Raw genomic sequence first — 72,089 nt, 5'->3', positions numbered from 1 at the left:
CGGATCTCTCCTGTCCGTATCATCTCGCTTTCTCTTTCCATGGGTGTCCGACCTCTCCATGAGATATCTGTCAAGCCGACCTTTTCTAGCCAGCTTTTCTATCACATTTTTGAGGTCGTAACAGTCGTTGGTGGAGTGACCATATATCTTATGGTACTCACAATACTCGCTGCGACTTTCCCCTTTTTTATTTTTAATAGGTCTTGGGGGTGGCAGCCTTTCAGTGTTGCAAATCTCTCTGTATACGTCCACTATAGAAGTCTTTAGAGGAGTATAAGAGTGGTACTTCCTGGGCCTCTCGAGACCGAGCTCTTCCTTCTTCTTGACTTCCCTTTCTCTCTCCCTAGAGGAGGAGGTGGGTCCAGGTCGCGAACTTAGGTCTCTTAGCTTTGCATTCTCTTCCATGTTGATGTACTTCTCGGCCCTTTCTTGTACATCACTTAGAGAAACGGGGTGTCTTTTAGATATGGACTGTGAGAAGGGACCTTCTCTAAGTCCGTTGACTAACCCCATTATTACTGCCTCTGTGGGCAGGTCTTGGATCTCTAAACATGCCTTGTTGAACCTTTCCATATAGGCTCGTAAAGACTCTCCGACCTCCTGTTTTATTCCCAGGAGGCTCGGTGCATGTTTTACCTTATCTTTTTGGATTGAGAACCTCATCAAGAATTTCCTTGAGAGGTCTTCAAAACTAGTGATGGATCTTGGGGGGAGGCTATCGAACCACTTCATCGCTGCTTTCGGCAAAGTGGTCGGGAAAGCCTTGCATCTCGTAGCGTCGGAGGCGTCAGCTAGGTACATCCGACTTTTGAAGTTGCTAAGATGATGCTTTGGATCCGTAGTTCCATCATAGAGGTCCATATCAGGGCTTTTGAAGTTCCTTGGCACTTTTGCCCTCATTATGTCCTCACTGAAAGGATCTTCTCCGCCTGGGAGTTGATCTTCTCCTTCATCGCGGGAGTTCTTGAGGGAGGATTCTAGCTGTAAGAGTTTTCTTTCTAACTCTTTTCGCCGTTCCATCTCTTCTTTAAGGTACCTTTCGGTTTCCTTTTGCCTCTCCCGCTCTTGTTCCAATTGCTCCAGGCGGCTATGGACTAGTCCCATTAGTTCAGCTACGTGAGCTGGTCCACCCTTTTCTGATTCGCGACCATCTGAGGAATTTACCTTCGGATTTTTCATTCCGGAGGTACCCTTTCTATGTTGGTCGTTATCTTCCTGGTGCTGGGCCAGGTCTTCATTGTTATTGCCTGCGTTCAGATTCTCTTCTTCGGAATCTGTTTCCGCACGGACTTCTTCGTGGAATCTATCCGCCATTGATGGACGATCTCTCGGGTCCCCGGCAACGGCGCCAATGTTACGGTAGGTAACCGGAGATTAGCCCAATGGATAGCGTTTAGCGGCCCAAGTGTATAATGGAGGAGAACTCCGGGTAGGTCCGCAACTCGGGAGGCTCCGTCCGACTTGTGCTCGCGTGTGAATGGGGGGTGGTACCTGCAAGGACACTCCGATGCCTAAGTTAGCAAGGGTGTAAGCAGGTCTTAGAGAGTATTGGACTTAGGGATACCTGAGGGGTGTCAGTGTACTTATAGTGGTGAGCCAATAACCACCGTTGGAGTAGTGCCGTATCTTTAGGGTGGTAACCGTCCCATTATCTTAGGGAGGTTAAGATATGGCTTTATGAAGTGGTTAGAGAGATTTCAGGGGCGGTTACTCATTTGAATGAGTATTTATCTGCCAGCTAATCTCACAGCCGACTTCTTCGTACTAAGTCGTGGTTGACACCGACCTCTTGAGTGGAGGTGGATGCTTTGCTAGGCCTAATCTACTGGATCAGGCATTTCGTTTGGACCTGGGCCCTTAACATTGGGTCAGGGTATGAACAATACTAATAACAAATAAGCACTCGAAAGATTTAAAAATGTAATAAAAAAAACTAAATATTAAATATATTCTAAAAAAAATATAAAGATCTTATTTTGATGCAAATTTTTGCAGTTATTATAAGAAAAATAAGATATTTGTTATTATCAGTAATTTTATGTCAAATAAATTTAGAAAAAATTATTGTGGATGATCATATGTTTTTGAAAAAGCTAAAAAAAATTTAGAGGTCAAATTTTGCATTAAATTTTTTTGTGCATCTTTTAAATATTTATTTAAATATTTTTATAAAAATTTAGATCAAATAAATAAGTCGTTTACTAATTAAAAATTTTTTTTGTTACTTATAAAAAAAATATTGATTAATTTTTTATCTTATTCTCAAATCATTCAAATATTATTTTATCGATAATATCGTTTAAGTACCTTTTTATCACCTAAATACTTAATTGATAGTTAATCTCATACACATATTATGAGTGTTTGTATTTTTCATTATATTCTACATCAAATTATCATTGTAAAATTGTAAAAAAATATAAATAATCTTAAATTTATATAAATTGATAAAATATTATATTTATTTTATTTATCTAAAAATATTCCAATACAATGTTGGATACTTGGATGAACGGAATTAAAATGTATATTTTTTTATAAAATAATTTAATAAATAACATTTTAAAATTAATATAAAATATATTTTTTATTAATTTATTTATAAATTTTGTAATTTATAATTATTTAAATAAAAAATTCATAATATACTAATTGTGTTAGTAGAGAAGTATAATGAATTTTATCTTAAAATGATATACTGGGTGTAGTACTCATTACTCGACCAAATCTAAAAACTAATCATGTATGTATATAAGTTACTTTTAGTAAATACTAGGGTGTGTTTGGTTTTGCGTTAGAAGGAAGAGAAGCACGTTTGAGTGCATTGAACGCTTCCTCTTTTTGTTTGGATGCTTTTTTTTTCTTTAAACGCCAGCGTGATTTTAGATTCTTAACGTGCGTTGATAAGAAGCTAGAAATTGTAGCTTCTGCGTTTAGATAATCATGTTAGGATTGGATTTATTTTGTTTTATCAATTCTGCCCTTTACTTTTTTGCTTGTAATCCTTTTAGTATTCAAATATTTTAAATATATAATTATATTTTTTTATTAAATTTTTACTTTTGATTTTGTATAAAAAAATATTTTTGTTTGGCTTTGTTAAAATTTGTAAGTGTAATTCTTGTATATTAATTTATTATTATAATTTTGTTATAATATCAATTATTGATCCCATTAAAAAGAACAAAATAAATAAAAAATTAATTATAACTAAGAATCAAGTCATGAATAATTAAAATTTATAGTTTAAAATAGTATTAAATAAAAGAGTACTTAGAGTATTAAAAAAATTATAAGTAATATAATTTAATAAAGTATATTTTGATATATATTTTTCATATATTATTTTTGCTTTTGATATAAAAATATATTTTGTCAATTTTTATATATTATTTTTATTTTAGTAAGTAAATATTAATTTTATTATAAAATTAATTAATAATATTTATTTAAATAAATAAATTAAAATAATAGAATAATATAAAAAATTTATTTAATTTGATGTCTATTTTAGTAATTTTTTATCTAAAAGTAATTTTGAATAGTGTAATCCAAACAATATTTACTTTACTATAATCCATTTTGATAAAAGATTACCAAACATAAATTAAATCACTTTAACACAAACTTACTTTTTATCAAAATCAAGTTTGCAAAATTAATTTTATGCAAACTCCCATTTACAAACTGAAATCCAAACACACTAGATTGATGCCATAAGTTTTAAGGACAGGTTTATCTGTGAGGATTGACTTGCTAGTATGCTATGAAACATGGATATTTCGGATACGATACTTACCAACACTGTCCGACATACGTGTCTACTATATCCAATCGTGTCTTAATAAAAAATAAAAAATTTTTTTTTGGACATGTTCACCAAAATACCATCACATATTAATATGTCTAATCTTATTCTTAACATGTATTTTTAAAATAAATTTAGAAATAGTATAAATTATTATTTAATAAAACAAAAAATATTTTAAATATTTTATAATTTATATAATTAAAATAACACATTAAAAAAAATTAAAAAATTAATTTATATTTTAATATCAATAAAATATCAAAATATCATTACAATATCTAAAAAATATTTTATATTTTATATATATACGTGTCCACATGTCTTATAAAATTTTAAAATTCACGTGTCAGCATATCCTATATTGTGTCGTATCCCGTATCCGTGTGAGTGTCCGTGTATCATAGCTAGTATAGTTTTTTGGTCTCTTCCATGAATTTCATATAAAATTTCTAGCTACTCGAGATAAAATCCTTTTGCAAGCCAAATTTCAGAAATGATTACATTTAAGAACTGCTAAAGTAGTACAAAAACATTTTCATTCAGCACCTGAAAGGAATCTTTATTCATCTAAATGTTACTATTGCATGGCCATTTTTACATAGATGTTTATACAAAATTGAACATCACCAAATTGGCTTAGTGAACAAAATTACCAACATGCTCAAACTCAATTGTTGGAAACCTCTCACTGTTAGAACCTCAACCTGTATTATTCTCAGGAATTAGACCCAAGATATTATTTAACAGAGAATGATATGGCATAACCACCAAAAACTGTTTCAGATGAGGAAATAAAATTGTAAAGGACAAAAGAAAAAAATGGGGATGCTATGCAAGTTCGGGCCAGGCTCTGCATCCATATCGATTGGTCATAACTCCAATCAATCAATCAAGGAAAGTTTGTTGTGTGTAATTTATAAAAGAAGCCTTCTTATATCACTGAAGTTTGATTTCAAAGCAGAGAGAAATGCACCTGCAAAATCAAATCAAAGCACATAAGCACCCTTTAATCAGTCTACAATTGCTTCAAGGTTCAAGCCCAAGGTCTCTTCAGTTGCCAATTATTAATGGAATGTAGTCAATTTAGGGCATTATGGTGAAGAATTGTTCCATTGTTGGTTTGTGCGTTAATCAATTATCAAACTAATTCAACCAACAGATTATTTATTAACTACTAAATTAATAGCTAATTAATTTATTACTTATTGGTTCCAACATTAATTTAATAGCCACCTAATTAGACATACCTCCAACTTTGCCATCGAAAACACGATGATCAGCCGATAATGTTAAGTTCAACTTATTGACGACTGCTGGCTTCTCAATTCCTAATGAATAATAACCAATGTCAAAACAAATGAAAATTATAAGATTAACTGACATACAGAACATCCATTAACTCATACCATCAGATCCAATTATTGGTTCCACAACTTTGTTGCCCCTCCCTACAGCAAGAATGCAAGCCTGCAGCATATAGTAAGAAACAACAATCATTTTTTAAGTTTGAACATCCACTAAGGCTACTCCGCTCCGCCCCTGTACTAAGTAAAATTCATATAGATTGTGAGCAGTATACGGGGATATTCGCCAGGGCAAGTGTGTGTGTGTAGAGATAGAGATATAGCGAGTACCTGTGGGGGGTTTATAATAGCACAGAATTTATCCACAGGATACATTCCTAAGTTTGAAATGCTGCATTGTACAAAGCTCAGGGTTATTACTTTACAATAGTATGTTCTTTTTCCCCTAAAAAAAAGGATGAATGGGGAATTTCTAAGCCTGCCAAACAATGAGGTCAGCTCACCTAAAAGTACCCCCTTGGAATTCTTGTGGCTTCAACTTGCCATCACGTGCCTTTGCTGCTAGTTCCTTGACCTAAACAATCAACAAGTTATTGAAGATTTTCAAGAAGTAAATAAAGGTATTTGCTTTCTAAATTTTCAATTAATCTAGAATGAATGTGACTGCCTAAATTTCAACACAAACAAGATAAGATGTCCCGATACAGTCATTATACAGAAACCTATATAGATGACTATAAATTACCTCAGACGAGATGGCAGATATCGTCTTATGATCAGCATTTCTTATTATTGGAGTCATCAAGCCCTGTAGACATGAGATTTGAGTGCTTTATAAAATACGGTGATGCTACATGACCAAGTCATTTTGGTAATAACTTAAGGATTGATATTAGTTGAAGAAGAAGGGAAAGGAGGAGAGGCCGAGAGGCATAAGAAGAAGAAAGACTTGGTTGGACTTGGTTACAAAAATAACTTGTTCACCTAGCATTTCTCTATAAAATCATACTAACAGTTTAAACACTATCCATTACCTTCTCAGTGGCAACCGCTATAGATATGTCAACAGAATCACATAAAACAACTTCACCCTTTTCAGCATCCCAGTACGCTGCCATAACAGAAAAAAGGATTTCAAAATTACAAACTCCTATGGAGAATAATTCTAGGAGAATAATTCAGTTCCATGAATAGGTTTGTAAAGAGCAATTGCAGGACTATGGACACTAATGAATGAACCAAGTCAAGAATAACACATATATCAAAAGACAGTAAGAGAGAATTGTTTACCATTTGCTTCTGGGACATTTCTGAGAGCAGCTGCTACAACTTTGATAATAATGTCATTCACCGAAACTTTAACATCATACTGCTCTGCAATCAACGGGAAAAATAAAGAATATACCGGATTGCAAATGTACTAGGAACAATAGTAATAAATTTTACTAGTCCATACCTTTAAGATCTTTTCTAAGGGAGAGAAGAGGATCCAAAGTAACATCTAACTCATGGCAGTGAAAAGATATAATAGCTAGTTAGTGTACATATGAATTAGGTTGGACTAATATGAAAGGCATAGGAGAATTAAAACCTGATGATAAATACAAGTGTGGTGTGTTTTGTTTTGATTCCAACAACCTCTTTGCAATAACCTGCATAACATTCAAAAATAGGTGTTATGACAAACATTTCTCCCTAAATATGAAAGCATTCAACTCCAAATAAAAGCAAACAAACAGCGGCTTCACAAAGACCCTTTGAATGCTCTTTACATATCGTTATTTAGCAAGGATACTTCTCACTAAAATACAACATGCCTCTAAAAAGATTTGAGGAGCCTTCCCCTTGTTTAACAGAAAATTCATCAGACCAACCTTGCGAATTTGACTATTGGGAAGATCTTCATATGCATCTGACTGCTTTGAGGCAGAAGCAGACTTTGACTCTGGTGATGCTGCAGATTGTTGATGACTTTGAGATGGTGATGCCTTCTCTTTAGCTGAATAAGGTTTTGGAGTCAATTTTCCTGATTTAATTGCAGACAGAACATCCCCTTTCAGTAAAGTGCCATGTGGACCAGAGGCATTTATTGTCGATGGATCCAATCCATATTCCGAAATTAGCAACTTTGCAGCTGGGCTAATTCTTTTTGAACTAGTTTTCTGTGGTTTCACCTCAGTTTTAGTATCATGTTTGGTGGCCTGCTCATTTTTGCTTGCAGATCTGCCACCACTAGAATTCTTTACAGCTTCAATATCACCTGCATCTTCAACCTTGCATTACACCAAGTACCATAAGTATTTTTATAATCCAGTGCATGTCATGAAAAAAGAGAAAGGACAAACCAACCACTACGTTGATAAAATATTGTTAGATGTTTCCTTTCATGGGAAGAGGAACAAAATGTTAAGATCCTACTCTTACACAAATATACTTTATATTGAATTTAAGTTACAAAAAAGAATTTCCACACTTACTGTTATTGCAATAGGTTGTCCAACTGCCACTTCTTTTGAACCTTCTGGTGCAAGTATCTTAGCCAAGTATCTAGAACCCAGATGATAGGCATGAGTAAAAATAAAGCATGTTTGACAGATCAAAATAAATAAATAAATAATGTTTGTAAAATTTGTGCTAAAAGTTTGGTCTGTAAACAGAAAACACATAATAATAATAAATAAAAATAAAAATAAAAAGATATACATAATGGAAGGGATTGTAATGTAATCTACCACAAATTGCATAAAAGAACGAGACTAGGACTCACTTTTATGGAACTGTAACTTATTGATGAAAACTAATTAGTACCAGGCATGTCCGTAAAAGGTACAATGTCTGATTTGCTAATCATATTACACTGCTCAAATCTTTACTATTTTAGAAAATTATTTAGAAGCATCTTGGTCAAGAAACTTGTGTAAAGTAATTTAGCATTTTGCAATGCACACAACCATAACAAAAAAAAAAGAGAATATTTACGTTAACTGTTTTCAGGATATGGAAAGAATATTTATTACCCTTCCTCCATACTTTCAAATTCAAGGGTAGCTTTGTCTGTCTCTATCTCACATAATATGTCACCCACTTCAATCTGTTAGATGAATTATACGTAAATGCACAGCAGGCAAAAGAATATATGAATATTACCGAGCATTCATAACCTTTGGACTTATACTAAAATAAGGAAATCCAACTCAAAATCTAATGTTAAAACATCACTAACCTTGTCGCCTTCTTTTTTCCTCCATGTAGCAATGTTGCCTTGGTTCTGTATGGAAAAATAATTGAAAATTAATGCTGCAATAGTGGGAAAGTTTGGGAGATGATGGTAATGTTAACCACAGAAACATCACAATCTTTTCACCATTGTTGGGGACAAAGCCGGCATTTCAAGAAGGATATGAGGTGGAAGTTCTGATGCATTAATGTCAGTGGACGTTGGTTCTGGTTTCCTTTCCTCATCCGAGTCATCCTGATGTATTGGTTTCTTCTCTTTAACCTCAGTCCCACTTCCCACAGAAGCAGGGACATTTTTAATATCATCTTGATCCTCAACCTTGTCAAGGCCCACAGAATAAATTATCAAGTAAAATCCCACAAGTTGACGATTTAAAATTAACTGGTGCTTACATGAAGAGGAAAATATTGCTTTCAGATTACGATTTAGCAAAGCCATAATATTGAGCCTATAGATTTTTCGATTGGACCATTGATTTTAGAGACATAAAACGAATTGATAGTGATGGGAAAACGTAATAAAAAGAAGCAACCTTTAGAAAGACTGTGATCGAGGGAAACTGAATGCATTTTCTGATAGTGATTGTGAGAATCAGAGCAGAATATGCACATGTACTGTAATACAGAGCTGTGGGAATAACAGAGTTCATTAATGTGTAACTGAATACCAAATAAGCAACTTCATGGCAAGTGAGTATAGTTGTACAGAAAGATAATACACCTATGCCCAAGCCCAATTTGCAAGCTTACTTCAGGGGAAAAAAAGAAAAAAAAAGGTGCTGTTTAAGACATCTAATGGTGTGTGCAATGATGGAGTAAATTGGAATTCAAATACAAGAAAATCATGGTTCAGATCATGTGAGGCAAATAGTAACTTCAAAAGTTCTTATATTATCATCATTTAAAATGAAACATAAAAGGAATTTTTTATTCGGACAAAAAGGTATGAACAAAACAATTAAAATTCAACCTTTTTCAGAATACAGAATGAATTCATTTTAGAGATGTATAATTTGCAATGATTTCCATGTAAGAAGTAATTCAAAAATTGGAACTTAAAAGATTACTCACTGTTATTGCAATTGGTTGTCCAACTGGCACATCCTTTGAACCATCAGGTACCAATATCTTAGCAAGAAATCTGCGGGCATCATACAATTACTGCCAAGTTTTCTATGTATACAAATTTGCATGTCTCATGATCTAAGCTCTAGGGTAAAAGCTCAGTTGCCAATAATGCTTCTAATTTGTTACTAGTGCCCCCAAAAGAAACGCAACACACATTGATTTTTGAGATGATAACAAACTCTAATTTAAGCATTAGTACAAGTCATCCATAACCCATAAGGGAAATATGAAAAGAAGGATAAGAAAATTACCCTTCTTCAAGACTTTCAAATTCAAGTGTAGCCTTGTCGGTTTCAATTTCACATAGTATATCACCAACTTCTATCTGTTAGATTAGTTAAAAGCAAGGAGGAATGATTAATTAACAAATTGTCAAGTCCCAAAGTGATGCACTGAATGAAACAGTGTTGTGATCTACAACAATATTCTATACTGGCTGACCTTATCTCCTTCTTTCTTTCTCCATTTTGCAATGTTACCTTGGGTCTGAACCACAAGGAAAGATCAATAATATTCCATGGATGCAATACCATGAAGGGAGATAAAACAAAGTTAAAAATTAAAGTTCTCGTAATCTCACCATTGTAGGAGATAAAGCAGGCATCCCAATGACTATGTGTGATGAGTCTATCAAAGAGGACAAATGATCAGAAGTTAGCATATTCATATTTGAATTCAAAAGACTTGATATATGCCATTCAATAACAAAAAATCAAGAAATTTGCTGAAAATCCATAACATTTGCAAGATACATCGTAAGAACACATGCATGCAAAGTGAAGCCACAAGAGAAACTATAGAGAGTGGGAACATGAGAAGTGAAACATGAAGTACCTGCAGATGAGAAGTATCTGATACCAAACCACTGGAAAAGTTGAAAGTTGTCAGAGAAAATCTGGCCACAATTTGATTTATCATTATTATTATTATTATTATTCAGTTAAATACTAACCTTTGGCTTTAAAGAATTATCACAGACTCCTGTAAGTCTAGACAAAGATGTAAGCCTGATAAAGATAAACATCACAATTAAAAAATGCCAGGAAGACCATGTAGAAGACATGATGAATCATTATGTTAAAAGGAAAAGACATGACATTTGTGTAACATATCCAACGTAGAGGATGCTTATCCCCACATTACTTTGTAAGTTTGATAAGCTGGAAGAATGTATGGTCAACCAGAGAAGTACAAATCTGACAGATTGGACAACCTGATGTTGGATCAAGAAACTTGAGCTGATGATTTTATATTGGAATGGTTTCACATTTTTATTTCAAAGGCTCAAGCAAGGCAGGTTGGGTTAACAGAAAAAGTTGGTCATCTCATTTACAATGGTAACTGGGTGGTCAAAGAAGGAAACAATTTCAACACTAATAATCATAGTATGATGACATTACCAGAATTCTCCATCTTTGAAATTCAAATCAATCCCATAAATAAGAATCAAAATAAGATTAAAGAACCCCTAATCTTGCAGTTAATACAAAAAAGTGCAGGTTAATGATGCACACCTTTGATGCTCATCACAACCCACAGAGAAAATCCCTGACTTAGAAGTTCTGTCAAGAACAAAATCCGAAATAATATATTAGAATCTTGAAGTAGAGTTATAAAATACATAAGAAAAAAAAGGCACCATGATAATAAAAATTAAAGATTCTTTGAACATTGAAAACCAAGCATTATATCAAAAGTTACAAACAATTTGGAATGATTCCTGGAAAGCAACAGATGCTACCAAATAATACTTCCTGTAATAATCGGTACAGATGGATCAAATAAATAAACAAGACAACATTACACTAAAATTAAGTAATTGCCAGTACCACTTTACTTTGGTGTTCAATTGTTCAAATGGAAGCAGGTCAATTTGTACATGATACAAGGAACTAAAGTACATTGGTCAGCAAGGTCTAGAACATACAACATCATCTATGTACACAGAACCAACATGGCAACATAAGTAGGGTGAAGGGAAAATTCAGTTATGAGGGAGTGGGGATAAATGTGAGAAAAGCAGAGAGAATGCATAAAAAATCATGGAGAAAGAGTCTGAGGTTTGGGCAAGGAGGAATAAGACCCTCTATGTTCTATGATATCTCTATTTCTCTGCTATTTCTATACCTAATACCATTGAGAATTGAGATCACAAGAATTTCCTCTGATACTTCAGCAAATCAATTACAGATTCTGTAATCAATATCTTAATTCCTATTATTATTATTACTACTACTACTATTACTACTACTACTACTTTTTTTATCATTATCCATTACCCTGCTCTGAACAAACAAGTGCAGTTTAGTTTAAATGACTGGTTCAAACAACTGCTAGCATTTCGAATATCATATTAAACAACATTTTAAAGTCTCTTGCGTTAATTGGCCTCAAGTGATTTAATTCATCCATCCGCACAACATTGTCGATGAGAACTTGCAACTTCGAAATGCATTTACCAAATGGAGCATATCATATTATCATTACAAGCTAGTAACGAATTCATTAAAAGAAATCAAGCAGTCCTATTATGAAGAACGAAAAGTCATGATCTAATCGAGGAGTTGGAGCCAGCACAACTCTACCAGCTCCCTAATCAATATGCACAATGGCTCCCTAAGTAACCTCTAACCTAATGGATCACATTCACAAACCTCACTTCCACTGAAAACACATGAAGAATGCGAACTTCAATAACAAAATCGTCCTCTAAATAGTACTAACCTTCAAAAGAGAAACTATAGTAACCAAATTTCCTATAAGTTAAAACCGCCGAAAACATATGATTAAATTTGAGGTAAAGCAGCGAAAATTCAGAGAAAAATATATAAAAAAAAGGGGAAGATCAAGAAACACATGATTGCAGAAGCAGCTTACCGAGAGAGGGATCTGGAAACGGAAGAGGAAGAGGAAAGGAGGCGAAGGGAGCGAGAGATGAGAGGGTGACGAAGCCGCGACAGTGAAAGAGCCATCGCAGAGAGAGAGAGAGAGAGAGAGAGAGAGAGAGTTGTGCGCTGCTTGATTTGGTTTTGTTATTCTTCGTTCAGCTGCGTGATGTCATTGAAAAACAGAACACATTCATCAAAAGGAAACGAAACTTGCAACTACTACTACTTTACCATTTTAATGGGCGATAATATTAAATTAATTTTAGAATTTAACAGTTCAGCTAGGAACCATTAGGAGTTAAGTTAATTAGTTTAAAAATAGGTCTATTACAAATTTACAAGAAATAAGTAAAAGAAAAACTACACTATTCTAATTATTTGAATTTTAAAATTAGAAATAAAAGAGAGTTGGCTTAATTGATTTATATTATAGTTGGTTTCTATATTTTTTTAAATTTAATTTTAATGTGATTAAGTAAAGAATTTTATACTATTATTAAATTAAATTTAAGATTTAATTTTGATGCACAAACAATATAAAATATTTTATACGGTAAAAAGTACACAATCACATCTGTTTTTTTATGACTATTCACGCTATAAATGTAAAAAGTAGTTATTTTTATTGAAGTAATATTATGTAATTAGATGTACATAAAAAATTATTTTTCAATACAGTGCATCAAAATTAAATTCTTAAATTTATGCATTTAAATAGTTTAAAAATAATAATATATTATTTTTATTTTTGATAATATCACTATTAACATTTATATGTTTTTTTGAATTATATATTTGTGTAAATTTAATTAACTTATAAAAAAAGAGTATTATTATTAAAATAGAAATGATATTATCGATTTTTAATTTTTAATTTAATGATTTTGAAAATTATTTGGTCTTATTAATGTGTTAATATATAATTAATTTTTTGTATAAATTTTTTATTTGAAAATTAATTTTTTTACTTTGTTACATTTTTTAATAAAAAAATCATTCTAATAAAAAATAAAAATAAAACAACGCAGGGGTAGAGGAAGTCGTACGGTGCCTAACGTAGAGTCATACATGATACACCATACACCCAACCAAACTTGAGCCTTGCGCCGCAGCCAGGAATTAGTTGCAAACTCGGGGATCAAAATGAATATAGAATTAAAATTTAAATAAGTGACTCGCTAATTTGATAATTTCGATCTAATTTTACATAAACGATAAATTAATTTTGTTCAAGTAATAAGAATAAAGATTTAAAAAGTTTTAGATCATTGTCCTATTCATTTATATGATCAATTTTGTTTGGCTTTTTCGTTGCTATTTAAGAGAATTTTCATTTCATGATTATTTTTTCTCTTAGAAAGCGCAACATAAAAAAGATTATGAGTAAATACAGATATTGAAAGATGTAATCCAATTGTATAAATAGTTTGTCCTTATAAATGATGTCACGCATTCATTGGCATTTTCAACTAATTGCATGCCAAATCAAGTAGAATATAAAAATATCGAGTAAATAGTGAAAATGGTCTTAAAAGATCATGCGATTTTCAATTTGGTTTTTGAAAGATTTTTTTTTTAATCAAATTTATTTTCAAAAAATTTTCAATTAGCCACGTTAATTCTTCTGTCAATTTTCTTACTAACGCCATTAATAAAAGTTAACATGATACGTTAGATATACACACGTCAACATATAAAATAATGTCATTTTAAGTGTGTGAGTAGCTATTATCAAAATGGTACCGTATAGAATGGGTAGAAAGACAAAACGCTTAACTCCTCACACTTCAAACACACTTATATTCACTCTCAGTAAAAAAAATTTCATGTTCTTGTTGCTTTCTGAACCTAGCAACAAAGTTCTGTAGAAGATGACCGAGGCATGATCATACAGTGGGTGTTGTGTCTTCTCCGGTGATAATAGGTTCTTATTTCGCAAACAAAATAGAAAGGAAGGCAGCATTGTCGACGCTACTGTAAGGTATGAAAAACTTTTTTTTGGTAACCTATATCCTATCTTTGATCGTAAAAGAAAATGAGATTCTGCTAGTTGTATTTTACTTGAATGAAATGTTGTTCGATTTTGTCCTAGTGTTATTTGTGTCCTAGTGATTTGGTTTGCAATGGAGCAGGTATTTCTGTTTTTTTTTTTCATGTTGATAGTGATGTGTTTGTTGTGGTGAATAAACTCTTTTTGAATATGTTTAGGCTCGATTCTGTAGATGATTTATGGTTTAGCATTGTTATTTTTGAAATTTAGTTAGGGTTCGATAGAGGTAAACATGCATTAGGCTAAGTTTTTGAAAATAAAGTTAATGGAATGTATTGTTTCCAATTAGGTAGTGCAAAGAATATGAATACTAATTTTTTTGAATTTGAAATTATGTTTACAAAGACTTCAATTTTTCTCCAATTACCTGTATTGGTCTGCTTTTCAAGAATAAAATCATGCATTGTCATGAGATAAAAAATTGTTCACGTTCTAAATAGCATGAAAAATAATCTTTGGCATAACCATGTGAAACAACAATGTATAATGTCTTCATGAATAAGTTTACTTGTATGATATTATTTAAGTAATACTCATAGAGAATATAAATGCTAATTTTTTTTGTATGCAATTACTATTGAATTAAACTTTTTTTTTGTTGTCAAAACTCTTGTAATCAAATAATGTACATTACAGAGTTGTTTGTCATTTTGAGTTTAGGTTAAGTTTTATCTTTATTCCTTTGTAGATGGAATGACCTCCAATGACATTTGTGTTTCACTACGGTGGAACGTTTAAAACCGATAGAAGGAGAAGACTGACTTATGAATCAGATCACACAAAAGTGTTAATGGGTGTTGAAGCAGATACAATAGATTTTTTTTTTGTGTGAAAGGGTATTATAAGGAATTAGGGTATGCTAAGCCGAACAACTACATTTGGAAGGTTCCCTGGTTATCTCTGGAATTTGGCTTGAAAAGGTTAGATGTTGATGCTGATTTAATTGCGACGATCAAGTCTTATAGGAGGAATAACAATGTTATTAACATATACTTTGAGCATGGGATTTCAGAACCACAACTGGTGGAGGGCGTGAATAAAGATGTAACTGTACTTGCAAACATAGTTTTTTATTGCGGATGGCAGCTAATGGCGGTGAGCCAAAAATCCGCCATAAAGTTATAGCGGATGGCGTTGCGGAAAATGGCGGAAATGGAAGATTACCTCTAAAATACACATATATGTGCAAAAACATATGCAGAAAAATTGAAAATATAATAAACTATAAAATCTATCTATATAAGCAACTTTCTAGTCATAAAACATCTAATTAATATAGCAAATATAGTAGCAAATTTAGCAAATAAATATAACATCAAGTTCAAATCATAACTCAAAAGTCATAAGCAAGCCATACAATAGAAGACATAAAACATAAAAACTATAAACCATCTACATTCTAGCTCTCATCAAATTCATCTAAATTAACACGATTATTATCGTGTCCCCCTACCCCCTCATCATCCTCTAATTCAGTATCATTGAATTGAATCTCCTCTTCTTGTTCTTCTTCATTTTCAGAATCCTCTTAATCTTCAAATTATGGTTCTTCTTCCTCTTCCACAATTACTGCTTTTCCTTTTCCTTTTTTTGAAGCCTTAGACCCACTTGGTCCACCCTTTGCACCACCTCTTGCAGTTGCTGTAAATCATGTTGCTTGTATGCGAAGTTTGTATTCGTAGGTTTTGATGAATGACAAACCAACAAACGACATGAAAGACAAACCAACAAACAACTTGAATGAACAAGCATGTTGAAAGATCAACCAACATTCAACGTTGAGGAATGAAGAGTTGAAAGCAACACAACAACAACAAGAAACTCAAGTCCACAACATTTGAAGACAAGTATAGTGTCTTAGGACTTAGGTAACTTCTTGTTAAGAACCAATTGCTAAATCTCTCAACACACACTCAGAAAATGTTTTGATGCACATCTTGCAATTCGATGCTAGCCAAATGGTTTAAAACTTGTTTTCAAAGGTACAAAAGCATAGGAATTGACTCCAACAAGTTTGAGATCAATCCTAAGTATTTTGAAGTGATTTTAAGCCATTCTTTAAGGTTCGCATCGATGCACACTCATCTTGCATCGATGCAAAGCATGCGACGACTTGTTGCATCGATGCAAAGATGTTTGCATCGATGCAACCTAGCTGAAAATTCAAATTTCAGCTTCAAAGACACATTTGCATCGATGCAAAGTGTTATGCATCGATGCAAATGATTCAAAAACATAAAAAACGGCTAGTTTTGACAAAAAGGCTCCATCCCATTAACTCCCCAACGTTTCTAAGGTTTGGGGAGTCTATAAATAGATGGATTGAAGCCTTATTTCATATACTTGAGTATTTGCAAACTATCTTGTTCATATTCTTTCATTCTACACATTTTTTAAGGTGTTATAATACACAATTTGAGAGAGCAATATCAATTGGTTCAATAGTGCTAAACTTGTAATCATACACTCTTCTAGAGAGTACTCATTTCGTCTCAACAATTCTTTGAGAATTGTTTTCTTGTACACTTTGTAAATTGGAGTGTGATCTCCAAGGTTGAGTCAAGAGTTATAAACACTATAGTCGGTGAGGATACCAAAGAGGTATACTAAGTACTCAAGGCAAATCTTAGAGAAGGTATCTCTAAGTGGAGTGGGTTAGTATACGAGTGGTGATCATATACCGTGAGGTGTTAGAAACTAAGGACTCGGATTGTAAAAGGTTTTGCGCGAGCACCTTGAAGCTTGGCAATAGTGGAACTTCTCAATAGCGATTGAGAAAGAAAGTGGACGTAGGACAAGGATTGTGCCGAACCACTCTAAATAGTGTTTGCATCTCTCCAAACTCATCTCTTCAATATTATTGTCTTTTACCTTTGAACAAATAAATTGTGATCGAAAAGTAGCTTCGTAAGTACTTAAGGAATAGTTTAAGTCCGATTGGTGAAAAGCTTGATCAATTTATTTGAGTTGGTGTCTATTGGAAAGTAAAAGCTCCTTATAAATGCTTAGCAATTGAGTTAAGCTCTTGGAAAAATACTAGTACAATAACACTTTTGTATATTGTCTTTAACTTTCGCAAAAAGATTCATTGTTGTTGCAATACTCAATTCACCCCCCCTCTTGAGTAATTGTGCATAGGTTCTACAAGTGGTATCAGAGCTTAACCCTTTGAAAGACTTAACCGTTTAAGGGAAAAGATCATGGCAAGCACAAGCTTTAACAACAACAACACTAGTGAAGGTAACTCAACCGCTAGACCTCCTCTTTTTAGCGGAACAAATTACTCTTATTGGAAAAATAAGATGAGAATTTGGATCCGTTCTCAAGATGTGAGAATTTGGAAAGTGATTGAGAATGGAAATCACATTCCAACAAAGACAACAAGTGCTAAAGAAGGAGAAGTCTCCGTCTCAAAGCAAGTACCGAAAGGAGAAGATGAATATAGTGACGATGATTGGAAGAAAGTGGCAATGAATGATAAAGCCATCAACTTCATTCATTGTGCACTTAACGAGCATGATTATATGAAGATCTCTACATGTGAAACCGCTAAAGAGATTTGGGATAAACTCCAAATCACTTACGAAGGAACCGACCACGTTAAAGAATCAAAGGTATTTATGTTGGTTCATGAATGGGAAAATTTTAAAATGAAAGATGAAGAGAGCATTGAAGAAGCTCTTGAAAGACTCTCCAAGATCTTCAACAATCTAAGCATGCTTGGCACAAAATACAATGATAAACAAATTGTGACCAAGGTGCTTACAAGCCTTACACCAAAATGGAACTCCAAAGTGAACGCCATTATGGAAGGAAGGCTCTATGATCAACTTACATTTGATCAACTACGAGGTAATCTTCTCACCTATGAAATGACTATGCTAAATAGACAAAAAGGTGAAGAAAGAAAGAAGAAAAGTCTCGCCCTTAAAACAACATCACTACAAGAAGAGAGTGATGATAATGAAGAAGAAGGAGATGAAGAATTTGCACTCTTATTAAAAAGATTCAATAAGTTTGCAATGAAGAAAAACTTCAAGAGCAAAACAAAGGTACCAAAATGCTATGAGTGTGGAGAAGTTGGACACATCAAACCCAATTGTCCAAAACTTCAAAAGGAGGACAAAAACAAGAAATTTAAGAAGAAGGAGAAAGCATACATATCATGGGAGAACGAGGATGAATCCGACTCCGATGACGACGAGGTTGCAAATCTTTGCTTAATGGCAAGCGAAGAAAAGGTTAGTGATGACAACTCCACTTCTTTTAATTTACAAGATGAATATGATGCCTTACTTGAGGTGTACACAAAACTTACCCAAGATTATTCTCTCCTAAAGAAAAGAATATGGATCTTTTAAAACAAAATGAGATGTTGAAAACGAGAATATCAATCTTGGAAAAGATAAGTGTAGCACAAGTAGTGATCCATACAAATCTTGTAAAATGCATGAAAATGAAATTACAAATCTTAAGAACACTTTAGCTAAGTTCAATGAATCTTCAAAGAACTTAGATAAAATGTTGAAAAACCAAAAACATGTTCATAATAAGGAAGGTTTAGGTTTTGAAAAAAGAAAATTTAAAAATACTAAAACTCCTATTAGGCAACCGCAAGCCCAAAAGGCAAGCATGCCTAAAAGGAATGAAGCCTTTAAACATCCTCCTCAACATGCTTCATTTAGAAATTATAATCACAATGCATATAGATCAAAAGATGTTGCATTTAGGAAACAATCTAGGCAACCATTTAGAAACATGCATAGGATGCATAATCCAAATGTCATATGTCATTATTGTAATAAAGTAGGTCATATAGCACCCGTATGCTTTACTAGAATTAAACATATAAACTTTCGTAGTCAAGATACGAGATGGGCACCTTATGGGCATTATGCTCATACTAACCATCAAGGACCCAAATTCACTTGGGTACCTAAATCCCAATTTTAATTGTTTTGTAGGTACGTGTTGGAGCTAAGGATACAAATTGGTATGTTGATAGTGGATTCTCCAAACACATGACCGGCGATGAATCAAAGTTCACCGCAATAGAGCCTACAAACGGAGGAAACGTGATCTATGGAGACAACAACACCGGCAAAGTAATCGGCGTTGGAAAAGTTGGTAAAAATTCTTCTACCTCCATAGATAATGTTATACTTGTCAAAGGTCTCAAACATAATCTCATTAGTGTTAGCCAACTTTGTGACAAAGGAAACTTAGTCACCCTTGATTCAAAATGTTGTTTGATAAAAAGGCAAGACACTAATGAAATTGTGCTAATTGGGCACCGTGTTGACAATGTATACATGATTAATCTAAATGAAGTTTCCTCAAATGATGTGAAATGCCTTGTTAGTAAAAATGATGAAACTTGGTTATGGCATCGTAGAGTAGCTCATGCTAACATGGACCATCTTAGCAAGTTGGTCTCTAAAGAGTTAGTAATTGGCTTACCAAAGCTACGTTTTGAAAAAGACGTCCTTTGCGACGCATGTCAAAAGGGAAAACAAGTAAAGGCCTCTTTTAAATCCAAAAACATTGTTTCAACAACAAGGCCATTACAACTTTTGCACATGGATTTATTTGGTCCTTCTAGGACTATGAGCTTTGGTGGCAATTACTATGCTTTATTTATTGTTGATGATTACTCTCGATTTACATGGACCTTGTTCCTAGCAAACAAGAGTGATGCATTTCGAGCATTCAAAAGATTAGCCAAAGTTATTCAAAATGAAAAGAATTTGCATATATCATCTATTAGAAGTGATCATGGTGGAGAATTTGAAAACAATCTTTTTGAAACTTTTTGTGAAGAAAATGGCATTGAGCATAATTTTTCCTCTCCTAGAACACCACAACAAAATGGTGTGGTTGAAAGGAAAAATCGTCATTTAGAAGAAATGGCGAGAACTATGCTCAATGAGGCTAATATTCCTAAGTACTTTTGGGCAGATGCGGTTAGTACCGCGTGTTATGTTATGAATAGGATTATCATTCGACCTATTCTTAAGAAAACACCGTACGAATTGTACAAAGGAAGAAAGCCAAATATTTCCCACCTTCACGTCTTTGGTTGTAAATGCTTTATTCTAAATAATGGAAAAGATAACTTAGGCAAATTTGATGCTAAGGCTGATGAAGGAATCTTCTTAGGCTACTCTTTAACTAGCAAAGCTTTTAGAGTATATAATAAACGCATCATGACTATGGAAGAAAGTATTTATGTCGCTTTTGATGAAACTAACCGTTGTTGTGCTAGAAAAGATTTTGATGAAAATGTAGAAAACTTTGATTCACTAAATTTGAATGGTGAAGACAAAGAAAAGATTTAAATGAAGCCTCTACAAGCTCAACAAAGGATAGTGTTCAAGTTGAAGAAATTGAACCATCACAAGCACAAATAAATGCACTTCCAAAGGATTGGCGTACTTCAAAGGATCATCCTCTAGACAACGTCATTGGTGATGTTTCGAAAGGGGTAACAACTCGATCCACTTTTAGAAATTTATTTGCATATAGTGCTTTTGTTTCTCAAATTGAACCATCTACCATTGAGTCCGCAATTGATGATGAACATTGGGCTATGGCAATGCAAGAGGAGCTTAACCAATTCAAACGAAATGACGTTTGGGAATTGGTGCCTAAACCAAGTAATCAAACAATTGTAGGAACAAAATGGGTTTTTAGAAATAAACTCGATGAAAATGGTACAATTGTTAGAAACAAAGCTAGATTAGTAGCTAAAGGTTATAATCAAGAGGAAGGCATTGATTATGACGAAACTTATGCTCCCGTAGCTAGATTAGAAGCAATTAGGATGTTACTTGCTTTTGCATCCTCTTATAACTTCAAACTTTATCAAATGGATGTTAAGAGTGCCTTTCTTAATGGTTTCATTCAAGAAGAAGTATATGTTGAACAACCTCCCAGTTTTGAGGATTATGAAAATCCTAATCATCTTTTTAAACTCAAGAAAGCTCTTTATGGTCTTAAACAAGCTCCAAGAGCTTGGTATGAACGTTTGAGCAAGTTTTTAATAGAAAAGGGTTTTAGAAGAGGGAAGGTTGATACAAATTTATTTATCTTGATTGAAAACAAAAATATCCTTTTGGTACAAGTTTACGTCGATGACATAATATTTGGTTCAACTAACGAATCACTTTGCAAGTTTTTCTCAAACCTCATGCAAAGTGAATTTGAAATGTCCATGATGGGCGAACTCAACTTCTTCCTTGGTCTTCAAATCAAACAAGGAAAAGAAGGAACTTTCGTTAGCCAAACCAAATATTGCAAGGAACTGCTCAAAAGATTTAGAATGGACAATGCTAAGGCAATGGACACACCAATGAGCACTACTTGCTACCTTGACAAAGATGAACAAGGTAAAAGCATAGATGTAAAGAAGTATAGAGGCATGATAGGATCATTACTTTATCTAACGGCAAGTAGGCCAGATATCATGTTTAGTGTATGCATGTGTGCGAGATACCAAGCTAATCCTAAGGAATCTCACTTAAGTGCGGTGAAAAGGATTATGAAGTATCTCATAGGAACATTGATGAGCGGATAATTTGTACGCTTTTTGGCATTGTTTTTAGTATGTTTTTAGTAGTTTTAGTTGAGTTCTTAGTATATTTTTATTAGTTTTTAGCTAAAATTCACTTTTCTGAACTTTACTATGAGTTTGTGTGTTTTTCTGTGATTTCAGGTATTTTCTGGCTGAAATTGAGGGATCTGAGCAAAAATCTGATTCAGAGACTGAAAAGGACTGCAGATGCTGTTGGATTCTGACCTCCCTGCACTTGAAGTAAATTTTCTGAAGCTACAGAAGCCCAATTGGCGAGCTCTCAACGGCGTTGGAAAGTAGACATTCTGGGCTTTCCAGCAATATATGATAGTCCATACTTTGCCCAAGATTTGATGGCCCAAATCGGCGTTCAAAGTCACCCTCAGAATTCCCAGCGTTAAACGCCGGAACTGGCACCAAAATGGGAGTTAAACGCCCAAACTGGCATAAAAGCTGGCGTTTAACTCCAAGAAGAGTCTCTACACGAAAAATGCTTTATTGCTCAGCCCAAGCACACACCAAGTGGGCCCGGAAGTGGATTTTTATGTCATTTACTCATCTTTGTAATCCTTAGGCTACTAGTTTTCTATAAGTAGGACCTTTTACTAATGTATTTGACATCTTGGGATCTTAGATCATCTTTAGGTCTTTGAATCCTTTGATCATTGGGAGGCTGGCCAATCGGCCATGCCTAGACCTTGTTCTTATGTATTTTCAACGGTGGAGTTTCTACACACCATAGATTAAGGTGTGGAGCTCTGCTGTACCTCGAGTATTAATGCAATTACTATTGTTCTTCTATTCAATTCCGCTTGTTCTTTGTCCAAGATATCACTTGTTCTTCAACTTGATGAATGTGATGATCTGTGACACTCATCATCATTCTCACCTATGAACTTGTGACTGACAACCACCCCCGTTCTACCTTAGATTGGGTGAATATCTCTTGGATTCTTTAATCGGAATCTTCGTGGTATAGGCAAGAACTGATGGCGGCATTCAAGAGAATCCAGAAGGTCTAACCTTGTCTGTGGTATTCTAAGTAGGATTCAATGATTGAATGACTGTGACGTGCTTCAAACTCCTAGCAGGCGGGGCGTTAGTGACAGACGCAAAAGAATCACTGGATTCTATTCCGGCCTGACCGAGAATCGACAGATGGATAGCCGTGCCGTGACAGGGTGCGTTGAACATTTCCACTGAGAGGATGGGAGGTAGCCACTGACAACGGTGAAACCTTTGCATAAGCTTGCCATGGAAAGGAGTAAGAAGGATTGGATGAAGACAGTAGGAAAGCAGAGAGACGGAAGGGAAAGCATCTTCATACGCTTATCTGAAGCTCTCACCAATGATATACATAAGTATCTCTATCTTTATCTTTTGTGTTTTATTCATATATCATCTATACCCATTTGAGTCTGCCTGACTAAGATTTACAAGGTGACCATAGCTTGCTTCATACCAACAATCTCCGTGGGATCGACCCTTACTCGCGTAAGGTTTATTACTTGGACGACCCAGTGCACTTGCTGGTTAGTTGTGCGAAGTTGTAGTGATCACAATTTCGCGCACCAAGTTTTTGGCGCCGTTGCCGGGGATTGTTCGAGTATGGACAACTGACGGTTCATCTTGTTGCTTAGATTAGGTATTTTTTTTTCAGAGTTCTTAAGAATGAATTCTAGTGTTTCAAGGTGATGTTCTTATCATCACCAAAGCTGATTGATCCTCATCAATTCAGCTCTTGAATGCAATGTCCTGCTGAAGCTTGGCTAGCCATGTCTAATTCCTTTAGACTAAAGCTTTAGACTAACATTGCATGATTCCTGGAATTCTCATTAAGAATTTTGATACCTTTATTTTTTTTCCACTTAACTTTCGAAAAATCCAAAAAAAAAAAATTACAAAATCATAAAAACCAAAAATATTTCTAGTTTAAGTCTAGTGTCTCATTTTAAGTTTGGTGTCAATTGCATGTTTCTGTTCTTCTTGCATTTTTCGAATTTATGCATGTGTCCTCATTAATCTTCAAGTTGTTCTTGATGATTTCCTTACTCTGATCTTTAAATTCTCTTGACTTGAGTGTTTTGTTGTTTCTCATATGTATTCTCATTTTGTTAGTGTCAGTAGTATACAAACTGCTAAGTTTGGTGTCTTGCATGCATTATCTATTTGATTTTAGTTGCATTTTGATTATTCCTCATTATTAAAAATCCAAAAATATTTTTAATTTGTGTCCTTTCAAGTCAATAATACAGAGAATTGAAGATTCAGAACATACTGCAGAAGAATTACACAGAAAAAGCTGGGCGTTCAAAACGCCCAGTGAAGAAGGACAGACTGGCGTTTAAACGCCAGCCAGGGTACCTGGTTGGGCGTTTAACGCTCAAAAAGGTAGTGCATTGGGCGTTAAACGCCAGAATGTGCACCATTCTGGGCGTTTAACGCCAGGATGACACAAGAGGGAAGATTCTGTTTTTGATTCAGATTTTTTTTCAAGTTTTCAAAGTTTTTCAAAATCAAATCTTTTTCAAATCATATCTTTTCAATCAAACCTTTTTCAAAATCAATTTCTTTCTCTTTCAAAGATACTTGCTAACAATTAATGATTTGATTGAACATTTCAAGTATGTTGCCTTTTCTGTTGAGAAAGGTTTAATGTTTGAATCATATCTTTTCTTGTTAGGCAAGTCATTAATTTTTAATCAAATCTTTTTAAAATTGTTTTCAAATCATATCTTTTCAATCATATCTTTTTAAAACCATAACTTTTTAATCATATTTTTTTTCACATCTTTTTCAAATTGTTTTCAAATCATATCTTTTTGATTTCTAATTTCAAAATCTTTTTCAAAATTTACTTGATCTCTTTCTCACTCTTGATTTTCGAAAATTATCAATCAATTTTTCAAAATGTTTTTAAATTTTTTTCAATTAATTTTCGAAAATTCTCTTCCCCTCTATGCACATCCTTCTATTTATGGAGTACCACTCCTCCTCAATGCACAATTCGAACTCTATCTGATTAAGTTCGAATTCTTCTCCTTCTCCCTTCTTATTTTTCTTTTCCTCTGACACCTGAAGGAATCTCTATACTGTGACATAGAGGATTCCATATTTTCTTGTTCTCTTCTTTTTCATATGAGCAGGAACAAAGACAAAGGCATTCTTGTTGAAGCTGACCCTGAACCTGAAAGGACCTTGAAGCGAAAGCTAAGAGAAGCTAAGGCACAACTCTCTGTAGAGGACCTAACAGAAATCTTCAAAGAAGAAGAACACATGGCAGCCGAAAATAACAACAATGCCAATAATGCAAGGAAGGTGCTGGGTGACTTTACTGCACCTACTCCCGACTTCTATGGGAGAAGCATCTCTATCCCTGCCATTGGAGCAAACAACTTTGAGCTTAAGCCTCAATTAGTTTCTCTAATGCAACAGAATTGCAAGTTCCATGGAATTCCATTGGAAGATCCTCATCAGTTCTTAGCTGAATTCTTGCAAATCTGTGACACTGTCAAGACTAATGGGGTTGACCCTGAGGTCTACAGACTTATGCTATTCCCTTTTGCTGTAAGAGACAGAGCTAGGATATGGTTGGACTCACAACCTAAGGAAAGCCTGGACTCATGGGAAAAGCTAGTCAATGCCTTCTTGGCAAAGTTCTTTCCACCTCAAAAATTGAGTAAGCTTAGAGTGGAAGTCCAAACCTTCAGACAGAAGGACGGAGAATCCCTCTACGAAGCTTGGGAAAAATACAAACAATTGATCAGAAAATGTCCTTCTGACATGCTTTCTGAATGGAGCATCATAGGTATTTTCTATGATGGTCTCTCTGAACTATCCAAGATGTCTTTGGATAGCTCTGCTGGAGGATCTCTTCATCTGAAGAAGACGCCTACAGAAGCTCAAGAGCTAATTGAAATGGTTGCAAATAACCAATTCATGTACACTTCTGAAAGGAATCCTGTGAACAATGGGACAAGTCAGAAGAAAGGAGTTCTTGAGATTGATACTCTGAATGCCATTTTGGCTCAGAACAAGATATTGACTCAACAAGTCAATTTGATTTCTCAAAGTCTGTCTGGAATGCAAAATGCACCAAGCAGTACTAAGGATGCTTCATCTGAAGAAGAAGCTTATGATCCTGAGAACCCTTCAATGGAAGAGGTGAATTACCTAGGAGAACTCTATGGAAACACCTATAATTCTTCATGGAGAAATCACCCAAATTTCTCATGGAAGAATCAAGAGAGACCTCAACAAGGTTTCAACAACAATAATGGTGGAAGAAACAGGTTTAGCAATGGCAAGCCTTTTCCATCATCTTCTCAGCAACAGACAGAGAATTCTAAGCAGAACCCCTCTGACTTAGCAACCATGGTCTCTGATCTGATCAAGACCACTCAAAGTTTCATGACTGAAACAAGGTCCTCCATTAGGAATTTGGAGGCACAAGTGGGACAGTTGAGCAAGAAAATTACTGAAATCCCTCCTAGTACTCTTCCAAGTAATACAGAAGAAAATCCAAAAGGAGAGTGCAAGGCCATCAACATGGCCGAATTTGGAGAGGAAGGAGAGGAAGTGTACGCCACTGAGGAAGACCTCAATGAGCGTACACTGACCTCCACTGAGTTCCCAAATGAGGAACTATGGGAATCTGAGGCTCAAAATGAGACCATAGAGATTCCATTGGACTTACTTCTGCCTTTCATGAGCTCTGATGAGTATTCTTCCTCTGAAGAGGATGAGTATGTTACTAAAGAGCAAGTTGCTAAATACCTTGGAGCAATCATGAAGCTCAATGACAAGTTATTTGGAAATGAGACTTGGGAGGATGAACCCCCTTTGCTCACCAAAGAACTGGATGACTTGTCTAGGCAGAAATTACCTCAAAAGAGACAAGATCCTGGGAAGTTTTCAATACCTTGTACCATAGGCACCATGACCTTCAAGAAGGCTCTGTGTGACTTAGGGTCAAGTGTAAACCTCATGCCTCTCTCTGTAATGGAGAAGCTAGGGATCTTTGAGGTGCAAGCTGCAAGAATCTCATTAGAGATGGCAGACAACTCAAGAAAACAAGCTCATGGACTTGTAGAGGATGTTTTGGTGAAGATTGAAGACCATTACATCCCTGCTGATTTCATAGTCCTAGAGACTGGGAAGTGCATGGATGAAACCATCATCCTTGGCAGACCCTTCCTAGCCACAGCTAAGGCTGTGATTGATGTTGATGGAGGTGAACTGATCATTCAAGTGAATGAAGAATCCTTTGTGTTTAAGTCTCAAGGATATCCCTCTGTCACCATGGAGAGGAAGCATGAAGAGCTTCTCTCAAATCAGAGTCAAACAGAGCCCCCACAGTCAAACTCTAAGTTTGGTGTTGGGAGGCCACAACCAAACTCTAAGTTTGGTGTTGAACCCCCACATTCAAACTCTAAGTTTGGTGTTGGGAGGTTCCAACATTGCTCTGAGTATCTGTGAGGCTCCATGAGAGCCTCTGTCAAGCTACTGACATTAAAGAAGCGCTTGTTGGGAGGCAACCCAATGTTATATTTTATATATTTTCTTTTGTTATTTTATTTTTCTTTTTTTTGTAGATTGATGATCATGACAAGTCACAAAATCAATTGAAAAAAGCAAGAATGAAAAACAGGAAGAAAAACAGCACACCCTGGAGGAAGAACTTACTGGCGTTTAAACGCCAGTAAGGTTAGCAGGTGGGCGTTTAACGCCCAGTCTGGCACCATTCTGGGCGTTTAACGCCAGAAAGGGGCACCAGACTGGCGTTAAACGCCAGAAAAGGGCAAGAACCTGGCGTTTAACGCCAGAAATGGGCACCAGCCCGGCGTTTAACACCAGAATTGTCTCAAAACGTGATTTTGAATGCCATTTGGTGCAGGGATGACTTTTCCTTGACACTACAGGATCTGTGGATCCCACAGGATCCCCACCAACCCCACCACTCTCTCTCTTCTTCACCCATTCACCAATCACCTCAACACCTCTTCTCAAAAAACCCTTCACCTATCAAATCCCATCTTTCTCTTCACCACTCACATCCATCCTTCATAAAACCCCACCTACCTCACCCTTCAAATTCAAACCACTTTCCCTCCCAAACCCACCCATACATGACCGAACCATGAACCCCCCTCCTATATAAACCCTTCTTCACCCCTTCATTTTCACACAACCTAAACACCACTTCTCCCCCTCTTTGGCCGAACACAAAGCCACTCCCTTCTTCTTCATTTCTTCTTCTTCTACTCTCTTCTTTCTTCTTTTGCTCGAGGACGAGCAAACCTTTTAAGTTTGGTGTGGTAAAAGCATTGCTTTTTGTTTTTCCATAACCATTTATGGCATCCAAGGCCGGAGAAACCTCTAGAAAGAGGAAAGGGAAGGCAAAAGCTTCCACCTCCGAGTCATGGGAGATGGAGAGATTCATCTCAAGGGTGCATCAAGACCACTTCTATGAAGTTGTGGCCTTGAAGAAGGTGATCCCCGAGGTCCCTTTTTCACTCAAAAAGGGTGAATATCCGGAGATCCGACATGAGATCCGAAGAAGAGGTTGGGAAGTTCTCACCAACCCCATTCAACAAGTCGGAATCTTGATGGTTCAAGAGTTCTATGCCAATGCATGGATCACCAAGAACCATGATCAAAGTGTGAACCCGGATCCAAAGAATTGGCTTACTATGGTTCGGGGGAAATACTTGGATTTCAGTCCGAAAAATGTAAGGTTAGCGTTCAACTTGCCCATGATGCAAGGAGATGAACATCCTTACACTAGAAGGGTCAACTTTGATCAAAGGTTGGACCAAGTCCTCACTGACATTTGTGAAGAGGGCACCCAATGGAAGAGAGATTCAAGAGGGAAGCCGGTTCAATTGAGAAGGCATGACCTCAAACCCGTGGCTAGGGGGTGGTTGGAGTTTATCCAACGCTCAATCATTCCCACTAGCAACCGGTCCGAAGTTACTATAGACCAGGCTATCATGATTCATAGCATCATGATTGGAGAAGAAGTGGAAGTTCATGAGGTTATAGCCCAAGAACTCTATAAGGTGGCAGACAAGTCCTCCACCTTGGCAAGGTTAGCCTTTCCTCATCTCATTTGTCACCTCTGTTATTCAGTAGGAGTTGACATAGAAGGAGACATCCTCATTGATGAGGATAAGCCCATCACTAAGAAAAGGATGGAGCAAACAAGAGACCCCTCTCATCATGAGATCCCTGAGATGCCTCAAGGGATGCACTTTCCTCCACAAGACTATTGGGAGCAACTGAACACCTCCCTAGGAGAATTGAGTTCCAACATGGGACAACTAAGGGTGGAGCACCAAGAACATTCCATCCTCCTCCATGAAATTAGAGAAGATCAAAGAATCATGAGAGAGGAGCAACAAAGACAAGGAAGAGACATTGAGGAGCTCAAGCACTCCATAAGACCTTCAAGAGGAAGAACAAGCCGCCATCACTGAGGTGGACCCGTTCTTTAATCTCCTTGTTCTTTATTTTCTTGTTTTTCGAAAATTTATGCTTTATGTTTATCCATGTTTGTGTCTTATGATCATTAGTGTCTTAGTGTCTATGCCTTAAAGTTATGAATGTCCTATGAATCCATCACCTTTCTTAAATTAACAATGTTCTTAATTGAAAAAGATAAGAATTGCATGAATTTTGAATTTTATAATAGTTTAATTATTTTGATGTGGTGGCAACACTGTTGTTCTCTGAATGTATGCTTAAACAGTGCATATGTCTTTTGAATTTGTGGTTCATGATTGGTTGGCTCTTGAAAGAATGATGAAAAAGGAGACATGTTACTGAGGATCTGAAAAATCATAAAAATGATTCTTGAAGCAAGAAAAAGCAGTGAATAAAAAAAAAAGAGGCGAAAAAAAAAGAGAAAAAGAAAAAAAGAAAGAAATAAAGTTGTGATCCAAGGCAAAAAGAGTGTGCTTAAGAACCCTGGACACCTCTAGTTGGGGACTCTAGCAAAGCTGAGTCACAATCTGAAAAGGTTCACCCAATTATGTGTCTGTGGCATGTATGTATCCGGTGGTAATACTGGAAGACAGAGTGCTTTGGGCCACGGCCAAGACTCATGAAGTAGCTGTATTCAAGAATCATCATACTTAACTAGGAGAATCAATAACACTATCTGGATTCTGAGTTCCTAAAGAAGCCAATCATTCTGAATTTCAAAGGATAGAGTGAGATGCCAAAACTATTCAGAGGCAAAAAGCTAAAAGCCCCGCTCATCTAATTAATACTGATCTTCATAGATGTTTTTGGAATTCATTGCATATTCTCTTCTTTTTATCTTATTTGATTTTCAGTTGCTTGAGGACAAGCAACAATTTAAGTTTGGTGTTGTGATGAGCGGATAATTTGTATGCTTTTTGGCATTGTTTTTAGTATGTTTTTAGTAGTTTTAGTTGAGTTCTTAGTATATTTTTATTAGTTTTTAGCTAAAATTCACTTTTCTGGACTTTACTATGAGTTTGTGTGTTTTTCTGTGATTTCAGGTATTTTCTGGCTGAAATTGAGGGATCTGAGCAAAAATCTGATTCAGAGACTGAAAAGGACTGCAGATGCTGTTGGATTATGACCTCCCTGCACTCGAAGTGAATTTTCTGGAGCTACAGAAGCCCAATTGGCGCGCTCTCAATGGCGTTGGAAAGTAGACATCCTGGGCTTTCCAGCAATATATGATAGTCCATACTTTGCCCAAGATTTGATAGCCCAAACCGGCGTTCAAAGTCACCCTCAGAATTCCCAGCGTTAAACGCCGGAACTGGCACCAAAATGGGAGTTAAACGCCCAAACTGGCATAAAAGCTGGCGTTTAACTCCAAGAAGAGTCTCTACACGAAAAATGCTTCATTGCTCAGCCCAAGCACACACCAAGTGGGCCCGGAAGTGGATTTTTATGTCATTTACTCATCTTTGTAATCCTTAGGCTACTAGTTTTCTATAAGTAGGACCTTTTACTAATGTATTTGACATCTTGGGATCTTAGATCATCTTTAGGTCTTTGAATCCTTTGATCATTGGGAGGCTGGCCATTCGGCCATGCCTAGACCTTGTTCTTATGTATTTTCAACGGTGGAGTTTCTACACACCATAGATTAAGGTGTGGAGCTCTGCTGTACCTCGAGTATTAATGCAATTACTATTGTTCTTCTATTCAATTCCGCTTGTTCTTTGTCCAAGATATCACTTGTTCTTCAACTTGATGAATGTGATGATCCGTGACACTCATCATCATTCTCACCTATGAACGTGTGACTGACAACCACCTCCGTTCTACCTTAGATTGGGTGAATATCTCTTGGATTCTTTAATCGGAATCTTCGTGGTATAGGCAAGAACTGATGGCGGCATTCAAGAGAATCCAGAAGGTCTAACCTTGTCTGTGGTATTCTGAGTAGGATTCAATGATTGAATGACTGTGACGTGCTTCAAACTCCTAGCAGGCGGGGCGTTAGTGACAGACGCAAAAGAATCACTGGATTCTATTCCGGCCTGACCGAGAACCGACAGATGGATAGCCGTGCCGTGACAGGGTGCGTTGAACATTTCCACTGAGAGGATGGGAGGTAGCCACTGACAACGGTGAAACCCTTGCATAAGCTTGCCATGGAAAGGAGTAAGAAGGATTGGATGAAGACAGTAGGAAAGTAGAGAGACGGAAGGGAAAGCATCTTCATACGCTTATCTGAAGCTCTCACCAATGATATACATAAGTATCTCTATCTTTATCTTTTGTGTTTTATTCATATATCATCTATACCCATTTGAGTCTGCCTAACTAAGATTTACAAGGTGACCATAGCTTGCTTCATACCAACAATCTCCGTGGGATCGACCCTTACTCGCGTAAGGTTTATTACTTGGACGACCCAGTGCACTTGCATGTTAGTTGTGCGAAGTTGTAGTGATCACGATTTCGCGCACCAAACATTAAATGTTGGATTGTGGTATCCGAAAGGATCCACTTGTGATTTGATTGGTTATTCTGATTCCGATTTTGCCGGTTGCAAATTGGATAGGAAAAGCACTAGCGGCACTTGTCACTTGCTAGGAAACTCGCTTGTTTCATGGCATAGTAAGAAACAAGTAAGTGTAGCTTTGTCTACCACCGAAGCCGAGTATGTAGCCGCCGGTAGTTGTTGCGCCCAAATTTTATGGATGAAACAACAACTTGTGGACTATGGACTCATGCTTGATCACATTCCTATCAAATGTGATAATACTAGTGCAATAAATTTAACCAAGAATCTGGTTCAACATTCAAGAACCAAGCATATTGAGATTAGACATCACTTCATAAGAGACCATGTTGAAAAGGGTGATGTGGTTATTGAATTTGTCGAAACTAGTAAACAACTAGCGGACATCTTCACTAAACCTTTATGTAAAGAAAGTTTTTTTAACATCCGAAATGAACTTGGTATCTTGGATTCTAATCTAATATGATTTGTTTGAATTCATTGTATTTATATTGCTATTTTTGTATCTCTTACTAACTTAAGCATTGGAGATATCCAATTAGCCATTGTTTTGTAGGTTTATGAGTTGATGAATGAGTGATTAATCTTGAGGTAGATTGAAGAATTTGAAGATTATAAACAATGGAGGATCAACAAATTGAAGTTTATAATGGTTTAAGTGAGTATATACATGATGGAACTCTAAGGATTGAAGAAAGAACCACCAAAGGATGAAAATTTGGTGATTTTGGGCAAAATGATGCATGTTGCATCGATGCAACCAAGCTTTGCATCGATGCAAAGCACACAACGTGCTATGTGCATCGATGCAAAGCCTATTGCATCGATGCAAACACGACCAAATTGCACAAAAACACGTGAATTTGGCATTTTTGAGCAACAAAACCCACTTTTTCATCATCTTCAACCTCACAACTCATATCCCCACATTCAAACCTCCATAACCTCCAAAACAAGCTCACATATAGCTTCATACAACTCACAAAACTTAGATACCCACTACAAACAAATTACATATTTGAAGTCCCCACATTCTCCTCTACAAAACCCATAAAACAAAATCATCCATAATGCCTAGAATCAAGAGAACCATCAAGAAGTCAAAAGGCTCTTCAAGTGTGGTTCCACCTCCAAATGATCATCCTTTGGCAAGGTACTTTGCTTCTAATGAAGATCTTCAATTCTATGAGGCAAGGCTCGCCGGAAGAAAGGAAATTCCTCCGAGGTATTTGGATCCGACCCTTCTTGTCATTCATAAGTTTGATACTCTTAAGGCTATTCTAGTTCATCAAGGCCTCATGGATTTTGTTCAAATTAAGAGTAAATATTATCCGGATTTAGCCTATAGTACACTCATGATTGAGATTGATGAGGAAGATGAATCAAATTTCACATTATTCTTCAAGATAGGAAGAAAGGATTATAGGCAAGATGGTGATGAGTTAGCCACCATTTGGGAGTTGCCAAATCAAGGTGACTTGTTTCAAGGTGGTAAAACCCCAATTGATGAATGGGGTTATTCAAAGGACAATGCCATGCATTTGTTCAACCTTGTACAAGGAGCTCACTCCAAAATTAGTTGCAATTCAATGAGTGCGGAACATAGAACTTTGTTATATCTAGTCACCTATGCATTGCAACCTAGAATATCCGGGCATGCGAATGTAAATGATGAAGATTTGATTGTCATGTGGGCTATGATGAATGGGATTAAGATTAATTGGCCATACTTTATAGTACAACATATGATTAGGCTCAAGATGAAGGATAGGAATGGTGGATTAGGATTCCTTTGCCTATGGTCTAAAGTCTTTGATTATGTTGGTATTGATGTATCAAATGAGATTGCCAAGGAAGTACCACCTCAATCTTGTATCAACACTCATATTCTCAACAAAATGGGAAGAAGAAATGTTGATGAACAAGGTCCTCAAGAGCAAGCTCCTCCACAGCACCTCAAGCACCTCAAGCACAAAAACCCTCCTTGGTTGATGTAATGAGAGAATTACAATCCATCAACCAAAACATCCAAAGGATTGAAGTAGAGCATGGTAGGCAACTTGAAGCACTTAATCGTCGTGTGTCTCGTGTAGATCATCGCACGGGTCGCTTGGATCGTCGTATTGATGACTTATATGAGCATTTCGGCATCCACCTACCTTATGAAGAGGATAATGATGATGATGAAGACCAAGATTGATTGTCTCCTCTTCATCAAGTCACTTTTTATTGCTTTATGTTTATTTGATTATATGAATTGTTAAACTAACTCCTAGTAAGCTAAGGATTTCTATTATGGTTTAAATACTTTGATATTTCCTTCATAATTTTGTTTAATGATTAATGCTTGTATGCTTATTTGGTGAATAACTCAAAATAGGCTTGGTACCCCTATTTTAAGTTAATATGCATGCCTTGGTATATTTCACTTCTTTGAGATTAATAGAGAAATTGAACTAAAAAAAAAAAATTCATTGTTTTATGCATGCTTCTATGACACATTTCAAACTCCTTTCTTTTTGATAATGTCAAAAGGGGGAAGAAAAGTTTGAGGATATTTGAAGTTTTGAACTTTTGAAAAAGAAGAAGTTTGAGGATTTGAAAAGAAGAAATAAGTTTGCGAAACAATGATTTCAAAAAGACTTCCGCTAAGCAAAAACTTTGATATCTAAATCGTTTTCTTTGATAAACGCCCTTTAAAGGAACAAATGCACATATTTAGGGGGAACTCCTGCAAATTTTTTTGTGAAGTCTTCTCCAAAGCTTTCTATAAAACAAAGTGCATTATTGTTGCTTTCAAAATCATTTATAAATGCATATCCTCAAAATTGGTTTGTCATTATCAAAAAGGGGGAAATTGTAAATCATGTTGCTTGTATGCGAAGTTTGTATTCGTAGGTTTTGATGAATGACAAACCAACAAACGACATGAAAGACAAACCAACAAACAACTTGAATGAACAAGCATGTTGAAAGATCAACCAACATTCAACGTTGAGGAATGAAGAGTTGAAAGCAACACAACAACAACAAGAAACTCAAGTCCACAACATTTGAAGACAAGTATAGTGTCTTAGGACTTAGGTAACTTCTTGTTAAGAACTAATTGCTAAATCTCTCAACACACACTCACAAAATGTTTTGATGCACATCTTACAATTCGATGCTAACCAAATGGTTTAAAACTTGTTTTCAAAGGTACAAAAGCATAGGAATTGACTCCAACAAGTTTGAGATCAATCCTAAGTATTTTGAAGTGATTTTAAGCCATTCTTTAAGGTTTGCATCGATGCACACTCATCTTGCATCGATGCAAAGCATGCGACGACTTGTTGCATCGATGCAAAGATGTTTGCATCGATGCAACCTAGCTGAAAATTCAAATTTCAGCTTCAAAGACACATTTGCATCGATGCAAAGTGTTATGCATCGATGCAAATGATTCAAAAACATAAAAACGGCTAGTTTTGACAAAAAGGCTCCATCCCATTAACTCCCCAACGTTTCTAAGGTTTGGGGAGTCTATAAATAGATGGATTGAAGCCTTATTTCATATACTTGAGTATTTGCAAACTATCTTGTTCATATTCTTTCATTCTACACATTTTTTAAGGTGTTATAATACACAATTTGAGAGAGCAATATCAATTGGTTCAATAGTGCTAAACTTGTAATCATACACTCTTCTAGAGAGTACTCATTTCGTCTCAACATTTCTTTGAGAATTGTTTTCTTGTACACTTTGTAAATTGGAGTGTGATCTCCAAGGTTGAGTCAAGAGTTATAAACACTATAGTCGGTGAGGATACCAAAGAGGTATACTAAGTACTCAAGGCAAATCTTAGAGAAGGTATCTCTAAGTGGAGTGGGTTAGTATACGAGTGGTGATCATATACCGTGAGGTGTTAGAAACTAAGGACTCGGATTGTAAAAGGTTTTGCGCGAGCACCTTGAAGCTTGGCAATAGTGGAACTTCTCAATAGCGATTGAGAAAGAAAGTGGATGTAGGACAAGGATTGTGCCGAACCACTCTAAATAGCGTTTGCATCTCTCCAAACTCATCTCTTCAATATTATTGTCTTTTACCTTTGAACAAATAAATTGTGATTGAAAAGTAGCTTCGTAAGTACTTAAGGAATAGCTTAAGTCCGATTGGTGAAAAGCTTGATCAATTTATTTGAGTTGGTGTCTATTGGAAAGTAAAAGCTCCTTATAAATGCTTAGCAATTGAGTTAAGCTCTTGGAAAAATACTAGTACAATAACACTTTTGTATATTGTCTTTAACTTTCGCAAAAAGATTCATTGTTGTTGCAATACTCAATTCACCCCCCTCTTGAGTAATTGTGCATAGGTTCTACAGTTGCAGGTTCTTTTCTTTTTCTATTTTGTTGTCTTCTAGTATATGTCGTAGGCTCATGTCCTCCCATTGCTTCAAAAACAAGGTTCCAACTCAAAGTGTTGTCATCTTGATGAACCAAATCAGCATCATCATCCATATTATCATCATCTCGAAAGGTGGCTGGTGCACGAAATTGTGATCACTACAACTTCGCACAACTAACCAGCAAGTGCACTGGGTCGTCCAAGTAATACCTTACGCGAGTAAGGGTCGATCCCACGGAGATTGGTGGTATGAAGCAAGCTATGGTCATCTTGTAAATCTCAGTCAGGCAGACTCAAATGTATAATGGTGATGAACGAAAATACATAAAAGATAAGGATAGTGATACTTATGTATATCATTGGTATATGAGCTTCAGACAAGTGTATGAAGATGCCTTCCCTTCCATCTCTCTGCTTTCCTACAGCCTTCATCCAATCCTTTCTTACTCCTTTCCATGGCAAGCTCGTATAGGGTCTCACTGTTGTCAGCAGCTACCTCCCATCCGCGCAGTGAAAGCTAATGCAGAGCACTCTGTCACAGTGCCGCCAATCACCGGTTTGGTTCCCTCCCCTACCGGAATAGAATCACTCTTTTGCGTCTGTCACTAACGCCCAGTAGGTTACAGGTTTGAAGCACATCACAGTCATTCCATCATTGAATCCTACTCAGAATACCACAGACAAGGTTTAGACCTTCCGGATTCTCTTGAATGCCGCCATCAGGTCCTGCCTATACCACGAAGATTCCGAAGAATCCAAGAGATATTCACTAAGCCTCGGATGCTTGTAGAACAAGAATGGTTGTCAGTCACCTTGTTCATGGGTGAGAATGGTGATGGGCGTCAATCATCACCTTCATCATGTTGAAGAACAAGTGATATCTTGGTAAAAGAACAAGCGGAATTGAATGGAAGAACAATAGTAATTGCATTAATACTCGAGGTACAGCAGAGCTCCACACCTTAATCTATGGTGTGTAGAAACTCCACCGTTGAAAATACATAAGAACAGTGTGATCATTGGTTTCGGCCCTAGAGAGGGAACCAGAAGAACCAAGATGAAATACAATAGTAAAAGGTCCTACTTATAGAAAACTAGTAGCCTAGGGTGTACAAAGATGAGTAAATGACATAAAAATCCACTTCCGGGCCACTTGGTGTGTGCTTGGGCTGAGCAATGAAGTAATTTTCGTGTAGAGACTCTTCCTGGCGTTTAACTCCAGCTTTATGCCAGTTTGGGCGTTTAACTCCAACTTTTATTCCTGTTCCGGCGTTTAACGCTGGAATTCCTGAGGCCGGATTGCTTCGCGGGTTTGGGCCCTCAAATCTTGGACAAAGTATGGACTATATATATTGCTGGAAAGCCCTGGATGTCTACTTTCCAACGCCGTTGAGAGCGCGCTAATTGGGCTTCTGTAGCTCCAGAAAATCCACTTCGAGTGCAGGGAGGTCAGAATCCAACAGCATCTGCAGTCCTTTTGAGTCTCTGGATCAGATTTTTGCTCAGAACCTTCAATTTCAGCCAGAAAATACCTGAAATCACAGAAAAACACAAACATAGTAAAGAGAAAGTGAATTTTTAAAAAAAACTAATAAATAATAAAAACTCAACTAAAACTACCAAAAAACATACTAAAACAATGCCAAAAGCATACAATTATCCGCTCATCACAACACCAAACTTAAATTGTTGCTTGTCCCCAAGCAACTGAAAATCAAATAAGATAAAAAGAGAGAATACTATAAACTCCAAATTATCAATGAAACTAAGCTCCAAAATTAATGAGCGGGACTAGTAGCTTTTTGCCTCCGAATAGTTTGGCATCTCACTTTATCCTTGAGGTTCAGAATGATTGGCTTCTTTAGGAACTTAGAATCCAGATAGTGTTTGATTCTCTTAGTTAAGTATGATGATTCTTGAACACAGCTACTTATTGAGTTCTTCCAGTATTACCACCGGATACTACATGCCACAGACACATAATTGGGTGAACCTTTTCAGATTGTGACTCAGCTTTGCTAAAGTCCCCAATTAGAGGTGTCCAGGGTTCTTAAGCACACTCTTATTGCTTTGGATCACAACTTTATTTCTTTCTTTTTCTTTTTTTTCTCTTTCTCCCCCTTTTTTTTTTTCGTTTTCTGCTTCTCTTTTTTTTTTTTTTTTTTTTTTTGTATTCACTGCTTTTTCTGCTTCAAGAATCATTTTTATGATTTTTCAGATCCTCAGTAACATGTCTCCTTTTTCATCATTCTTTCAAGAGCCAACAATTTTAACATTCATGAACCACAAATTCAAAAGACATATGCACTGTTTAAGCATACATTCGGAAAACAACAAGTATGTCACCACATCAAACTAATTAAGCTAGTTTTAAAGATGAATTTGAAATCCTGTACTTCTTGTTCTTTTGTGATAAAACAGTTTTCATTTAAGAAAGGTGATGGATTCATATGATAGCTTTAAGGCATAGACACTAAGACACTAATGATCATAAGACACAAACATAGGTAAATAAGCATAAATTTTCGAAAAACAGAAGAATAAAGAACAAGGAGATTAAAGAACGGGTCCACCTTAGTGATGGCGGCTCTCTTCTCTTGAAGATCCTATGGAGTGCTTGAGCTCCTCAGTGTCTCTTCCTTGTCTTTGTTGCTCCTCTCTCATGATCCTTTGATCTTCTCCAATTTCATGGAGGAGAATGGAGTGTTCTTGGTGCTTCACCCTTAGTTGTCCCATGTTGGAACTTAATTCTTCTAGGGAGGTGTTCAGTTGCTCCCAGTAGTCTTGTGGAGGAAAGTGCATCCCTTGAGGTATCTCAGGGATTTCTTGATGAGAGGGGTCTTTGTTTGCTCCATCTCTTCTTAGTGATGGGCTTGAGGTCATGCCTTCTCAGTTGAACGGCTTTGGATGCCATAAATGGTTATGGAAAAAACAAAAAGCAATGCTTTTACCACACCAAACTTAAAAAGTTTGCTCGTCCTCGAGCAAAAGAAGAGGGAAGTGAGTAGAAGAAGAAGAAAGAGGAGAGGGAGATGGCTTGTGTTCGGCCATGTATGGGGAGAAGTGGTGGTTTATGAAGGATGGATGTGAGTGGTGAAGAGAAAGAGATGTTGAGGTGATTGATGAATGGGTGAAGAAGAAGAGAGAGTGGTGGGGTTGTTTGGGGATCCTGTGGGGTCCACAGATCCTTAGGTGTCAAGGAAAAGTCATCCCTGCACCAAATAGCATCAAAATCCACGTTTTGAGCCATTTCTGGCGTTAAACGCGGGCTGGTGCCCATTCTGGCGTTTAACGCCAGGTTGGTGCCCTTTACTGGCGTTTACGCAGTCCAGGTGCCCTTCTGGCGTTAAACGCCCAGAATGGCACAGACTGGGCGTTAAACGCCCATCTGCTAGCCTGACTGGCGTTTAAAACGCCAGCAGGTTCTTCCTCCAGGGTGTGCTGTTTTTCTTCCTGTTTTTCATTCTGTTTTTGCTTTTTCAATGGATTTGTGACTTCTTATGATCATCAACCTACAAAACAAAAATAAACAAAAGAAAATAGTCAAATATAACATTGGGTTGCCTCCAACAAGCGCTTCTTTAATGTCATTAGCTTGACAGATGGCTCTCATGGAGCCTCATAGATACTCAGAGCAATGTTGGAACCTCCCAACACCAAACTTAGAGTTTGAATGTGGGGGTTCACACCAAACTTAGAGTTGGTTGTGGCCTCCCAACACCAAACTTAGAGTTTGACTGTGGGGGCTGTTTGTCTCTGATTTGAGAGAAGCTTCAAGCTTCCTCTCCATGTGACAGAGGGATATCCTTGAGCCTTAAACACCAAGGATTCTTCATTCACTTGAATGATTATTCACCATCAACACAATCACAGCCTTTGCTGTGGCTAGGAAAGGTCTGCCAAGGATGATGGATTCATCCATGCACTTCCCAGTCTCTAGGACTATGAAATTAGGGGATGTAGTGGTCTTCAATCTTAACCAAAACATTCTCTACAAGTCCAATGGAATCTCTATGGTCTCATTTTGAGCCTCAGATTCCCATGGTTCTCTTTGAGGAACTCAGAGGAGATTGGTACACGCCCACTGAGGTCTTCCTCAGTGGCGTCCTCCTCCTCTCTTTCCTCTCCATATTCGGCCATGTTATGGCTTTGCACTCTCCTTTTGGATTTTCTTCTGTATTACTTGGGAGAGTACTAGGAGGGAGTTCAGTAATTTTCTTGCTCAGCTGTCCCACTTGTCCTTCCAAATTTCTGATGGAGGACCTTGTTTCATTCATGAAACTTTGAGTGGTCTTTATTAGATCAGAGACCATTGTTGCTAAGTCAGAAGTATTCTGCTTAGAACTCTCTGTCTGTTGCTGAGAAGATGATGGAAAAGGCTTGCCATTGCTAAGCCTGTTTCTTCCACCATTATTGTTATTGAAACCTTGTTGAGGTTTCTCTTGATTCTTCCATGAAGAATTATAGGTGTTTCCATAGGGTTCTCCTAGGTAATTCACCTCTTCCATGGAAGGGTTCTCAGGATCATAAGCTTCTTCCTCAGATGAAGCATCCTTAGTACTGCCAGGTGCATTTTGCATTCCAGACAGACTTTGAGAAATCAAATTGACTAGCTTTTCCCATGAGCCCAGGCTTTCTTTAGGTTGAGAGTCCAACCATATTCTAGCTCTGTCTCTTACAGCAAAAGGGAATAGCATCAGTCTGTAACTCAGGGTTAACCCCATTAGTCTTGACTGTGTCACAGATTTGCAAGAACTCAGCTAAAAACTGATGAGGATCTTTATTGGAAGTCCATGGAACTTGCAATTCTGTTGCATTAGAGAAACTAATTGAGGCTTAAGCTCAAAGGTGCTTGGCATGGCAGGATAGAGATGCTTCTCCCAGAAAAATTGGGAGGAGGTGCAGTAAAGTCACCCAGCACCTTCCTTGCATTGTTGGCATTGTTGTTGTTTTCGGCTGCCATGTGTTCTTCTTCTTTGAAGAATTCGGTCAGCTTCAAGAATGCCTTTGTCTTTGTTCCTGCTCATATGAAAGAGAATAGAACAAGAAAATATGGAATCCTCTATGTCACAGTATAGAGATTCCTTGAGGTGTCAGAGGAAGAAAAATGGAAGACAGAAGTAGAAAATTCGAACTTATCAAAGAAGATGGAGTTCGAATTTGCATTAAAGAATAGAGTTAGTCCAGAAATAGAAGGATGTGAGAAGAAGGGAAGTAATTTTCGAAATTAAGTGAAAGATTTTGAAAACATTTTGAAAACACTATTGATTTTCGAAAATAAAAGTGGAAAAGAAATCAAGTGATTTTTGAAAAGATTTTGAAATTAGAAATCAAAAAGATTTGATTGAAAACTATTTTGAAAAAGATGTGGTTAAGAAGATATGATTGGTTTTAAAAACATGTGATGAAAAGATATGATTTGAAAACAATTTTCAAAGATATGATTTGAAAACAATTTTAAAAGATATGATTTGAAAACAATTGAAAGATATGATTTTAAAAATTAATGACTTGCCTAACAAGAAAAGATATGATTCAAACATAAAACCTTCCTTAACAGAAAAGGCAAAAAATGTTCAATCAAATCATTAATTGTTAGTAAGTATCTTTGAAAAAGGAAAGAAATTGATTTTGAAAACATTTGATTGAAAAGATGATTGGAAAAAGATTGATTTTGAAAAACTTTGAAAACTTGAAAAAAATTGATTTTGAAAACAAATCTTCCCCCTTTGCCATCCTGGCGTTAAACGCCCAGAATGTGCACATTCTGCGTTTAACGCCCAAACCTATACCTTTTTGGGCGTTAAACGCCCAACCACCCTGGCTGGCGTTTAAACGCCAGTCTGTCTTCTTCACTGGGCATTTTTGAATGCCCAGCTTTTTCTGTGTGATTCCTCTGCAGTATGTTCTGAATCTTCAATTCTCTGTATTATTGACTTGAAAAGACACAAATTAAAAATATTTTTGGATTTTTAATAATTAAAATGCAACAAGAATCAAATAACAATGCATGCAAGACACCAAACTTAGCAGTTTGTATACTATTGACACTAACTACATGAGAATGCATATGAGAAACAACAAAACACTCAAGTCAATAGAATTCAAAGATCAAAACAAGAAAATCATCAAGAACAACTTGAAGATTAATTAAGACACATGCATGAATTCGAAAAATGCAAGAAGAATAGAAACATGCAATTGACACCAAACTTAAAATGAGACACTAGACTTAAAACAAGAAATATTTTTGGTTTTTATGATTTTGTAATTTTTTTGGGTTTTTTCGAAAATTAAGTGAAAAGGAAAATAAAGGTATCAAAATTCTTAATGAGAATTCCAGGAATCATGCAATGTTAGTCTAAAGCTTTAGTCTAAAGGAATTAGACATGGCCGGCTAAGCTTCAGCAAGACATTGCATTCAAGAGCTAAATTGATGATGATCAATCAGCTTTGGTGATGATAAGAACATCACCTTGAAACACTAGAATTCATTCTTAAGAACTCTGAAGAAAAATACCTAATCTAAGCAACAAGATGAACCGTCAGTTGTCCATACACAAGAACAATCCCCGGCAACGGCGCCAAAAACTTGGTGCACGAAATTGTGATCACTACAACTTCGCACAACTAACCAGCAAGTGCACTGGGTCGTCCAAGTAATACCTTACGCGAGTAAGGGTCGATCCCACGGAGATTGGTGGTATGAAGCAAGCTATGGTCATCTTGTAAATCTCAGTCAGGCAGACTCAAATGTATAATGGTGATGAACGAAAATACATAAAAGATAAGGATAGTGATACTTATGTATATCATTGGTATATGAGCTTCAGACAAGTGTATGAAGATGCCTTCCCTTCCGTCTCTCTGCTTTCCTACAGCCTTCATCCAATCCTTTCTTACTCCTTTCCATGGCAAGCTCGTATAGGGTCTCACTGTTGTCAGCAGCTACCTCCCATCCGCGCAGTGAAAGCTAATGCAGAGCACTCTGTCACAGTGCCGCCATCACCGGTTTGGTTCCCTCCCCTACCGGAATAGAATCACTCTTTTGCGTCTGTCACTAACGCCCAGTAGGTTACAGGTTTGAAGCACATCACAGTCATTCCATCATTGAATCCTACTCAGAATACCACAGACAAGGTTTAGACCTTCCGGATTCTCTTGAATGCCGCCATCAGGTCCTGCCTATACCACGAAGATTCCGAAGAATCCAAGAGATATTCACTAAGCCTCGGATGCTTGTAGAACAAGAATGGTTGTCAGTCACCTTGTTCATGGGTGAGAATGGTGATGGGCGTCAATCATCACCTTCATCATGTTGAAGAACAAGTGATATCTTGGTAAAAGAACAAGCGGGAATTGAATGGAAGAACAATAGTAATTGTATTAATACTCGAGGTACAGCAGAGCTCCACACCTTAATCTATGGTGTGTAGAAACTCCACCGTTGAAAATACATAAGAACAGTGTGATCATTGGTTTCGGCCCTAGAGAGGGAACCAGAAGAACCAAGATGAAATACAATAGTAAAAGGTCCTACTTATAGAAAACTAGTAGCCTAGGGTGTACAAAGATGAGTAAATGACATAAAAATCCACTTCCGGGCCCACTTGGTGTGTGCTTGGGCTGAGCAATGAAGTAATTTTCGTGTAGAGACTCTTCCTGGCGTTAACTCCAGCTTTTATGCCAGTTTGGGCGTTTAACTCCAACTTTTATTCCTGTTCCGGCGTTTAACGCTGGAATTCCTGAGGCCGGATTGCTTCGCGGGTTTGGGCCCTCAAATCTTGGACAAAGTATGGACTATATATTGCTGGAAAGCCCTGGATGTCTACTTTCCAACGCCGTTGAGAGCGCGCTAATTGGGCTTCTGTAGCTCCAGAAAATCCACTTCGAGTGCAGGGAGGTCAGAATCCAACAGCATCTGCAGTCCTTTTGAGTCTCTGGATCAGATTTTTGCTCAGAACCTTCAATTTCAGCCAGAAAATACCTGAAATCACAGAAAAACACACAAACTCATAGTAAAGTCCAGAAAAGTGAATTTTAACTAAAAACTAATAAAAATATAATAAAAACTCAACTAAAACTACCAAAAACATACTAAAAACAATGCCAAAAAGCATACAAATTATCCGCTCATCAGTGGCAGTCCCAATTTCTCCCACTAACCACTCATTACACTCATCAATGTCATTGAGTGCAATAGGGTCAACTTCATCTTTAAGGTTGTACTCTCGATGAGTTGTTGGTTATACTTTATGAAGACCAAGCTCTGATCTTCATCCTTTCATGATCAAGTCTATTTCTTTTCTTAGTATGAATATGCTCAAATATACTCTAATTACGCTCACATCCAGAAGCACTACAAGTCAAGCTCAAGATCTTGATAGTAAGGTCTCGCATGTTTGGAGCTTCATGCCCATATGTCCGCCACCAAAATGCTATAAAATTAAAATAAATTTGTCTAAGCCTTTAATCGAACTAAATTTATAAAGTTTTGTAAAATTTATAACAATCTTACCGGGTGAAATCTTTTTTCTCTGAGATTTTGCAAAGGATGATCCAAAAAGTCCATAGCCGGCCTTATATAGTGTTTGCTCCTCCAATATCTTCTCTTGCACAGCTATACTTGGCACCAATCTAGTGATACACTCAAATCATCCCTTTGTAACTTCTAAATCCAATTCAATGCGAGGATTATCATAAAACAACTCCGGATTCAGAAAATGACCAGCTGCATGCAACGGACGATGAAGTTGGCAATTCCATCTGTTGTCAACGATTTTAAAAACTTCAGAATATTTGCTCACATCATTAGAAAATGTTTTCATGATGCATTCCTTTGCCTTCTCCATTGCTTCATATATATAACCCATTGGCGGCTTCTTCTCCCCATCAACAAGTTGAAGCACCCGAACAAGAGGCCCCATGATCTTAAGGGTGTACTTGACATGATTCCAAAAAGAGGGCCTAATAACAATCTTTGTTGTCTCCCTCCTCTTTGCCTCCCTTGACAACTTATTCCTTACCTACTCATCCGAAGTGAACATTCTTCTTAGATTTTCTTTCTCATCATAAAGCCTTTCCAAAGAGAGAAATGAAGTGGCAAATCGGGTGACTTCATGCCTCACCAATTCCTTGCCATTTGTGAATTGTCTCAACATGGATAAAGTGCTAGAGTGGCTATAAGTGAAGCTAACCAAAGAAATGGCACTTTTTATGGTTTTTTGGATTAACGGTAACTTCCCAATGTCTTCAAGCATCAAATCCAAACAATGGGCAGCACACGGGATCCAAAATAAATTCGGTATTTTCTCCATCAGCAACTTACCGGCTAGAACATAGTTGCTCCCGTTGTCAGTTATAACTTGAACAACATTTTGCTCCCCAATTTTCTCAACAATACCATCAAGAAGCTCAAAATTTTTTTCACCCGTCTTCACATAATCAGAGGCATCAATAGACTTCAAAAACATTGTCCCAGTAGGAGAGTTTACAAGAAAATTGATAATGCTCCGTTGTCTCTTATCCGTCCAAGTATCTGACATAATAGAGCAACCATACTTTTCCCATTGTTCCTTATGACCCTTCAACAAGTCTTTGGTGTATTCTAATTCCTCATTAAGGAGTGGCACCCTTAGAGCATGATAAGTGAGAGCAGGTAAATTAGGACCAAAGCTTCCAACAGCCCACAACATTTCTTGAAAACTCTTCAACCTCACTGGATTCAATGGAATCCCAACTTGGTAGAACCATCGGGCTATGTATCGATGAACTCTACGAACCGCTTCCTTATTACATGCTTCCTTGATATTCTGTTGCCTCAATTTCTCCTTTTTGTTTCTTGCAATGGCAGTTTCGGGTCTTTTCATAAACAAGTCCATTGGACCTCTCATAGAACTTGCCCCCCTCTAGCTACTGCCATTGGAGTTGGATTTGGAATTTCATCAATTCCTTGAGCATCTTTCTCTGACAATCCAAAACCCAAACTATCTAAATCAAGCTCCCTAGCATTGACACTATGTTCCTCAGTGCTTGCCGGCGTAGAACTTTGTCTTCCTCGATTTTTTTTCTGGTTGTAGAACTCCCATAATTCAACAATAACATCCTTTGGGACCATTTTACATCCAGCAACATTCCCAGACTTAATCATTAAGTGCTCATTTGCCCGTGTAATTCTTCCTCTCGTAATTTTTCCACAAAAAATTACATATGGTGTTATTGGTATTTTCCTCTTCTACAGCAGTACCATATTTCCACCCTGGATCAATCCTAGTGGCACGGACAGTAGCTACAGGACGAGCAGCAGTTCCAGCAGCATGGCCAGCAGAGGCAGAGGCAGGGGCAGGGGCAGGGACAGGGGTAGAGGCAGGGGCATCAGAATTATGGGCTGATCTAGAAGTTGAAATGATGAACTAAGCTGAAAGAAAAGAAATTGGAGGAAGAGAGGTTTATGAGGGAAGAGAAGGAGAAGGAGACAGTGAAGTGAGTGAACTGAATGAAGAAAAGGAACGGTAACTTCTACAAACCAGAAAAAAGAGGGAATTATGGTGATGAGCGGCGGTGACCACCAGTGGTGACGGTTGATGAGCGGATAATTTGTACGCTTTTTGGCATTGTTTTTAGTATGTTTTTAGTATGATTTAGTTAGTTTTTAGTATATTTTTATTAGTTTTTAGTTAAAATTCACTTTTCTGGACTTTACTATGAGTTTGTGTGTTTTTCTGTGATTTCAGGTATTTTCTGGCTGAAATTGAAGGTTCTGAGCAAAAATCTGATCCAGAGACTGAAAAGGACTGCAGATGCTGTTGGATTCTGACCTCCCTGCACTCGAAGTGGATTTTCTGGAGCTACAGAAGCCCAATTGGCGCGCTCTCAACGGCATTGGAAAGTAGACATCCTGGGCTTTCCAGCAATATATGATAGTTCATACTTTGCCCAAGATTTGATGGCCCAAACCGGCGTAGCAAATCAGCATCAGAAATTCCAGCGTTAACGCCGGAACTGGCATAAAACTTGGAGTTAAACGCCCAACTGGCATGAAAGCTGGCGTTTAACTCCAGAAAAGGTCTCTACACGAAATTACTTCATTGCTCAGCCCAAGCACACACCAAGTGGGCCCGGAAGTGGATTTTTCTGTCATTACTCATTTCTGTAAACCTTAGGATACTAGTTTTCTATTTATAGGATCTGTTGACATTGTATCCGCACCTTATGACCCATGACATTTTTACACGTTTCTTGTGTACCTTCCACGGCATGAGTCTCTAAACCCCATGGTTTGGGGGTGAGGAGCTCTGCTGTGTCTTGATGGATTAATGCAACTACTACTGTTTCTATTCAATCATGCGTGCTTCCATTCTAAGATACTTGCTCTTAATCCGGATGAATGTGATGATCCGTGACACTCATCATCATTCTCAACTATGAACATGTGCCTGACAACCACCTCTGTTCTACTTAGATTAAGTAGATATCTCTTGGATTCTTTAATCGGAATCTTCGTGGCATAAGCTAGAACTGATGGCGGCATTCAAGAGAGTCCGGAGGTCTAAACCTTGTCTGTGGTATTCTGAGTAGGACTCAATGATTGAATGACTGTGACGTGCTTCAAACTCCTGAAGGCGGGGCGTTAGTGACAGACGCAAAAGAATCACTAGATTCTATTCCGCCTGATTGAGAACCGACAGATGATTAGCCTATGCTGTGACAGAGCATCAGGGACGTATTTTCACTGAGAGGATGGGAGGTAGCCACTGACAACGGTGAAACCCTACATACAGCTTGCCATGGAAGGAGATGCGTGCTTGATGAAGATGACAGTAGGAAGCAGAGATTCGGAAGATGGGCATCTCCAAAGCCTCAGCCTATTCTCCATTACTGCAAAACAAGTACCTTTTTCATGTTCTTTTGCTTTTTACAATCAATCCTGATAATTTCTGATATCCTGACTAAGATTTACAAGGTAACCATAGCTTGCTTCAAGCCGACAATCTCCGTGGGATCGACCCTTGCTCACGCAAGGTATTACTTGGACGACCCAGTGCACTTGCTGGTTAGTTGTGCGGGATTGCAAAAGTGTTATTGCAATTTCGTGCACCAAGTTTTTGGCGCCGTTGCCGGGGATTGTTCGAGTTTGGACAACTGACGGCTTATCTTGTTGCTTAGATTAGGACTGTTTTATTTTTGTTGGTTTAGAGTCTTTTAGTTGAGTCTATTTTCATATATTAAGTTTGGTGTGCTTTTGCATGCTTTTATTTTTCTCTTGATTTTCGTTTTTGCATGTTCTTAGTCCCTTTTTGATTCAAAAAAATTCTAAGTTTGGTGTCCTCTTTGTGTTTTCCTTTAAAATTTTCGAAAAAATTAGTGTTTGATTTTCTAAAATTTTAAGTTTGGTGTCTTTTGGTTGTTTTTCTCTTTCCTATTTTCAAAAATCAAATCTTTTTCATAAAAACTTTTCAATCATATCTTTTTAATTGTTGTCTTCAAAATCTTTTTAATTACTAATTGATTCAGTTCTCAATTTGCTTTGATCTTATTTTCTTTTTAATTTTCAATTTTATTTTCTTTTTGATTTTCGAATTGTTATTTTAATTTCCTTTTGTTTTATTTATTATTTCGTTTAATTCAAAAAAAAAAAATTTATCTCTTTGCAATTATTATCATTTCCCTTTTGTCCATCATGGACTTAAGTGGAATTAATCAGTCCAAAAGGACTCTGGGGTCATACGCTAACCCCATTACAGCTGCATATGGCACACCTCCCATCAAAGCAAGCAGCTTTGAGCTAAACCCTCAACTCATACATAGTGCAGCAAAATTGCCAGTATTCCGGTTCTTCCACAGGAAGAACCTACTGAGTTTCTGACACAGTTCTTACAAATTGCTGACACAGTACATGATAAAGAGATAGATCAGGATGTCTACAGACTATTACTGTTTCCATTTGCTGTGAAAGATCAAGCTAAAAGGTGGTTGATACCAACCTACAACAAGCATAAAGACATGGAAACAGTTGTCAGACAAATTCCTGAATCATTTTTACCCTCCAAAGAGGATGACACAGCTAAGGCTGGACATCCAGGCTTTAAACAAGAGGACAATGAATCCCTTTATGATGCCTGGGAGAGGTATAGAGGTATGCTTAGAAAATGCCCCTCTGAAATGTTTTCAGAGTGGGTACAGTTAGACATCTTCTACTATGGGCTCACAGAAAAAGCTCAGATGTCTTTAGACCACTCAGCTGGTGGATCCATACACATGAGGAAGACAATTGAAGAAGCTTAAGAGCTTATAGACACTGTTGCTAGAAACCAATATTTGTACTCTAGCAATGAGTTCTCCCCAAAGAGGAAGTTATGACAGTAGTCACTGATCCTAATCCTCAAGAACAGATGAATGAGCTTAATCAACATTGCTCATGATGACAGACAGTTAGCAGAATTTAAAGAAATGCTCCATGATACTAGGGTTGCTAACAAAAGCATAGAACTGCAGTTGAAACAAGCAAACAACAAATATCTAAACAGATAACAGGCATGTCAAGCAGTTCAACTGAGGAGTGGGAGAACACTGAATACCTGCTCAAGGGAGCAAAAAGCCAAACAAAGAACAATTGACAGAGGACAACCAAACCACTGTTCAAAATTCCTCTGAGGACAGTAAGAGCCCAGGGAGGAATATTGGCGTTCAAATGCCAGAAAAGGGAAGGAAAATTGGCGTCAAACGCCCATTCCTTGCCATTTCTGGCGTTCAAACGCCAGAAAAGGGAGAGAAGTTGGCGTTTAACGCCCAAACTTCACCCATTCTGGCGTTCATACGCCAAGGGAGGATCAGACACCTGAGTGCTGACAGTAATCCCTCTAAAAAGGCTTCTTCAACCATTCTGTAAGGGATAAACCTGCAGCATCTAAGGTTGAAGAATATCAAGCCAAGATGCCTTATCCTCAGAAACTCCGCAAAGCGGAACAGGATAAGCAATTTGCCCGCTTTGCAGACTATCTAAGGACTTGAAATAAAGATTCCGTTTGCAGAGGCACTTGAGCAGATACCTTCTTATGCTAAGTTCTGAAAGAGATCTTAAGTCATAAGAAGGATTGGAGAGAAACTGAAAAAAGGTTTCTCACTGAAGAATGCAGTGCAGTCATTCTAAAAAGCTTACCAGAAAAGCTTCAAGATCCTGGAAGCTTTATAATACCATACACATTAGAAGGCGCTTGCACCAGACAGCCCTATGTGATCTTGGAGCAAGCATCAATCTAATACCTGCATCACTATCAGAAAGCTTGGGTTGGCTGGAGAAGTCAAACCAACCAGGGTATGCCTCCAACTTGCTGATGGCTCCATTAAACACCCATCAGGCATAAGAGGACATGATTGTCAAGGTTGGGCCTTTTGCCTTTCCAACTGACTTGTGGTGCTGGAAATGGAGGAGCATAAAAGTGCAACTCTCATTCTAGGAAGACCATTCCTAGCAACTGGACGAACTCTCATTGATGTACAAAAGGGGAAGTAACCCTAAGAGTCATGAGGATGAGTTCAAGTTGAATGCTGTGAAAGCAATGCAGCATCCAGACACACCAGATGACTGCATGGGCACTGACATTATTGACTCTTCTGGTAGAAGAGATCAATATGACTGAAAGCCTAGAATCAGAGCTTGAGGACATCTTCAAAGATGCTCAACCTGATCAGAGAACTAGAGGAAGTAAAGGAATTTTCGAAAATTCCTCAGGAGGAGGATAAACCTCCCAAACCTGAACTCAAACCTCTACCACCATCTCTGAAATAGCTTCTAGGAGAAGGTGACACTTTTCCAGTGATCATAAGCTCTGCTTTGAATCACAGGAAGAGGAAGCACTGATTCAAGTGCTAAGGACACACAAGACAGCTCTTGGGTGGTCCATAAGTGATCTTAAGGGCATTAGCCCATCCAGATGCATGCACAAAATCCTGTTGGAGGATAATGCCAAACCAGGGTCAACCACAGAGGAGGCTAAATCCAGCCATGAAGGAGGTGGTGCAGAAAGAGGTCACTAAATTACTAGAGGCTGGGATTATTTATCCTATTTCTAATAGCCCCTGGGTGAGCCCTGTCCAAGTGTCCCCAAAAAGGGAGGCATGACAGTGGTTCATAATGAAAAATGAACTGGTTCCTACAAGAACAGTCACGGGTGGCGCATGTGTATTGACTACAGAAGGCTCAATACGGCCACCAGAAAGGATCATTTTCCTTTACCATTCATAGACCAAATGCTAGAAAGACTAGCTGGTCATGATTATTATTGCTTTTTGGATGGCTATTCAGGCTACAATCAAATTGCAGTAGATCCTCAGGACCAAGAGAAAACAGCATTTACCTGCCCTTCTGGCGTGTTTGCCTATAGGAGAATGCCTTTTGGTCTGTTGCAATGCACCTGTAACTTTTCAGAGGTGCATGCTCTCTATCTTCTCAGACATGGTAGAGAAATTTCTGGAAGTCTTCATGGATGACTTTTCAATATATGGAGACTCATTCAGCTCCTGTCTTAACCACCTATCACTTGTCCTGAAAAGATGCCAAGAGACTAACCTGATTTTAAACTGGGAGAAATGTCACTTTATGGTGACTGAAGGAATTGTCCTTGGGCACAAAATTTCAAGCAGGGGAATAGAGGTGGATAAGGCAAAGGTAGAGGTAATTGAAAAATTACCACCACCAACGTTAAGGCAATCAGAAGCTTTCTTGGGCATGCAGGATTCTACAGAAGGTTTATAAAGGATTTTTTCAAAAATTACCAAACCTCTAAGTAATCTGCTAGCTGCTGACACTCCATTTATCTTTGATAATGAGTGTCTGCAGGCATTTGAGACCCTGAAAGCTAAGCTGGTCACAGCACCAGTTATCTCTGCACCAGATTGGACATTGCCATTTGAATTAATGTGTGACGCCGTGATCATGCCATTGGTGCAGTGTTGGGACAGAGGCATAACAAACTTCTGCATGTCTTCACTATGCTAGCCGTGTTCTAAATGATGCACAGAAGTACTACACAACCACAGAAAAAGAATTACTTGCAGTGGTTTATGCCATTGACAAGTTTAGATTTATCTAGTAGGATCCAAGGTGGTTGGTACACTGACCATGCTGCTCTTAAATACTTACTCACAAAGCAGGATTCAAAACCCAGGCTTATCAGATGGGTGTGTTGCTTCTGCAAGAGTTTTGATATAGAAATAAGAGACAGAAAAGGACAGAGAACCAAGTAGCTGATCATCTGTCCCGAATAGAACCAGTAGCTGGGACGTCCCTCCCTTCTACTGAGATCTCTGAGACTTTCCCAGATGAGCAATCTTTGCCATTCAGGAAGCTCCATGGTTTGCAGATATGGCAAACTATAAAGCTGTGAGGTTCATACCCAAGGAGTACAGCAATGTGCAAAGAAAGAAAATTAATTTCAGATGCCAAGTACTACCTCTGGGATGAACCATATCTCTTTAAGAGATGTGCTGACGGAGTGATCCGCAGGTGTGTACCCAGAGAAGAAGCACAAAGGATCCTATGGCACTGCCATGGATCACAAATATGGAGGACATTTTGGAAGTGAGCGAACAGCCACTAAAGTCCTCCAGTGTGGTTCTACTGGCCTACTCTCTATAAAGATTCCCGAGAGTTTGTGCGTAACTGTGACAGTTGCCAGAGCTGGTAACCTGCCTCAACAAGGGATATTAAGATAGAATTGTTTGATGTATGGGGAATTGACTTCATGGGGCCATTCCCACCATCATACTCAAACACTTACATTCTGGTGGCAGTGGACTATGTATCTAAGTGGGTAGAAAGCCATTGCTACACCCACCAATGATACCAGACCGTACTGAAATTCCTCCAGAAAAACATCTTCATAGATTTGGTGTTCCCAGAGTACTAATCAGTGATGGGGGCTCTCATTTCTGCAACAAACAGCTATACTGCTATGGTTAGATATGGAATCAGCCATAAAGTGGCAACTCTATCATCCACAGACAAATGGGCAAGCAGAAGTCTCTAACAGAGAACTAAAAAGAATCCTAGAACGGACTGTGATAGCCCGAAGAAAGGATTGGGCAAAAAGCTTGGATGATGCTCTATGGGCATACAGAACAGCATTCAAGACTCCTATAGGCACCTCTCCATACCAACTGGTGTATGAGAAGGCCTGTCATTTGCCTGTGGAACTGGAACATAAAGCCTATTGGGCAACCAGATTCCTAAACATGGATGCTCAGTTAGCTGGTGAGAAAAGACTGCTCCAGCTAATGAGCTAGAGGAGTTCAGACTCAATGCCTTTGAAAATGCGAAAATTTATAAGGAAAAGGCAAAGAAGTGGCATGACAAGAGATTGTCAACCAGAGTCTTTGAGCCAGGACAAAAAGTTCTGCTCTTCAACTCCGGCTCAAATTGTTTCCAGGAAAACTCAAATCCCGGTGGAGGGGTCCGTATGTGATTACACGAGTGTCACCATATGGATATGTTGAGCTTCAGGATATTGATTCTGACAAGAAGTTCATTGTTAATGGACAAGAATCAAGCACTTGAAGGAAATTTTGAGCAGGAATGCTCAAAACTGAGACTTGAGTTATTCTTGCAGAAGTCCAGCTAAAGACAGTAAGAAGCGCTTGCTGGGAGGCAACCCAGTCATTAGGAGGGTGTATGATTAGTTCTTACAGAGGCAAGTATCAAAAATGAAGGAATTCACAGAGTTACAGAAGGATTCAGCTCAAAAAACAGAGAAAATGAGCTTACTGGCGAAAACAAAACGCCAGTAAGGGCATTTTGGGCGTTAAACGCCAAATGGGTACCATTCTGGGCGTTTAACGCCAGGAATGGTGCCATTTTGGGCGTTAAACGCCAGAATGGGCACCATTCTGGGCGTTTAACGCCAGGTGTGCAGCATCCTGGGCGTTCTGAAAAAACGCCCAGTGACAAAGGATTTCTGGCGTTAACGCCAGCCAGGGCACCCTGGCTGGGCAACGCCCAAAAGGGGTAGCAATTGGGCGTTAAACGCCAGAATGGGTGCCATTCTGGGCGTTTAACGCCAGAAAGGTGGGGGGGACCACATTTTTGTTTTCAACTCAAATTTTTTTTCAAACTTTCCTCTTTTTAACCATTACTCTTTACATGCACTTCAACCTTTCATCATTCACTTTCAAATCTTCACAAATCAAATCATTCTTCAATCTATTCAAATTAATCCCAAATCCTCTTCAAAACTCACCCTTTTCTCAATTTCTTTCCATATCTTCTCAAATCTCCTTTCTAATTTTTATTTTTTTTCGAAATCTTTCTCCCCACCCTCATAAATTCACGTTCAACCTTTCATCATTCACTTTCAAATCTTCACAAATCAAAATCATTCTTCAAATCTATTTCAAATTAATCCCAAATCCTCTTCAAAAACTCACCCTTTTCTCAATTTCTTTCCATATCTTCTCAAATTCCTTTCTAATTTTTATTTTTTTCGAAATCTCTCTCCCCACCCTCATAAATTCACGTTTGGAACCCCCTTTGCCACACCATTCGAATTTCCTCTTCCTCTCCCTCTCTCTCTCTCTTCTTTCTTTTCTTTTGCTTGAGGACAAGCAAAACTCTAAGTTTGGTGTGCTTTCCGTGATCACTAAGCCAAGATTCATCAATTCATGGCCCCTAAGGGAAAACAAACCAATTTAAGAGGCAGAAAGAGAAGAATAATCCAAAGAATCTTTGGAATCAAGAGAAGTTCTTAACAAAAGAACATGAAGACCATTATCACAAATAATGGGTCTGAGGTCAGTGATCCCGGAAGTGAAATTTGATCTGAAAGAAGATGAATATCGGGGATCCAAGAGCAAATTCGAAACAGAGGATGGGAAGTTCTAACCAATCCTGAGACAAAGGTTGGAAGGAACATGGTTCAGGAATTCTACTCAAATCTGTGGCTGACAGATAAGCAGAGAATGACTGGAAACCGCTTACATACCTACAGAACAATGGTCAGAGGGAAAGTTATGTACTTTCATCTGGACAAAATAAGAGAAATCTTCAAATTGCCTTAACTGCAAGATGATCCTGACTCCTTTAATAGGAGGATGGTGAGAGTAGATAAAGGGTTGGATCAAGTTCTAGAGGACATATGCCTCCCTGGAACTAAGTGGATAACCAATTCTAAGGGTGTGTCCCAAACCAACTCAAGAGGGGAGACCTCAAACCAATCGCAAGAGGTTGGCTAGACTTCATTGGGCATTCCATATTGCCTACTAGCAACCGTTCTGAGGTTACATCAAGAGAGCAGTGATGATTCATTGCATTAGCTTGAAAAGAAGTGGAGGTTCATCATGTGATTGCTTGTGAGATCTACACAATTGCAAATAAAAATTTTCCACTGAAGCCAAACTGGCCTACCCAAGCTTAATCTCCTTGCTCTGTAAAGAGGCTGGGGTGAAGATGGAGTAGATGAATTCAACCCATGAACATCCAATCACCAAGAAGTCAATGGAAGGACAAGTGCAAAAAAACTCTATCAAAAGGAGGGCGCAGGAGTTCCTCCCTGAATTTCCTGAAATTGGCTACTGGGCCAGCCTAGAAGCATCTATTACCAAGTTGCAAGAAACTATGGAGCAACTGAAGGAAGAACAGCAGAATCAGAACTGCATGCTCTGCAAATTGCTGAAGGAACAAGAGAAGCAGGGGGCGTGAACTCCAAGAGATGAAACGCCAAAAGCTCTCCTCTCAAGCTGAGGGAGCATCCACTTCTCAAAATCAAGGTTGTTGAGTCCTAACTCTGTGAAATCCTCTATTATTAGGAGCCTATTTTTGTTTTCTAAGTCTTTGTCTTAATTCACAATTAATAAAATTTAAAGTTTATGCCTTAAAGCTATGAATGTCCTATGAATCCATCACCTCTCTTAAATGAAAAATGCTTTAATCACAAAAGAACAAGAAGTACAGGATTTCGAAATTAATCTCTGAAACTAGTTGAATTAGCTTGATGTGGTGACAATACTTTTTGTTTTCTGAATGAATGCTTGAACAGTGCATATGTCTTTTGAATTTGTTGTTTTAAGAATGTTAAAATTGTTGGCTCTTGAAAGAATGAGGAGAAAGAGAACTGTTATTGAGGATCTGAAAAATCATAAAAATGATTCTTGAAGCAAGAAAAAGCAGTGAAAAAAAATTTTTTTTCGAAAAAAAAAGAGAGAGAAAAGAAAAAAAAGAAAAAAAAAGAAAAGAAATAAAGTTGTGAACCAAGGCAAAAAGAGTGTGCTTAAGAACCCTGGACACCTCTAATTGGGGACTTTAGCAAAGCTGAGTCACAATCTAAAAAGGTTCACCCAATTATGTGTCTGTGGCATGTATGTATCCGGTGGTAATACTGGAAGACAGAGTGCTTTGGGCCACAGCCAAGACTCATACACTAGCTATGTTCAAGAATCATCATACTTAACTAGGAGAATCAATAACACTATCTGAGTTCTGAGTTCTCATAGATGCCAATCATTCTGAACTTCAAAGGATAGAGTGAGATGCCAAAACTGTTCGGAGGCAAAAAGCTACTAGTCCCGCTCATCTAATTGGAGCTATGTTTCTTTGATCTTTTGGAGTCTATAGTATATTCTCTTCTTTTTATCCTATTTTGATTTTCAGTTGCTTGGGGACAAGCAACAATTTAAGTTGGTGTGTTGTGATGAGGGATAATTTGTACGCTTTTTGGCATTGTTTTTAGTATGTTTTAGTATGATTTAGTTAGTTTTAGTATATTTTTAAGTTTTAGTTAAAATTCACTTTTCTGGACTTTACTATGAGTTTGTGTGTTTCTGTGATTTCAGGTATTTTCTGGCTGAAATTGAAGGTTCTGAGCAAAAATCTGATCTAGAGACTGAAAAGGACTGCAGATGCTGTTGGATTCTGACCTCCCTGCACTCGAAGTAGATTTCTGGAGCTACAGAAGCCCAATTGGCGCGCTCTCAACGGCATTGGAAAGTAGACATCCTGGGCTTTCCAGCAATATATGATAGTCCATACTTTGCCCAAGATTGATGGCCCAAACCGGCGTAGCAAATCAGCATCAGAAATTCCAGCGTTAAACGCCGGAACTGGCATAAAACTTGGAGTTAAACGCCCAAACTGGCATGAAAGCTGGCGTTTAACTCCAGAAAAAGTCTCTACACGAAATTACTTCATTGCTCAGCCCAAGCACACACCAAGTGGGCCCGGAAGTGGATTTTTCTGTCATTACTCATTTCTGTAAACCTTAGGATACTAGTTTTTTCTATTATAGGATCTGTTGACATTGTATCCGCACCTTATGACCCCATGACATTTTTTACACGTTTCTTGTGTACCTTCCACGGCATGAGTCTCTAAACACCATGGTTGGGGGTGAGGAGCTCTGTTGTGTCTTGATGGATTAATGCAATTACTACTGTTTCTTATTCAATCATGCGTGCTTCCATTCTAAGATATCACTTGCTCTTAATCCGGATGAATGTGATGATCCGTGACACTCATCATCATTCTCAACTATGAACATGTGCCTGACAACCACCTCTGTTCTACCTTAGATTAAGTAGATATCTCTTGGATTCTTTAATCGGAATCTTCGTGGCATAAGCTAGAACTGATGGCGGCATTCAAGAGAGTCCGGAAGGTCTAAACCTTGTCTGTGGTATTCTGAGTAGGACTCAATGATTGAATGACTGTGACGTGCTTCAAACTCCTGAAGGCGGGGCGTTAGTGACAGACGCAAAAGAATCACTGGATTCTATTCCGGCCTGATTGAGAACCGACAGATGATTAGCCTATGCTGTGACAGAGCATCAGGGACGTATTTTCACTGAGAGGATGGGAGGTAGCCACTGACAACGGTGAAACCCTACATACAGCTTGCCATGGAAGGAGACATGCGTGCTTGATGAAGATGACAGTAGGAAAGCAGAGATTCGGAAGATGGAGCATCTCCAAAGCCTCAGCCTATTCTCCATTACTGCAAAACAAGTACCTTTTTCATGTTCTTTTGCTTTTTACAATCAATCCTGATAAATTCTGATATCCTGACTAAGATTTACAAGGTAACCATAGCTTGCTTCAAGCCGACAATCTCCGTGGGATCGACCCTTGCTCACGCAAGGTATTACTTGGACGACCCAGTGCACTTGCTGGTTAGTTGTGCGGGATTGCAAAAGTGTTATTGCAATTTCGTGCACCAACGGTCGGCAACGAACGGCAACAGGCGGCGGTGACGGGTGGCGACAGACGGTGACGGGCAGTGGCTAAGATCGGCGGTGATTAGAGGCAGAGAGAAGAGAGAAAGAGAACAGAGAGAAAGTGCCATTTTGGACGTTCAGAGAGGAAGGCTCGTTTTTGAACTGCAGCGGCTGAACGTGGGTTACTCTTTCATTTAGGATTTTGCAAAATTACCCAATCACCCTCGAATTTTTTTAAAAAATCCGAAAAAACCCGCCATTTTTGCCATTTTCAATGGCGGACCACCATGGCGCCACCGCAATTGCGGCGCCTTTTGCCCCGCCGTGATAAGCACGTCGCGATGGCCTACGTATGGCGGCGAGGCTAAATCCCACCACGCCATTCCGCCATAGCACTGCCATGGCCGCTTTTAAAATACTTCTTGCAAATGATGAAGGAAAGAGTGTCCTAAAGTCCAAAAAAACTTACTCTCAGCCCACAGTATCTAGAAGTGAGTTAACACCTTCACTATTACAACCCAACCAAATCTATTCTTAGCCCACAACAAGATCACAACCCCAAAAAATAGGATTTGAATCCTTTAAAGTTTGAATTTTACTTTAGAGATTAAAATGTGATCTTTTACCCTTAAATAGTTTCTCTTTCATATTTATTCTTGGTCCCACCTATGAAATAAATGGTGAGAGATCACACTTTACTTTCTAAAGTTAAATTCAAACTTTAGAGGATCCAAATCCAAAAAAATAACCTGGAGGCCAAAAAACTAGTGGAACAGCCCCCTTCAAAGTCTACTTCGGTTTCAAAAAACAATTTCTCTCAACCCAAACCAAATCCTACTTTTAAGCCCATACCAAAGCCTTGCTTAATTGCCCCAAAGCCCTCCAACATCCCAGCCTTTGGAAAAAACAAAGAGAAGGTCAGGGAAAGTGCTAAAACAAGATCTAGAAGATATGTTAATGCAACCATACTAGATACTGATGCTGACTCTAATGACTCATATGAGAGTTCTAAGGACAGTCTATACTAACCTAAAAAAATTATAGAAGACCAATACAGTGACAGTGACAGTGATATTATGGGAGAAATTGGCACCCTTTCAGCTTCCAATAAGGGTAATTTCAGAGAAAGACAAGGATCTACTTCGTTGGAAGACCGGGATAAAGCAATTGACACTAATGATTCTAGTTATGAAGACCTCGAATCTGATAAGAGCACTGATTCAAGTAATAACTCTTGCTATTATAATTCAAAATAATATAGCCCACTATTTTTTGCATAAATTAAAATGAGTAGGTGGTCAGATTTTGTTTATTTATTATGCTTTATTTGATGGTCAGGTTCGGAGAATGAATATGAATATGAAGCAAACTATGAAGGTGGATTTGATGCTAACTCCGGCACTCGGAAGAATCGGACAAGGTGTTGGACTCTGACGATGAGGAACCATGTGTGTTTCCAAGATATAATGACAAGATAAGATTTGGAAATTTGAAGTTTGAGATTAGTATGGTTTTCAATAGCAAACATGACTTTATGGCTGCCATTAGAGACTATACAATACAATGGGATAGGACTATACATTCATTAAGAATGACAAAATTAGATGTAGGACTGTTTGTAAGAATGAAGACTGTCCTTGGTTAGTATATTGTGCACTCAACAAAGAAGACGGATCATAGTAGATTAAGACTCTTGTTGATAACTATACATGTGAAAGAAAGAGGAAAAATAAGGCTGCCAACCAAGAGTGGATTGTGAATAAGTTGTATCCTAAGTTTAGAAAGCATCCTATAATGAAGCATAGGGAGGTTTATGCTTGGTTTGTTAGGAAGTGTAACATTAGGCAGAACAGTACATGCATCATAAGGGATTTGAAAACAACTAGAAAAATTGTGCAAGGTGATGAGATAACACAATATGGAAGAATTTGGGATTATTCACATGAATTGCTCACAGCTAACCCTGGCTCTAGTGTTAAGGTTGGTATCATTCCTATGTCTGAGGGGCTCCACAATTTGAGAGATTTTATGCTTGCCTCGATGCCTGTAAAAAAGCATTTATAGTGGGATGTAAACCGTTGATAGGCTTAGATAGTGTCTTTCTAAAGATTTTGCATGGACGACAGATTCTGACTGCATGTGACCAAGATGCTAACAATCACATATTCATGATTGCATATGCTATAGTAGATGTGGAGAATAAAGACAACTGGAAATGGTTCTTGGAACTTCTGCACTCTGACCTTGGAGACTACAAAGAGCATAAATGAAATTTCATCTCAGACGTGCAGAAGGTAAGGAAGCTTGGACGAAGGCATATTCTAGTGATGTGCCCAAGTTAGGTAACATTTGCAACAATGTGTGTGAATCGTTCAACGCAAAAATCAAGCACAAAAGACACAAGCATATATTGACATTGGCTGAAGAAATAAGAAGAATTATCATGAAGAGCATGATTAATAACTGACTGAAGCTTAATGGGTTATCAAGGTATTCTTTCTTCGATGCAACAAAGTAGACTTGAGGGATTGATTAAGCTATCTAGGAATTGGGTTCCTCATTATTTTGGTGATGAAAAAGAACGTCGTTATGAGGTACAAGACTGGCAAACTAGTATGCTTATGGACTTGGGTAATCACACATGCACCTGTAGGTTTTGGCAACTCACAGGTATATACTCCAACTCAATTTTGTTATACTCATACGATGTCAACAATATCAATTAAGGAATTTTTTTTGTCATACAGGAATGCCATGCATGCATGCAATTGCAACCATATAAGATAAGCATGATAAGAGGCCAGAGGAGTAGTTCAATTTTAGGATTTATTCTGGGTTTATTATTTTAATTTTAAAATTTTTTATTTATGAATTCATTATTTTCTTTATGATTTTTGTTCTAATTTGTTCTAATTTGTTCTTAATTTTTTCTGTTCCTAATTTTTATTATAATTTTTAGTTTGTTCTTGATTCTTGGTTGAAATTTTTTATGTTTTTGTTTTGCAAGTTTGAGTTCAGAGAACAGTACAAGAAAGAGCTAAGCACCCAAATAGCAAATCTATTGCAGTTATGAGTGTTTATTTATGTCGAATATTGTTCAGTACTTGTTTTAAAAAAATTGAATTAGTTTTCAAATTATTTTTAACTTGTTTAAATTTTAACTTCTTTTGTCATTACAATTTCAAAACAATTAGGTTAGCAAAGGTGGTGGTAGAAGGTAAAAATCAATTACTTATTTTTAACTTAAAATTCAATCACATATTAGTTATCTCCACTTTTACTTTCTCTCTAGTTTTGTGCTTATTCTTTGTTCATTTTCTCGGTTGATTATGCCTATAAAGCTAATGATCAATCGTTCATATCTTATTTTAAGAAAAAATTAAAGTCACATACAAAACAAAAATTCAAAGAGTATGATGATACCAAACATTGATAGGGTGAACATTCTTTGTAAGTTTTATAGTCTATTTTCAGTTCTTTCGAAATTTTAATACTTGAGAAAAAGTGAACAAATTTATATGTTGAATTGGCCAGTAGTGGGTCAAATTTTAATTTGGATTAAGCTTACTAAGTGCTTGTTTGGGCACCATTATTTTGATAAAAAAAGATCTTTTTTAATGAAAAAATATCTTTTTCTATTTTTTACCGTGTTTGGCAAATTTCTAGTAGTAAAAGTAAAAGCCCTAAAAAAATAATCTTTTTTGAGAAGCTGTAATTTACATCTTTTTTCCTTAAAAAAAGATGTTTTTCATGTAATATATAAATAAAAAAGTACTTTTAAATTGTTATACCCAAACATAATTGATAAATAAAAAGATCTTTTTGATATATATTTTATTGAACATAAAATGTTCTTAATTGGCTTTAATTTTTTTATAAGTGTGCAAACAATACTTTAAGACAAGTTTCTAGTCATAATGTACATATACACCTAATTTCTCTTTCTATTTGCAGAATATGGGAGTTACTGTTCTATAATGCAGTTGGTTATTATACTTTTTTTGTATTTTAATTTTATCTTTTTTACTTGTTTGATTAGTTGGTATTAGTTATATATGCTTTTGTTCTTTTCTGTTGTAGGAGGAGGATGATAATGAGTGAATTTATAAAAAAAATTAAAATTTAAGTTTATAACGGATTTTGCTGTCAGATTTATCCGCCGATAATTATTAATTTAGTTTTTAGTAAATAACATACTATTGTCGGATTTACCGGGAGATAAATCTGATGGTAAAAGTTATTGGCGGAAATTTTTCGATGGTAATTAGTGGTGGATAAGAAAGTCCACCGGTAAATAATTACCGACGAGATTTATACCATCAGATTTATTCGACGGTAAATCCGACAGTATCCAGCGATTTTCTTGTAGTGCAAGGTGAGGTGTGACGGTCAGGTGGGCGATGTGCGGAGGGAGGTGGGCACGTGAGCGATGGCGATGTGTTCGAACAAAGATTCCACGGTGAGGAGAAGGGGGCGAGTGGCAGCTGGTGGTGGGGATGATGGTGGGGCTGCTCTTGTCTCTACTAGGATTTCCATTTAGGTTTGGTTTATAAATTCACTAAATTGAGAGAGAGAGATTGATGGCGGATGATGGTGTGGGCTGCTCTTGTCTCTACTAGGATTTTCATTTAGGTTTGGTTTGTAAATTCACTAAATTGAGAGAGAGAGAGAGAGAGGGAGAGAGAGAGATTAAAGAAAAATGTTGAGTACGATGAGATTTACCATCAGATTCATTAAATAAATTCGCCGGTAATTATTTTACCATCAGATTTACTGTCGTCTTGGAGTTGACGGTAAAAACAGCACCAAAAACTATTTACCAATGAATTATTTTCGTTCGACGCTAAATACTAACAAATTTTACGTCGGTTTTTTCGATGGATTTGTTGAGAATGAGTTAATGATTACTGTCGGATTAATTCAATTGTAACTTTGGCGCCATTTCATGTGTTTAGGTGCCAAGTTACCCTCAAATTTGTCCGCCGGTAAATTTGTCAGTAGTATTTTTATTTTTAGGGTTAAGTACGATTTTGGTCCCTAAGATATAAGCCAAAAATTTTTTCGCCCCCAACCTTTTTTCCATACAAAATCGTCTCTAAGGTTCAATGTAGTTCTAAAATCGTCCTTTTGACCTAAATCTTAAAATTCTGGACTAAATTACCCCTAAAAAATTATAAAATAAAATAAAAACAGAGAAGCTCTCAACCTCTTCTCTAAGCTCCACTCTTGTTCTTCCCACACCCCACTCTCCTTCTTCACATTTCCACCACTCTTCAAAGCATGTGCCAACCTCTCTTCACCTTCCCACTCTCAAATCCTCCATGTCCATCTTTTCAAAATCAATTTCCAATAATACCTTATGCCTTCACCACCCTTCTACTGCTTACGCATTGAAAGTGATGTTCTTACCCGATGCTCTCAAGGTGTTCAAGGAAATGCCGCAACGGAATGTTGTGTGTTTCAATGCGGTGCTTTCTGGGCTCTCGCAAAATGGACTTCCAGGGGAGGCTTTGAGGGTGTTTCGGTGAATTAGGTTCTCAAACTTGAGGCCCAGCTCCATCACCGTCTTGTGTTTGCTCTCTGATTGCAGTGTGTGGATCCATGTTGTTTAGGTGCATTGCTTGGAAGTGAAGCTGGTGGTTGAATTTGATGTTTATGTTGCCACTTCGCTCGTCACTGTGTATTCAAATTGTAGTGACGTTTCTGCGAGTGAGGTGTTTAAAGAAATGCCTCTGAAGAGTGTGGTGAGTTATAATGTGTTTGTTTCTGGGTTTTTGCAAAATGGGATTCCTCGTTTGGTTTTGGATGTGTTTAAGGACATGATAATGGTGGGATTTTTAGAGGTTAAACCTAATTCAGTGACTTTGGTGTCTGCACGTTTTGCTTGTGCTACCTTATTGTATGCTTGTTTTGGTAGACAGGTTCATGGTCTTGCTTTAAAATTTGCTTCATATGATGAAGTTATATTGGTTACTGCACTTGTGGACATGTATTCCAAGTGTGGTTGTCGGCATGCTGCTTTCAATGTCTTTAATGCAGCTGAAGGGAATAATAGAAACTTGATCACTTAGAACTCCATGATTTCTGGGATGATGCTGAATGCAGTGTGATATAGGTGTTGGTTTATTTAAGAAAATGGCATCAGAAGAATTGCAAGCCAATTTGCCACTGCTCCTTGCTATGATAAAGAAGAAGAAGAAGAAAAAGAATAAGAGAATGGTATTTTGGTCCGAAGGACAGTTTTAAAAGTACGATGAACTTTAGGGACGATTTTGTATATAAAAAAAAGTTGGGGACAAAAATCGTACTTAACCTTTATTTTTATTTTTTTTTGGCACAATTAAACTACAATTAGTAGTCAAATTAAAAGTTTTGTTAACGAAATTGCTAGCAACAATTCAAAATTACCAAAAATAAACAAATTATTTATTAAAAATAAATGGTCTAAATATAATAAAATATCACAGAAGTAGAATACAATGAAGTAGACATAAAAAAATTCCTAAACCCTACAGATCCCGATAATCATCGTCGTTGTCATCGAGGTCCCCCTGCTGAGGCGGCGAAGTAGGTGTTGAAGTCGGTACCCCACTAGCGACGTTGCCGCTGGAACCATTAGCGCCGCTACCTCCAATGTGCATCTGCTGGTTGTACATATCCATTTGCTATTGCAAACAATATAGCTACTCCAGTTTCTCTGTCAGGTCCAAGTTGATGGCAACAACTCCTCCAACGCATGCAAGAAGGTCGTTGTACCTCTGCTCAGACTGCTTGGCTTGTTGGTGAAGCTACTATGTCATCTTCTGCACCTCTTCCCTCAAGTCGATAACTTCCTAGAGATCGGCAGGGCTGGTAGCAGAGGCTGAGGCACAGGAAGCCACTAGTGAAGAACGACTCCAAACCAAAGTGGCAATTCTTGTGGAGTTTAGAGGCAATCTCATGCCAAACCCTCTCATTTACCACTAAGGTCTCGGAGCTGGCTTCATCGTTCCTACTAGGTGACTGAGACTGCTGGGTCGCGGCCTCCAACTTCTACGTGTAATCCTTCTGTGTCACACACGTTGTGATTAGGATAATAGTTAATTAACTTTAAACCAAATAAATTTGAAACTTATGATTAATTTAAACTCACATAATAGGTTGCAGACCACTCGTCAGCAAATCTCTCCTTGTTGACCTTCAAAGTATGGGTATACTTGAAGGTCTCCACCAGTGTGGCCTCATGATCCAACGACTTAGACTACAAGTTATATCAACCAATAAAATAAATCAAGAAATTAAACAACTAATTCAAGTAACAACATAAAAAAATTAAACATTACCAAACTATTTACTAGTCTGCGCTTTGTCTTCATGAAGGTCGCCGATCCACCCGTATACTTCGACGACCCTGTGCGAAGCCCTGTTAGAGACGTTGGTCAGATGGTGATGCTTGAATCCCTCATCATTTCTAAAATGGGCCTCCAGTTCCTTCTTGATAGATAGACGGATCCATCTTGTTAGGTGGCCGCCCCGTGATGAACGTCGCTAATTATCTGCTAAATCCGTTTAGCTGTCGGTGGTCGTAGATCTTCCTGATCCTGAGATTATGTTCCGCATCCTATATAAATTTCAACTACACAAAGTGATTCAACAACATTATTTAGTCTGGATAAAATACAATTCAAATACAGTTAATTGATTCAACGTTATTGGGTTTTTACTGCCCATTTCTGAAACCACTGCTCTCTGGTCTTAGACAGGATCGTTGTGTACCTTGGCCACGGGTGGTCGTACATTGACTTAATGACCTTGGAGATCTCCAGTGTGTAAGCATTATTATTTGGTGCAAACCTATCAGAAGAAAAACCTAACATTAACAAACACATACACACACATAAACTTATTAAGATTAACAAACTAAAGATTAAAAAATTGCATGTACTCACGCCTACATGCCATTGGGCCAAATCCTCAGTCCGATGACGGGCGGTGGTGGAGGGGCATCCTGCGGGAGGCACTGGAGGAATCGCCCACCACAGTATCTGTTGCTGGATATACATGGGGCATAGTAGATGGAGGCACATAGTTTGGGTTTGGGACCATAATAAATTGCTAGTCCGCTAGGGATTCGGGGTAGAGGGCGATGACTGAACAGTCCCTGGGGATTAGGTGGAAGCCTTCTCTCTACCACGACCACTAGACTCACTCGATCTACCTCTATTACCTATCATCATGTCTGTAAACAAAATATATTAATAACACTAATCAACATATATGAACTTCACGAATCATGCAACAAACCTTCCGGAAAAAATTGGATATAACCTCCCATAAAATTGGACATATATCCACATTTACGGTTCCTACAAATCTAACTAATCTCAATCCACAATATCAGTCAACACTCAATTAATGTCATAAGAATTAAACTCAACTAAACAAGGAGCCTTCATGATCAAGCACAATAAGATATGACAAGTAAGACCCCAAAATTCAGCTACCTATTCCTATTTTCTAGATAACAACACAATATATTTCACCTTAAACAATAGAGACATCCAACATAAAATCATAAAATATATTCAATCTATTTCCAAAGTCCAATCTCTTCCCAAATTATCTTTATTGACATGAAAATATCCCTGTTTTCCAAAGTCCAATCTCTTAATATAATCAACATGTAAGCAAGCATGTTAATGACACTATCATACCAACATATAATTTCACACATAAAAAGCTAACATAGAAAACTAAATTCATACCAAAATAACAAGCCATATTTACCTTATATAATTTTCTATAATGAAGTCTTAGACTCTTATATACACTATATTATTTGCTTTAATTTAAGTTATTCCTTTATGATAATTTTGCAAGAAATTAATTGCAGCTTTCAGGACAAGTTCTTGGGCATAAGAATCACTTTAACAATCGAATGTGCTTTTTTTTAATGAACAATTCGATTTGTTAGTTATCTCCCAAGTAAAACTAAGAATAAAACTAGACATAAAAGTCGTAGATAGCTTGAAATGTTGGTTTTTAAGAGTGGAAATAAGAATAAAACACAACCTCTTTCAATAAGAAAATTAACTCACTCTAATTGATAGCACTGTAATCAGCAGTCAACACCATAGCCAAATCAATAATTAGCAAGCTTTCTATTCAATAAATTTAAGTCTTCCATTTAATAAATTGACAAATTCAAGTCTCATCATAAATTGATAACCATGTAATTAGTCAATTACATCACATACATAGCATCATAAAAGATCAAAGTTCATAAATACACACAAAATTAACTAATTGTTTTTAGCTAAATAATTTTGAACACATGACAAACTAAGTTAACTAAATCATATATTTTTTTATGAAAAATAGGTTAATACAGAACAAAAATTAAGCAAGAAAAATTAACTAACCTGGACCTGGCGGACGATGACGAAGCTGAACCTGGCGGTGGTTGACGAAGTTGGCGACGCGAAGAATGGCGAGACGTCAGTTGCGGTGAGAAGAACGGCGGCTGTAATGGATGCTAGGGTTTGAAACGGCGACTGCAATGAAGACGTCGTCGAGGTCAGTGCAAGGAGAGAAGGAGGCGACGGTGTGGCTAACGGCACGCCAGGGAGAGGAGGCGCTAAAGAGAGAAAGGGAGAAGAGAGGTTAGAGTGAGAGAGAGTGGATTTTCGAATTGAAGGTGATGAGGGTTCGCACTTTGAATTTTAGGCTCATTACCGTCGGATTTACCGTCGGATAAATCCGACAGTAACCCATTGCGGTTCACTAAAATGCAGTGCTTCACTAAAAGTGTATACCATCGAATTTTTTTGACAGTATCCGTTGCTAAAGTTTGCATCTACTTTCTTCATTTTCCTTCCAATTATTAGCTGACATATTTATCGTCGAAAATGAAAATTCGCCAGTAATTATTTGACATGATAAATTTCACACCAAAACCGTCGGTGAATCTGCTGGTAGAACCGATACTAATGTGTGACACTAAATACGATAATTCTCAATGTTTTTCTTGTAGTATAAAGGAGGGATTTTATTATTATTTTTAATTAAAAAATGAATTAAAAAAAAGCCAAAGTTTATCAGTTAACTATCAATTCGACTGATTTTTTTACTAATTTTTTATTAGGTGATTTTTCACTTGAACTAAAACGACCAAAAAATCGATTCTCAGTTAATCCAATTAAACCGCCAGTTTAATTTTCAAAACCATAATTTTAAAAATTGAATAAAATTTACTGATTTGATTGGATTAATTGGAACTAACTAATTATTAAATTGGTTCCTGTTCCGAGGGTTACCTGAAACTGTAGGTCGATCTCGGACGAGATCTTCTATGTTGTGTCCGACTTGATGATGGTGGCTGGGGCCGCCGTGTCTGACTTGTTGGACTTGGTGATGGTGCTGATCCTTCGTCCCCGGAGGGTGGGGGGTACCTGCAAGGGACTCCGATGCTTAAGTTAGCATGGGTATTAAACAGGTTTTATGTAGAATCAGAGTATGAGTTATACCTGGGTGTTCCAGTGTATTTATAGTAGTTGGCCGTGATCATCCCTGGATAAGATATTCTTATCCTATCTTATCTTTATCTTTCGGGAGTTTCATCTTTATCTTCGTGGAACCGCCCTTCCCAGGCCTTTTCGGCCTTTAGGTTTTGGGCTTAGTTCTTTCTGATGGGCCTCCTTGGGCCTATTTGTCCGAGGTCCGACCTTGGGCGTGGGCCTTGAGGCGAGGTCGGACCTACTGTGAGCTTGCCGAGTTTGGAGAGCCCGGTCAGGGTATGAACAGTGCCCCTGCCCGAGTTCGTCCTTTCTAGAGGTTGAGCTCGGGCATAGTAGTTTTGAATTTTTTTTTTTTTGAAAACGGTCGTTTCAGCATTTATTGCTTGTTACCGTTTCTTCCTTGATTTCCGTGCAGCGTTCTGCGGAGGGTTTATATATTTGCCCCTTTCTTTGTTTATTCTTTCACTTTTCTTTTCGAACGTCTTACTTTTCTGTTTTGTCTTCTCCGGTTTCTTTTCTGCAAGCGACTTCTTTATTTGGGGTTTTCTTTTCGCGCCGTCGTTCTTGCTGTCGTCTCATCGGAGCTCGTCGCTTTCTCCTTATCTTCCAGGTTTTGCTTTTCGCCTTTTACTTTTATTGTGCTCCTTTTCTCTTTTTTCTTCTGTGCCTGGGTTGCCCCGGAAAGAGGCGCCGCCATTTGTTTTGCTTGCATGGGGGGGGCTCTTTCTTTTATTTTCGTTTTTCGGGTTGCCGCTTTAAAAAGAACTTCTTTTTCTTGCTTCTGCTGAATTTGCTTTTGTCTGCATGTCATGTGATTTGTTGGCTTGCTGTCTGTATTTTTCTTTTGTAGGCAAGATTTTTTTATGTCTCGAAAGGTGTTTCAAGCAATGTCGACCAAGATTCCGAGTGGTCTAGGTTGGGTAGATCCTGCCCCTTTAAAGGTTCCGTCTGTTGTAGATTCTGAATATCTGAATAGGTTCCGTAGGGAGTGTAGTATTTGTGAGAATAGGGAGTCTGAGCGTGATTACGAGTTGGTAGCCCCGGAGTCCGAAGAGAGGGTGTGTTTTCCGCCTTTAGAGAGCTCCGAGAAACTATTCTTCTACGCCTACGACTGTTGCTTCTCAAAGCTAGGTGTCCGACTTCCATTTTCCGAGTTGGAGTCTGAGGTTCTTTGGTCCTGTAACCTTGCCCCTACACAGCTCCATCCAAACTCGTGGGCGTTTTTGAAGTTATTCCAACTTTTTGTGTCAGATTTTGGGTGTCTCTCCTTCTGTTTCTCTTTTTTCGTATCTGTTTGTTCTGACGAAACCAGGGTCGGGTGGGGGGAAGGTGTCTTGGGTCTCCTTTAGGGCAAACGCCGGAAAGAAGTTCTGTACCTTGTATGATGAGTCTTTCCACGATTTCAAGAATTACTATTTCAAAGTCCGGGCTGTGGGAGATGTCCGACCTTTCTTTTTAGATGAGAGTGGGGAGCCTTCTTTCCCTCTTAGTTGGCAAGAGAGTGTAGTGTCGGTCAAGTATACTTTTGAGAGTTTAGATGAAGTGGAACAAGCTTTTGTCGGTGTGCTGAACAGTCTATGGGGTCGGGCACCTCACTTGGATACGAAGAAGATGTTGGGAGATCCGAGCCTTCTCCGTTCCGAGTTAGGTAGTTCCCGACCTCTTTTTGAGATTTCATTGTTGTACTTTTGGCTTTATTTTGGTTTTTCTTGTTTGTGATAGTTTCTTTCTTTGTGTTTCTGCAGAGATGTCTTCTCAGGCTGAGTCGATGAAGTTTCTTCGTCGGGCGAAAAAGTCCGCCGCAGCTCGGAATATTGAGGCTGAGGTTTCTGCCCGATCTTCCCCGCAGAAGACTACCGTTGGTGTTCAGACTCGGTCGAAGACCATTCCGACCCCTAAGTTCCGAGCTATAACTCAGGATCCTCCGACCTCCGGACCCGGTCAGCTCTCCCCGTCCTCGACCTCGGGTCCTCCCCCCAAGAAACAGAAGATTTCTCGAGAGCCTGCTGGTTTCAACGACAAGGATTTTGATGCTCTCGGTTGGGTTGAGCAGCACATTCTCCCCCAGTCTTACATTTCTACTGATGATGCGTCTATGGAGCATCACTTTCAGTACATGGCGCGGAGTTGTGTTCGGATGGCTAGCCTTCACGCCGCTATTGCTCGGGAGTTCAAGAAGACTCCTCTTGGGGAGACCAGTTCCCGACTTGAGAAGGCCCGGTCCGAGCTTGACAAGATTAGTCAGCTGAAGGATGCCAGGATTGCCGAGCTGGAGGAGTCTTTGGAGGATGAAAAGACTAAGGCTACCGCGGCTGTGGCGGCGGCGAAGACGTCTGAGGAGACGGCGAGGGTGGCGACGGAGAATTATTCTAAGCTGCATGCTGAGCTTCAGGAGACGAAGGAGAAGTTGCAGTCGGCTCGGGACGATTACTATGAGCTGGAGGATAATGTGGCCAAGGGTATGGATGCTATGTTTGCAAACTTAAGGGATCAGGTCCGAGTTCTTGCTCCCGACCTGGATTTGACCCTATTCAGCACTGATAACATAGTTGTGGAGGGCAAGATTGTTCCTGCTCCTATCGAGAATGAGGTCCCGACGTCCGATCCCCAGGCCCCAGTGTCGGATCCTGAGGTGCTGGTTGAGAACCCGCCTTCACCTTTGGCTGTGGATAGGTCGGGTGTGGAGGTTTCAAGTCGGGATGACGGTGCTGTTGATGCAGTCCCCGTTTCTGTTTTTGATGCGGAGACCGGCAAGTATACCCTTGGTCCTTTGTGATCTTTTCTTGGTGGTTGGCCCGGTCTGTGGGTTTCTTTTTGTGTTTTGGATGTGTTTCTGTAAAACACTTTGGATATTTTTCTTACTTTTTAGCTATTCTTGTAGCCTTATTATGCCATGCTTCTGCGTTTCGCTTTTATGCCTTTTAGTTGTTTTTGGGCAACAACCTTTTGGCTAGCGTTTGTGATTTTTTGTACTCGCTTTTTTGCTTTTTTGGTTGTTCTCGGGTA

General features: G+C 37.8%; 2 protein-coding genes across 2 annotated transcripts; both read right to left on the bottom strand.

Annotated features, from left to right (window-relative positions):
* Positions 1 to 4,222: 4,222 nt before the first annotated feature.
* Positions 4,223 to 12,557, bottom strand: LOC130948817 (dihydrolipoyllysine-residue acetyltransferase component 1 of pyruvate dehydrogenase complex, mitochondrial). The gene is made up of 23 exons (XM_057877690.1): positions 12,358 to 12,557; positions 10,995 to 11,042; positions 10,433 to 10,487; positions 10,315 to 10,345; positions 10,061 to 10,107; positions 9,922 to 9,966; positions 9,732 to 9,805; positions 9,424 to 9,493; positions 8,480 to 8,671; positions 8,339 to 8,383; positions 8,133 to 8,206; positions 7,593 to 7,662; positions 6,990 to 7,388; positions 6,707 to 6,767; positions 6,572 to 6,616; positions 6,406 to 6,489; positions 6,150 to 6,226; positions 5,861 to 5,923; positions 5,619 to 5,689; positions 5,446 to 5,506; positions 5,218 to 5,278; positions 5,059 to 5,139; positions 4,223 to 4,784 (listed from the first exon to the last, which is right to left on the bottom strand). The coding sequence occupies exons 1-23, from the start codon at positions 12,450 to 12,452 to the stop codon at positions 4,726 to 4,728; spliced, it is 1,908 nt and encodes a 635-aa protein (XP_057733673.1). The 5' UTR covers positions 12,453 to 12,557; the 3' UTR covers positions 4,223 to 4,725.
* A 32,859-nt stretch (positions 12,558 to 45,416) lies between these two features.
* On the bottom strand, positions 45,417 to 46,271 carry LOC130950084 (uncharacterized). The gene has a single exon (XM_057878639.1). It carries the CDS (start codon positions 46,269 to 46,271, stop codon positions 45,417 to 45,419), a length of 855 nt encoding a protein of 284 aa, XP_057734622.1.
* Positions 46,272 to 72,089: the final 25,818 nt, after the last annotated feature.

Source organism: Arachis stenosperma, chromosome 9 (genome assembly GCF_014773155.1).
Source record: "Arachis stenosperma cultivar V10309 chromosome 9, arast.V10309.gnm1.PFL2, whole genome shotgun sequence".
Lineage (NCBI taxonomy): Eukaryota > Viridiplantae > Streptophyta > Magnoliopsida > Fabales > Fabaceae > Arachis > Arachis stenosperma.
Note: the sequence above shows the minus strand (reverse complement) of the source record. Positions and strands in the feature narration are given on the sequence as shown.

Bases quoted from the DNA above. Each gene is read 5' to 3' on its own strand.
- LOC130950084 (XM_057878639.1), bottom strand. From the start codon at position 46,271: ATGGACTTGTTTATGAAAAGACCCGAAACTGCCATTGCAAGAAACAAA.
- LOC130948817 (XM_057877690.1), bottom strand. From the start codon at position 12,452: ATGGCTCTTTCACTGTCGCGGCTTCGTCACCCTCTCATCTCTCGCTCC. The intron at 9,806-9,921 runs GTCAGCCAGTAT...CTAATCTAACAG, and splicing joins GAAAGAAAGAAGGAGATAAG to ATAGAAGTTGGTGATATACT. The intron at 5,507-5,618 runs GTGAGCTGACCT...TGTACAATGCAG, and splicing joins TTCCAAGGGGGTACTTTTAG to CATTTCAAACTTAGGAATGT.